Below are 72089 nucleotides of genomic sequence, written 5' to 3' on the forward strand. Positions count from 1 at the left end.
ATATATAGGTAAACCCCATGCAGATGGGTGTGACCTATGGATTTAGAATTACTTCATTTAATATATGTAAATTGCACTTAATTTTCAGTTACTGTAACTGTGCAAATCTCTCACTTGCACAGTTACTTAGTTTTCCTGGCTGAGAATGCAGTCATTTAAACTGCTGTGGAGATCATGTGCCCCTTAACTGTGCTTTTGAAACACTGATGCATCCAAGAGGTGGGTGGGTGTGTGTGTAAATAGGGAATTGGATCTCATTCCCAGGGCCTCTAGCTTAGAAATATCAATTTCGCTTGTTCCGCAGTGACACCTTCTGTGCATTCTTAGCGTTATCTGTATGTAGAATTTTAGCTGTTTAGCTGCCGTAGAGTGGTGTTTCCTTCTGCTGCTCCACACCAGTCATTATTGGGACCACATGTGCAAACAGACACATGCAACTGCGTCCACATTTACACATGCAATTACTGTCATTGCTTGTGCCTAGTGAGTTTGTGTATGCAAATAGTTACATACTATTGGACTCTAACGTTCATTGTATGTCTAATCACCCCATATGCAAAAGCTTGGTGGTAATGTTGCCTGCAAAGATACGTGCACAGTTATATACATGCTTTTTCCCCCCTGGGGACCTGTTAAATGTCTTTTGGTGTGTGTTGTCAATGAGAGTCACAGGCTTTCCCAGATAGGGTGGACCAGGAGAAGTATGCAGGCTGCTGCTACTGTCAATTCTTTTGATAAAGGCACTTCAGTCATAAGGGAAGTAGCTTTTATGAAAGAAAAATGAATAGCAAATATAAACTGTCATGGGGTGGCTGGCCCCTTTTAGGAGAAGTCAGAGCCCAGTCTATCTGTGATGAGCTTTGTTAAAGAGAATGAGCCCATCTCAGCCTCCTTGGAAATAATTAACTGCCTATGTGGCTGGTTGGTAGCTACTTGGCTAATGAGCACCTGACTTAGATAACAAGCCAGCCCTCACCAAAATCTATAACATCTTCTAAGTACCTCTAAGATACGGATGCTATACAGATAGTTTGATCCTAGCCCATAAGGGGAAAGGGTCACTGGTAAGTTCTAGCAACTTTTGTGCCACTCCATAAACCTGATCAGCCAGTTAATTAGACCAGGCTGATAATGGTCTTTCATTGTCAAAATGTTGCTTAGGAGGTAGAGTATAACTGTAAATCTAGCCCAGTTAGGAGAAACTCTTTCTAAGACTAAAAAAGAGATTAATTCTAATCAGGAGCCACTCCCTATGTGTCCCAGACAACTCTCCCTTGGTTGCTTCCTCCACCCCTGAGGCCAGGGACCAGTTCCCCATCTGCCCCCCACAATCCTCCCCTGGTATCTTCCATTTGGACTCCATGCTGCCCTTGGACTCACTCAGATCAATCACAACTGCACTCTGGCATCCTCCCATGCTCTACACCCTCCGGTCTTCCAGCTCATGCTACCCAGCCTGGCCCTGACACTCCATACCCTCAGCCTGCACACTCCACCTCGTCCACTACCCTGCTCCTGCAGCCCTCCACATCATTCTGGGTGCACAACTCCTTGTTGAAGCGACAGCCATCATGTGAGTCTGGGTGTGGCTAGGACCATGGCTAGGAGTTGCCTTGGCAGTAGGGACCAAGACTGAAATAGCAGGTGTGGGCTGGGCACTGCTAAGAGCAGCCCTTGCTGAGGACAGGGTGTGGCTAGGGAGGAGACGGGAGCGATTCCCTCAGCAACCCAGGTGGCAAGGAGCTGCGTCCTGCTCCAAAGAGCTTTGCCTGCCTATAGGTAGGCTGTGGTGTAACTACAATGGTATGTAAGGTAGAAGAGCTCTAGCTAGTTGGGCCCCATAACCTTGTAGCCCATTGTTGCTATGCTCCTGGAAGGAGTTTCTCTGTGAAAGGGTCCTGGAGGCAGATGAAGGTGAGAAGTGGCCCAGGGAAACAGCAGCAAGTCTGAGAAAGCAGATCTTATCTGCTTAAGACAGGGTCCATGGGCTGGAATCCAGAGTAGAGGGACTGTCTGGCTTCCCCTACTGAAACCTACCCTCAAGAAGGGGACATAAAAGCCCCTTGATGTGACGAGAGACAAGGACTATCAATCCCAGGCAGGGCAGAAGGCCAGGGATACAGTCATTAGACTTTGTTTTATTGGACACATTATTACCCCAGAAGCGATGGGACCAAGTGACCTGGCTGGAGGTCTCAGTCATGGGAAGGGGCTTGGATGGCTGTTAACAGGAAAGCCAGAGTTGAAGAGGCTGCTACACCAGCTCAGCCCGAAGGGGGCGCAGTGGAGAAGTGACACAATAATGTATTTATTTGTTCAGGGAAGTGTCCTCCAATTCTGAGGATGGAGGCTACTAAGATCCTAAAGCTCTTGCAAAGACATACTAAGGCCACATTTTCAGGCAAGCGTGTGGATAAGTTACTCCCTAGCAAGTGTGCCCGTCAGGGGGCATGAAAGCATACCTCAATGCATGTGTCCATTCCCAGCTGCAGGGGATTTGTGCACCTACCTAACAGGGGCACATACAAAAGCGTTTGCTCATTTAATGCACACCTGAAAGGGCTATTTCCCACTGAACCTAGTTTGTTACAGTTGCTAGCTGAGCCAGAATAAGACTTCTACTTTGGTCTTTATGGTATATGGACAGAATAAGCTAGGTTCAGGGCTTGGCAAATATGTCCTGTATACATGCCCAGCTATCAACAACTTGCAGGTGGACTGTCTGTGCTCTCAGAACTCCAGCCGGTAGAAAGATATGGTAGCTACTGTGTTTGTGGTGATGTGTGTGTGAGTGGTTCAAGGTGTGGAACAATGTCTCCCTTCCAGTTAAAACATGCTGATCATGATGTCACATTGAGGAATCACAGCTTGTAAAAGGACTGGCAGATGAGTACTAGAGCAAAAGACAACAGTGTAATATGTGCATGTAAAATTTTACATTGGCCTCACAGTTCAGTGGACAGAAGTCATAGCCTTGCCCACAGAAAAAGGGACTCCACACAATTCTGCCCATGAAAGCTTATGCTCAAATCAATTCGTGAGTCTCTAAGGTGTCATAAGTACTCCTCGTTCTTCTTGCTGATACAGACTAACACGGCTACCACTCTGAAGTCTGAACTCTGCTAATATTAGTCAACCTTGTTCTAGGGGGACCAACTTTAGAGGAAAGAGCCTTTTAGTCTCTATTCCCATTTAAATCCTGGGCCTTCTGCTGACACTATCAATGAGGATCCAAAATGCCAGTTGTTTGATGAGGCCATGTATCCACTCGAACACTGACTGACGCTACCAACTTACTTCTATACTGTCCAGTTGGCCACTGGAGAGATGTCAGACAGAAAAAACTGTAGGTCCCTATGGGACATAAACCAATTTCACAGTGGTAGTTCATTTATTGTTATTACTACTCAAAGACTAGACTTCAAAGTTCTGGCACAGAAAATATTGTCAACTTAAAAAAAGCCCAAACCCAACCTTGTGAACATATGGGTTTTTAGTAAGAATGCTGGCATAATCTTACTTTCACCGTGAATTGAAACATGTGCATAGTATACCTTGTACTGACAGTCTGCCCAGCCACTAATATCTGCACATAGGGTTAGATATTAACCCTTGCTCTTGCTTGTTTATGATGGATGAAGGGCCTGGAGCTGTGTAAAGGGGCATTAAGGACCAGGTCCACAAAGGGACTTAGGTGCCTAAATTCCAACACAATAGCCAGAGGAAACAGACTCCCTTATATCCTTTAGCCCGTGGAAAGGTCACTTACCTGGGATGTGGGAGACCCTGGTTCAGTTCATCCCTCTGACAGACAAGAAGGGATTTTTATTGAGGGTTTCCCCCCACACACCTCTAAGGTGAGTGCCCTAACCACTGGGCTATGGGATGTTCTGATGTAGTGCACTCTCTCTCTCTCTCTCTTTGTCTTGTGGAAACCATTCAATTAAATAGCTTAATAATTAAATATTGGGCCAAAAACAGTGAGACTCACTCTATAGTCCAGTGGCTAGGGCATGTACCTGAGGTGTGGCAGCTCCCTGTTCATATCCCTTCTAATCAATCAGTGGGGGGAATTGAAGTGATGTCTTCCACCTCCCAGGATTGCCCTACCAAGGGGGGTAATGGTCATGAGAGGCAGTTTCCGCTTCCTCCTTCACTCCCTTTCTCTGGCCATTTTGTGTGCTGTTGACTTATTCTCACAAGAAATGGCTTAGTCACCTGCCTCCAGCAGAGGGTTCTCAGCTGTGGAATGTAAGTAGAGACAGGCAGCTCCCTGCAGGCTGGAGTTACGTGCTGAACACCATGGACACAAGCCCCTGTCATCAGTATCTCCCATTGGCTAGCTTAGGTGACTTCCCACCTAGGATGCTGGTTTTTGTGGATCCTGTTCTAAGGTGCTTCCCCCCTTTCACTGTATAGGGAGCGTAGGGCCTTGGTTCAGGCTTTGTGAATTTCATTGTTGCACCAGTGGCTTTCTGGGTGCCTAAAAGTTAGGTATTGCAATGCTTGGTTGTTGCAACACCTAAGCCCCTTTGTGGATCCAGACCTAAAAACCCTATATCCAACTGTGGGAGGATTTCCTCAGTGCAGGACCTGAGGAAAGAAACCATGAGTCTTCCTCTGAAATATGTCATTGAAAGTCATGGTGTAGAGCAGGGATCAGCACCCTTTGGCAAGTGGCCTGTTAGGGAAAGCCGCTGGCAGGCCGGGCCAGTATTTTTACCTGCAGCGTCTGCAGGTTTTGCCAGTTGCAGCTCCCACTGGCCACGGTTTGCTGTTCCAGGCCAATGGGGCCTGTGGGAAGCAGTGCAGACCAAGGGAGAAACCTGGCCCCAAAACTTCTGGGGCACAGCAGGCCACATTGGGGAGGCTTGCATGCTGCAGATAGCCCATGGGCCAGGAGTTTGAGACCCCTGCTATAAGGCGTGTTTTCTAATCTTGTAATGATTCTCATTGTTCTTCTCTGAACCTCTCTAATTTATCAATATCCTCATTGAGTTGTTGACACCAGAACTGAACACAATATTCCAGCAGTGGTCACACCAGTGCCAAATAGAAAGGTAAAAACATCCTCTCTACTTCTACTCAAGGTTCTTCTATTTATACATCCCAGGATCACATCAGCCCTTTTGACAACAGGATCACACCCGGACCTTATGTTCAGTTGATTATCCACCACAATCCCCAAATCTTTTTCAGAGAATCACAGCTTTGCAGGATAGGCTGTGCTACAGGATGGGATGGGGACTCCATCTTCTTTGATCCCAGATGTACACATTTATATTTAGCTGTATTAAAATGCATGTTGCTTGCTTGCTCCCAGTTGATCACTCTGTATTAGTGACCTGTCTGTATTATTATTTACCACTCTGCCAATTTGCTCTGTGGTGATTTTTCTTCCAGGTCACTGATAAAAGTATTAAATAGCATAGGGCCATGAGCTGATCCCTGTGGGACCCCACTAGAAACACATCCATTCAATGATGATTCCCCATCTCACTGGTGAGGGTTTGTAGGAGAAGGAATGTGATCACCAGGAAGAGTTCTGACCCCTGGGCCTGCTCCTGCTCCAATTGAAGGGAAGGGATATGCAGGGTCAGATTGTGACAGCTCCCTATAGGGCAGGCTGCTTGAGGTGAGCATGCAGGTAGTCTGCCCCTCTTCCCTCCCCCAGCCTGTATGCTAACCACTCAAGGACCTCTACACAGAGGGATTGCTTCCCCAGTGCTTCCATACAGGGACACAAGCACCGCCAAGGGGACAGGGAAGGGGGTGTCTAAGTCCCTACCACTCACTTACACTGGCCTGTGAAGCAAGGAGAATAGGCTATGGGCAGCCAGCTGCACCATCCTAAAGGCAGAATGGGGGGAAGCTTGTGCCAACCTGATACACAACCCTTCTTTGAGCTCCTTATGGGGCTATGCAGGCCGAGCCACCCTTGACTCAGGCTGGTGAGTGAATTGCAGACTAAACCACTGCCTGCTATTGTGCAAAGCAAGTACAAGTCAATGTAAAAGTTTAAGCGGCTGCATGAGGGGTAAAGCAGAGTAGAATCAGATACTTGGGGCCTGATTCTCACATCTCCAACTAGATCTATACAGCTGAAATTGGCCACAGATTGTTCACTATACTGTAGTGCAGGAAAGAAAATAATCTTAAATTATTGACAGGATGAAAATCTGGTTCAGTATCTGGAAAGAGATCATTTTTGCAGAGAGTGGCCATTTAATAACCATTTATCTGAACAATTCCAGAATAAGGGTACTTAGGTTTGGCAGAGCCAATGCTGCCTTAAAAGCATAAGCAAATATTTCTGATCAATGCAGCATTTAAAAGGACACCTTTAGACTTGCTCTGTGTGGGAAGGGGCGAGACTCCCAGCCTACAATTCACAAGAAGTGAGAGTGACAAATTCGATGATTCTTTGTTGTATTATGGTAGCACCTACAGCCCTCAATGCACACGCACACTCTGAACAGCTTGGACAGGAATGTTGGCAAGCTCACTGCTGACCAAGAGCTACCAGCAGTGCCAGAAGCCTATGGTCTGATGATAGTGCACTTTAGAACTGGACTAGGCAACTCAAGTGATTACTCATTTCTTTTCAAACAGTTTGAAGTTTCCATTGCCAGGGATTTTCTGTCAGTTAGTTCAGGAAGGGAGGAGAAATGCTGGGTTGATATTGGCGTGGGGCCAGACTGTCCCTATGTCTCCTCCACATGTTTTGAAAAGTCGATCCTATTAACTTAGCTCTGTCTATGGGGTGGGGGAACATTGCTCTTGTGAGCATAGAGACCTCCTCAAAGAGCTGGCAAAGTCAGTATCTGTGTCTCATGGCTCCAGTCACCAAGCTGCTTCCTTTACTCACGTTTGCAGCTTTATCTCAGAGGCAGAGGAAAAAGGGGAGGAGGGCAAACCTACAAAGAGCTCCACCCTGCAGCCGGCTAAGCACTCATTGGTTTCCGTTCTCAGCACCTCACAGGACTGGGCCCTATCATCTTCCTCCTTTTGGCATTGAACTTCTCTTGGCAAAAGATGAGTGAATTGACTGGCTTTCAACAAGTTTTATGAAGCAAGATGAGAACATGCCAGCACAGACAGCATATTAAATGCATTCAGCAAGGAAGCCTGTTATACTGGTTGTGTGCACGCGCGCCCATGTGCGTGTGCACTGAGGGCTGTAAGGGAGCTGTTGGCTCAGAATGGTACGCAGGAGAGAAAAGCTGCAATAAAAGCAACATGTGGCTTTTAGCTTACTGCCTTACCTCAAATGAACCTTCATTAAAGTTGCTCTAACCCTGTTGATTCCCCTTTAAAGATGATTGTCATGCTTACCCACATGATAGCAATATCTGATTTAAAGATTAGGGAATTTAAGGAATCATTCATACGTTTGTGGTTATTTTGCTCAAGGGTGAGTGTCCTTCCTGACCATGCCTTCAGTGTTTGTGCATGCAGACTCACCTAGTCACCTGCTCTGTCGAGCAGCTGGCAGAGCCATATGGACAGATGGAATGCAATAAGAACAACAAACAGGGGTCTAGTGACTTACAAGGGAATAATTCCAAGAGACCTGGTAACATCACAAACCACAAGAGTAGAGCTGGAGACTTGCTGAAGCAGAACTCGTTCTCTGTAGCATGCTTTTGGTTGGGTTTTTTAAACTATATAAATCCAGTGTTGGTGTTTAACATGAATTAACTATTTACTAAAAGTTCTACAACAGCTATATTAGCAGAAAATGAAACTAGTACAGAGCCTTTGGCATGCAAGTATAATGGAATTTCAGTAGAGGATCAAACTGGAACACTGCATCTGAACTTTAGATCCAGGTCCTGTGCTGAACTTCACCACTCAAGTCCACATCCAGTGTTTAGTCACTCAGATCCAGAGTTTTAATCATCTTTAGTCATGTGACATGATATTTCCCAGAATTCCCCACAGATGTTGGAGTGTTCAAAAATGGACAGTCAGACCATTGCTGTAATGTCATATAGGGCCCTGAGCCTGCAGGATGACAAGCATCTCCCAACAGTTCCTGATCGGGGCGGCTCTAGCTTTTTCGCTGCCCCAAGCACGGGCAGGCAGGCTACCTTTGGCGGTGCGCCTGCGGGAGGTCTGCCAGTCCCGCGGCTTCGGCGTACTCACCGCCGAATCTGTGGGACCAGTGGACCTCCTGCAGGCAAGCCGCTGAAGGTGGCCTGACTGCCGCCCTCACAGGGACCGGCAGGGCATCCCCCGCGCCTTGCCACCCCAGGCACGTGCTTGATGCTCTGGTGCCTGGAGCCGCCACTGCTCCTGATTCCTATAGACACTACTGGGAGCTGAAGGTGTTCAATATCTCATAGAATTGAGCTGATTATCATGGTCTAAATCAAAATGATCATTTATTGCCTATATACATACACATTTTTTATATATAGCCATATCTATATAGATACACACGCTGATTAACTTCTGGCCCATAGAATCTCTAAAGATCCTCAGCTGGAGTCAATCACTGTAGCCCCACAGAATACAACGGGGGAGATTCTACACTGTCTCAGAGGTAGAGCACAGAACTCACAACCTAGGGGATCTGGGCTAAGGTACCTTTAAGCCACTTGTGCACTCACCCAATCTAAGGCTGCTCTGTCTCCCTATAGTAACATAGGCCTCCGGATCTGTCTGTCTAATTATAGCTGCCTATGGGCTGCTGAACTGCCCAGAATCTTCACAGTGCTGAAGAATATAGCCCTAGCCTGACATGCCCCTCCTGCACCAAGCCGCAACCCAGTACACCCTCTACACCAGGCATCGGCAACCTTTGGCAAACGGCCTCCGTGCGCTATCTCCCATCCCAAGCTCCCCTGTGGCCAATGGGACACTGCAGGGCAGTGCCTGGGGGTAGATGCGCACGGAGGCCCCCCAGCCAGTCCTGCCTTGGCGCCTCAGGTAAGCGCTGCAATCCCGACCCCCTCCCAGAGCCTGCACCCCCACTCTCTCCCCACATACCCTCTCCTGTCCCCAAACTCCATCCCAGAGCTTGTACCCCTTCCCCTTCCCAAACACCCCATCCCACCCCCAAACTCCCTACCAGAGCCTGCACCCAGTCCCCACACCCCCTCCTGCCCCCAAACTCCCTCTCAGAGCCTACACTCCAGTCCTCTCTCCCTGACCTCTCCCCCACCCAAACCCCATCCCAAAGCCTTAGGCAGGTGGGGGCAGAGTCTTTGGGAGGAGCAGGTTCTGGGCAGTGTGAGTGACATTGGCCCACTGGGAGGATTTGAGGACTGGCACTGGCCCTAAGGTAAAATGAATTTGAGACCCCTGCCTTGTAGTGATAGACTCAAGGAGCTCAAACTATGTAATTTAGCAAAGAGATGGTTAAGGGGGGATGATCAATCTGGGGAACAAATATTTAATAACAGACTTTTCAATCTAGCAGAGGAAGGTACAACGTTATCCAATGGCTGGATGTTGAAGCTAGACAAATTCAGACAGGAAATTAGTATGTTTTTAACAGTGAGGGTAATTAACCATTGGAACAATTTATCCAGGGTCATGGTGGATTCTCCAGTTCTGACAATCTTTAAATCAAGATTGGATGTTCTTTCTGAAAGATCTGCTCTAGGAATTATTTGGGGAAAGTTCTCTGGCCCGTCTTCTACAGGAAGTCAGACCACAATGGTCCCTTCTGGTTTTAGAATCTCTCTGACTCTAGCAAATCTGTTTGTTTTATAGCTAGATGGATCAGGAGACAGGGATTAGGGAATATCCCAAATCACCCATGGATGGATACTTGTTCAAATTGAGGAGACATCCCAACAGTATAGCTAGTCTTCCCTCAGAAGGATATCCAAACTCTTAGAGCTACAACAGTTGTGAGGACAAGCTCCCCTGCTTGATTTTTCAGAACTCCTTTGTCACTAGTCAGGCCAGAAGTATTGTATATATGAAAAGGTTTTGCTGTGCTAGTCAGGCACCTCTGTTGAAAACCAGAGCCAGGAAAGGAAGAAATACATTTGGGGTGTAAAGGAGCTAACCAGACTTCTTGATGTTCATTAGAGTTTGCAGGTGAACTGTGGGTAAATTTGGGACTATTTCCTGTTTCTCCCCAATCAGTCTGTCCAACCCTAATGTTAACCCGATTCTCTTGCACAAGTCAATGCTTCCCTGTATATTTATGAGAAGGTATTTTCCCCCAGCTAAATGTGGTAATCAGCACAGAAAACGAGGCAAACCTTTTATTCTGGGGGCACTATCCTCCCTGCATCTATATGGATATTAACATCCATGTCTCTGCATTGAATTATTTTGGAAAACTTCTTTGGGTGTCGAGTGTGGTGAATGGGAGAGATGTACTGTAGGGCTGCCATGCAGGCTGTAATACTGTGGAGAAATCTGAATTTCCTGGATACACTCTTGTCTTCGAGATATCTGTTGCTCACGACTAATTGTATCAGCCAATCCTGGAGTCTTCTGAGTACAAAGCATCAGCCAGGCCCCTTTCTGGCAGGCTTGTTTATCTGGGAGTTAGGTTGCTTTAGGCCAAGGCTTAGTTTCTGTTGTACTTGTGCCAGTGTACACAACTCTGACAGCCTTAGGCACATGGGAGGAGTGTCATTATACCCCAAGTCTCTGTTTGTCTCTCTCTGGAATTGATAACTGTTTGACTGCAGATCAAGGTGGGCACTGGGACAGGGAGAAGTTCCAGGAATGGGCTGGCGTATTCAGTTCAGCTAGACACTGAAGAAGAGCTGGACCTGGATATTAAAAAACACAGGATTGTTTTTATTTTGGTTGGCTTTAGACCAATTAATGAATCTCCTGCAAGTGTTCTACTTTGTCTAGATGTAGGGAAGACTGTATTACATAGGGGGTTGGGGGGGAAGCACTACTTATCTGTGTGCTTTTACAGGTCAGAGTTAAAAAGTGTAACCTGATGAGACAGCTTTCATTTCAGACAATGCCAGCACAGCTGAGTCCAACTTGCTCTCTTAAGCTGAGACCTAATAAGCAGGTTGGAGTCTCTCACGAAGGTGCTCCATTTTGGAAAGTGGTATGGGCTAGTTATGCAGCTGACAGAAGCAGCCAAAGTATCAGCATTGAAACTGAATGTTTTTGCACCAGAAGCAACACCGGGGAAGCTTGGTGTTTCATAGAGGTTTGCAAAAAGATGACACTGTTGCCCTTTTCACTCTATAGCATGCAGATATTTACACACAAACTGTCACTGCAGTTTTGTAAAAATGTAAATCACTGGGAATTTTCACCCACTTTCATGAAAACGGACACACTGCAATGTTGCAATGACATCTGTGTAATCTGCAGAGATGCCTGTGGAAAATTGCAACAGGATTGCCCTTTGCAAAACTTTACATTGGAGAAATGTGGCACTTTAATAAAGAATGATAGGGCCTGCTCCCTTTTGAAGTCAAGAGCAAAACTCCCACTGACTTAATTGATTGGTATCTAGGACTTTTCCACAACACCACTCCCCTCATCAATGCAATTTTGGATCCTGGCCATATCAGCAAAGTGCTACGTGCAGACGGGGAGACACAGCTGTTTAGCTTGCAACAGAGGTTTGTTTTTTGTTTTTTGTCTTGAAGGACTACTGTTGGGGGTGGGGGGAAGGGGAGTGGGGGAGATGCCCTCTATAGCTGGACAATTTCAGAGAAGTCTCCACCCTCTTCTGTGTGCAGGTTACAGCTGTTTGGGATTCATATCTGCCAGCTGAACAATTAAAACCAAAAACCTGTTTTACAAGCTGTCAGGTCACGTATAACTTTCTGAAGCCCTTCATAAGGCAGCAGAGCTGACATGCTATCGGCAATCGCTCTGGTTGGTTTTTTAAAAAAACAAACAAAACCCACACAATGACATTAGAGTTTCTGCCTCTCTCTGAGGTTTATCTCCCCCATTGCACTAGTATCCAAGTGCCAGGCTAATGCCACTCTAGTTAAGGTTGTGAAAGGGGTTTTTATACAGACCCTTAGTTTCAACCCATCATCCGTTTGAAAAACACAGCACTTACAGACTGAATTGTTCCATGCTTGGGCCCTGTTTCTCCCTCAAATTTCTGGGCATGTGGTAAGTATACAGGAACTACTCACCTAGCATAAAGTTCAGCACATGCAAAAAGCTTCTCACTGTTTTATATTCCTGAGAATTGGGGGGATGGGAGGAAAACCTGTTTCTGTACAGTTTTGTATTGAGGGAAAGGAGGAGAGGAAAGATATAATTTCACCTTTACACTTCAGCTACCTCAGTGGGTGTGGTCTTAGGCCTGGATTTGTAAAAGTATTTAGGCATTTCAAAATTACTTGAGCCAATCTCCTCAAAGGTATTTAAGCACCTAACTCCTATTGATGTGGAGTCTTAACAGCCTAAATCTTATCAACTTTCAGTGAGACTTAAGCTCCTAAGTCACTTTTGAAAATGAGATGTGAGGCTCCTAAGTCAGTTTGGCATTACACTGCTGAGCAAGCGATGGCTAAATACCTTTAAAAATCCAAGCCTAAGTGCTTAGATATAGAGCTAGAAGAGAGTACAGACCATACCCACACCATGCACTAGAAGCTGGATCCCTTTCCGCTCATTCTTGGAGCATTTTGTTATTTTCAGCCAGAACCAATTAAGTGTTTATGCTCTGATGAGAGCGAGGATCCAAGATAGAACCCCAGATGCTGCTATTGACCTCCTTGCTCTTTGTTCCTGGTCATGCCCACCTGAAAATAACACTAGAGTTCTGGGAAAGAGCTGGCAACACTGGCTGCTGATGAGAAGTCTGGGAATACAGCCTCCAGGAAGCTACCTCTCCTTAAAATTCTGGCAGCCCCCTTCCCCCCCTTCCCATGTTAGAAATGCCTTGATGATGATGTGAAAAGCTATGGCATCTCTTCACCCAGAGGCGCAGTAGGATAACCACCAGACAACACACCATGACTGCAACTCTACCCCAGTAGGGCTTCCAGCACCCTAAACAGCTGACTTCCTGTCCAATATCTGTGCTGCACACTTCTGGAAAATCACACTCACTCATGGCTGGGGAAGAGGGTGCTCCAAGACTGGTGTTAATTTATTTGAACTCAGAAACAAAATAACTGACTTTCTTGAAATGCCTCAGAAAATTCAAACTTTTTTCAGAGATTGTGGTGAAAGCTTTGGGCACATGCACTATTTTTCACATAAAGCAAGCATTCGTCCTTTGTGTTTTTAAGGCTAAAACTGAATGCAACCTTAAATAGGGCAGTGTAACAGTAGATAGTATAGTAGCACTTTAAGTCCCTAACCAAGATCGGGGCCTCACTGGGCTAAGGGCTGTATTCTTGCACATTCAGAGACAGTCCCTGCCAGTAGGACTAACAGTCTAAGGCTGTGTCTACATTGTACAGTTAACCCAGGTGATTGGCCCATCTATGTATTCTGTGACGCTGAAAGTAACAGCCATCCTCAAATGCTGGGGATGTAGACATGAGCAAATCATGGCTACGAAGAGGTTAATCCTTTGCCTGCAGGCCTTGCAAGGGACTGGACTGGTTTCATTCAGCAAGATTTGACAACAGAGCCCTCTGTCTGAAAAGAGCTCCAGATACAATATGTGCCTCTAAGCTCTTAACCTGCCAAAGCCGCAATGTGAGGCACAAATTCTATGCAGACCCAAAATAAAGGCATGGCACCCAAGTGCTGACGTGCAGGAGGGAACCTGGAATGGCATGTGGTCCCTTTCTATAATGTAAGGGAAGCGTTCTGCAAGTTCAAATTCATGACAAGAATCACTTACAAAAATAGTGATGCAACAATAGGGGTGAGGGAAAGGAAAAGACAGACATGGATGAGGGTTCCTTGTAACGGGTGGTTGGAGCTGATTTTTCAGAGAGCACCAGCTTCGATAGCAAAGAACTTTTGTCAAGAGCCTGGGAAATCCTGCACCAAAATACCACAGGTCAGATTCTTTAGTGTAACTTTATTGACTCCAGTGGAATCACATCCAGGATGAACTTGGCCCTATAGTATACCTGGGATTTTTAAAGAAGCCTAAAGGGAATTAGGCCCAAAGTTCAATGGTCTCTGAACGTTCTCCATTGAAAATCCCTACATTTTAAGTCACACCAGGTTCTGTCTCAAAGCTCCTATTAAAATCAGTGGTAATGGCATGGGTAAATCCTGCGCAACTCTTTGAACTTCATGTGTCTAGGTGATCTTAGTGGGCGAGCTGAGCTGAATCCAGCTATTTCAATAGGCCAGCAGCACTGTGCCTTTTACAGAAGGCACTGCACTGCTGGAGTGGAACTGGGGGGTGGCATTAGAACATGCTTTGCTATAATGATACTGAGTCCCTTCTCTAACATTGAGGAGTCCTATCTCCTAATATTATTCTTTTCACTTTTGGCTTGAATCAAAAAATGAAGAAACAGAAAATAACATTTTTTTTCTTTTCTCTCTCTCCCCTCCCCCTTCTCCCATTGCTGCAATGGTAGTGGGGGAGGGGGATATGGAATGGGCTAGAGCCACTTAGACCAGTTTCATGCACAGGAGAAATAAGACAGGAATTATTTTTCTTGTTAGCCTTTTTGTAAGAAGACAGACAACCCTTTCAGCCCAAATACAATATTGTAATTGCTCATATTCAACTGACAGAGGTTCCCAGATGAGCTCCACTGAAGCGTCATTTACTAATCTGTCATGTTCTATAGCACCCGGCACAGAGCGCTGTAAAAGTGTCTTCTTCTCTTTAAGTTATTTATATAGTTGGCTGAAAGCGCTTTGCTTGTACAAACTAGAAACTATTAGATTAGACCAGTGGAGACAGCCAGAGGCAATCTTTTTAACAAAGTGAGTGGGATTCAAAGTAGGGTTGGAAAGCAAATATTATTTCACTGGAAGTCTATTAGAGGTAGTTCCCTGGATAACAAATAAGTGCTTTGTTAGCTTAGCTTGGAGAAATGCACTGGTCAGGTTGGCACCAGCTGGGTCTAATGGTAAACTGCTTGATAGCAGATGATAATTCTATGATCAGTGGGATGTTTAAGCCTATTTTGCTTCTTCCCCTCCACATCCTCAGGTTTACTTATTTAAAGTACATGTCAGAACTTAGCAGCTGGGGATGACTCAGTTTGTTTTAAAACTTCTCATCATTACACATACGCATAAAAAATTATGTAAATTCAATGGATCAGAAAGCAAATATTCTCCTTGGGTAAGGCTAAAAGGTTGGCCATACCACAATGTTTTAATAAAAATGTGACCTGGATATGAATCAAGTTATAAATGTAGAGCCAGTAGGGACATGGGGGGTTCTTTTTGTCCTCAAGTGTTAAATAAGCGTAAATCTTCATAAAAATGCATAAAACAATTCTTAGTTCCTATTAGTTGCTGGCACTGGCTAAATGGAACTCTTATTCAACCCCCAAGATGGCTGCATTTCGGTGATGGATAAAGTACACTGTTGTGTACTAAACTGGGCCAAATGTATCCCTTGGGTAGCTTCTCTCACTACCAGAAAATGATGCCAAGGATGGAGTTGGAGCAATGTCCATGAAACAGTTTGGGGTCTATTTCCTCTCAATGGAAGTTTCTCTATACATGTAAGGGTTTATTTATTATTGTGAGTTGCCTGCTTGACGTAAATTCCCTGCATGGGGCTCCCCAACCTGGTAAGAGAGATCAGAAATCAGCACTTAATATTTTCTACTTACCTAGGTGGATAAAGAACCATCAGGCCACTGGATTAATCAAAGTGCTAATGAGGAAATTATGAATATTTGCCCAGTATGGGCCAGACTTTGTCTGACTACAGCTGGGTGTCTAAGACAGATGGGAGGGTGCAAATATCCTTTCTCAGATCCGCTTGTGTCCTTGCACAGTCCCTGACCTTGTGACCAGGAAGTGCAAGAATGGGTCCAAGCTGGTGCCAACAGTGATGCTAGCTGTCCAAAGAGGGCAGAGATGTCCAGACCCTCTGTCCTGCTCTACAGAAGCCAGCAGAGTGTGTCTTCCATGGGGCAAATACATGCTTCACCCTGTAAAGTGGTGGAGCAGTGGTCAGTCTGGCCACACTTGCGCAGCTTTTGAGCAAATTGTGCCTGCCACTAGGTACTGTCACTACCTCTGTGCCCTCCTGCACCTTTTCTAAGGAGGACTTGTGCATTAAACGCACAATCTAAGCCAAAATGTGGGATCCTTATTTGTTTAATTTATTGTATTTTGAAACCATACCCAAATAGCTTAACCGATCTTTTCTGGCTCTTCATCCACCCATTAAATTGGAGGCAGGCAATTGGGTGAGCAGACAGATAATGCCTTGCCACTTGTGTTTTATAAAATGCCACGTTTTAAACAAATATCAACATTTATCAGTAGGGCCATTTACCAAAACTCTGTAGCTGAGAAATGCTGACTATTAGCAGGATCCCTGTCATATTGCCAGCCAGCGATTTCCCAGGAGAGTAAATGCAGAACCATTGTGGTCTGCTCCCACTCCAGAAACTTTATGCAAGTTCTCCGGAGAGTCATTTTGCTTTGACAACCCTGCTGTAAACCTAAGAAGCAAGTGACTTTTCCTTCCCAAGAGCTTCCCAAGAAAAACATTGCCAGCCAAAACCTTAAAGGAGACAGCACAAACTTGCTGTTCCCTACCAGGCGGAGAGAGAGAGAGAGACTTTGAGACCCAACTGAGTGGGAAATCCAGTCCATGGTTTGCCTATGGTGAAATCCAGTATCTACTCCTAAATGCTTCCAAGAGTTAGGAAAGTGAGGGTGTCCCAGGGACAAGCTTGGTCTCTAACTTGCCTGAGGAGGGGGAAGAACGTAGCTTCCCTCCCAAGCCTAACTCTCTCCTACACAGTGGCATAGCCTCAATTCTTCTATCAGCCAGAGATCTTGCAGTTTGCCTCTAACAGCACTACTCCCTGGTAATGACGCATATAGCCTTTCTGCTACTGGAAGGAGGAGGCTACACCGGTGCTCCCTTTGATCTTCCCTTTCACTCTTCCCGCAGGGCCACGTTTTCGTAAGGGAGAAAGGGGCGAGGGAGCAGACATGCCAACGGCTTCCTTCAGAACAAACCAGACAAGTCTTTTATCTGCAGGGAGGTTTCACTCCATTTAGGAGGATTAAGGCTTCTCAAGTCTGACTAGAAGCCCTTGCTTGCTGATAACAAGGTACTTCAGTAGTTCAGCACTCCTGGCTCAATACATCATCAGTAGCTTCTTAAGCAGGCGGCATATTAAAAGCACCAGGCACAGCCCCTAGGGTGTTGGCAAGCCAAAAGGCAGATAAGGGCTGAGTTTTGGGGAGGGTTGACTCAAATGAAAGCTCTTATGGAGCTGGGCATATTATTCATAATGAATAGAGTAGCCAGCAGATTCAACCTGTTTCTTCCATCTCTGAATTAACCACAATTTCTGGCTAATTTCTTTGCCATTCGAACTTGTTTAAAGTGAAAAAAGATGCACCCTGTGATTACTCCATCATAATGGTCCCTGTGCATGATTGGCTATTAGCATTGTATAGTTGGTTGCCCATATCACATAAAGGAATAACAACGAATGCAGAGGAAAAAGCTTCTGATCATCTTGATACACAGTGGTGGTATGAGAGGTAGGCGGGGGCAGAAGATTGCACTGGGAAAAGCCTCTGTGAGTTGGACTTCAATACCTTTTGGGCCAGATTGTCAGTGGATATAAATTGGTGCAACTCCACTAACTTCAGTGCAGCAAATCTGGTTTATATCCAGCGGGGATCTGGTCCATTATTTGTTCCATTGGCCTGAGCACAGCAAGTGGCTCACTTTCTCCAGAAATTCACCTGAAGCTCCAGGCTCAATCCTGAAAGGGGCTGAGCACGCTGCTTCTGGTCCAGCGAAGCACTAAAGCACGTGTTTTACATCAGGTGCCTACGCGGTCTCATTGAATCCAATGAAACTACTCATGAGCTTAAAGTTAAACGTATGCTTAAGTGCATTGCTCATCAAATTACAGGACTGAGCCAAACGAGAGCATTTCATTGCCATTATTTACACCCAAGGTGACTGAGCACCTGCCCATCTTTAAATGCAAAGAATCCTGCTGAAGTCAGAAGCACTCCTCACGTGTTTAGTTAGGCACATGCTCAAGCACTTTGCTGAATCAGGTCCTTAGGCTGGAAAATGCTTCTCTCTTTTAGCCACTTTCCTTTATTATTTTTCCCTACCATCAATGGAACTGACTAACTGAGGATTGGGAGGCGGGGTGGGGGATAGTTTGATTTAATGAGTGTGTGCAGTTCAATTGGAGCGCCTTACAGCAGGATCGAAATTCAAAGGCATTTGTCTTGGCTAGTAGAGAAGATTTTCTTGATGGGTGGGGGGTTGTTTTTGTTTATCAGCTGCTCCCCCACTTCCTACTGCTGGATTACACAGTTCATATCAGTCTCAGACAGGCTATAATGATCTTAACACAGCTCTGATCTATACAGGCCAGCAGCTGAGTCTGATGATATATTGCAATCTTTATTGCCCTGTTACTCCCATTCTCTCAAATGCTTCTCCAGATCGATGGTGAAATTCCTCTAGTCCAGTGGCTGTAAGTCTGCATGCAGCTAATGAGCAGAACTGTTTCAGGCCGAGCGGCAAACCTGACATATGCTCAGCCTACAAGAAACAGGTCATGTGGAGCAGTCTGCAAACCCGCAAGCACAGGACCCTGAAAGGGACAAGAAAGGAGTGATTTCCTGCTGATGCCATGGGCCCTGCTAACTGATTTTGGTGAGAATTATTTCTCCTCAGGAGGCCTGGATCTTGCCCTCACCTTCAGGCTGCTGCTAGTGCTGCAACAAGGGCCTGCCAAAGGGAGGAACAGGAATAATGTGACTGTAGGGCCAGGGGTGGGTCCTGTTGGGTATGAGGGAAACCTGAGTTAGAGGCAGGAAACTTTGTTCCCCAAGAAATTAGGCTAGTTGTTAAACCTCAGGTACCGTATGTTAAAGCCTTCAGGCTCGGTTCTCAGAAAATCAGTGGTACGGGAGGGCATGTACACCACAGGAGGAAAGCAAATAGTCAGTGAATCCAGTATTGCCAAGTTCAAAAATCCTGAGTCAACCTCCATCCCCCACCCAATAGGGAGATTGCTTGCAGAATTGAGGTTTTTTTGTTTTTTTTTTGTGTTGTTTTTTTTAAAGGCTATTGCGATTTTTTGAATGCCCTTTGCCCATCACTTGTGTATGTGTTTGCATGTAACAATTAATGTAGCCAACTTCGCCACGCTTGCACAGTAAGGTGAAGCTGGGCCCTGCTGCATGAGCTCTTGCTCACTGTGTGGTAATGCAGAGCTTTCAGGTTCTCTTCAAATCCCGACATTCTAGTTAATTCATTCTGGGGTAGACAGGTCTTGCAGTGCATGAAGTCTGTGTCTCTGCCCCCAGGCTAGCACTAGGCACCTGGCCAGCTTTACCTCTACTGGTGCAGGGAGGTAAACATTGTGGTTCCCTGTGGCAAGAGAGATTGCTGTAACCACATGGTTTCCACACACACCCTCCCTAAGGGTTACTTTCAGGCACAGGGAGCTTTACCTCCTCACTACCCTCCTCAGCCAAACTAGCCTTCTTCTGGAGCTGCACTGGCTGTCCCTCCCCCAGAAGAGATGTTGTGGATGCCTGGTACTGCCAATCTGCACCCGATTGTAGATTTTATGGGGTCTCTGCTGAGCTCGGATAAGACTTCTTCTAGTTCAGACCTGAATGAACAGGGCCCAGAAAGATTAGATTGTGTTTTCCAACTGTAATGTTGGAGGAGCAAGTATGGAACATGGATGCAGAGATGCTATGAGACACATTTTCAAAGCCTATCTCTAATGTTGCACTCAGTCACTCACATGTGGGGAAAAAATCTATTTGCATGTGCAAACTTTAGTGAGGCAGCTTGCATTTGTGAACAATCGTGTGTGTGAAATTGCAGGTGTAAAGAGAGGCCAGGTAGAAATCCATTTGAAAGTAGGTTCATTGTGGAAATGAAATGAAAATCATGAATAAAAGTTGAGGCCACTGAAGTTGAGGCAAGTTTTGCCCCCGTTGACTTCAAGGAAAGCAGGCTCAAGCTCAGACTGGACTCCTTTCTCAAGCTAGTGAAATCATGGCTTTACCAGAGAGAGATGGTGATAAAATTGGGTGGCAGGGGTTCCACAGAGAATCTCAACTTTTCATTTAAAAAACTTCCTGACATTTAACTTTTTGGGCTTTCAATGTTTCATTGAAATTTTCCATAGAAAGCAGACACTTCTCCTGGAAAAAAAATCAGTAATCAAAAACCCAATTTTCCACTGAAACAGTTTCAAGAGAACTTTTGAGCAGTCCCATTACCAGAATCAACTGCAGCTACAACTAAATTGGTATACAAGAGATATGGTTTATTCCTGTTTGCAGTGCAGATTTGATGGCAAAGAGGACAAGAACTAATGTAGTTTGCAACAACTAACAAGCATTTGATCAACGGTACTCAACTATGGTCCAAAACCCACAGCTGGGCCAAGAGCTTTTCCAGATGGTCCATGGAACTGCTTCTGATGTCGCTTCTGACAGTTTTTTAGCATTGGTCCTTCTAATTATTTGTAGTGTAGTATGGAGACCCTCAAGAATTCAAGGAGCTTTTTTGACCAACTGTATTGAAGCAAAACCACCCAAACCAAGCAGCTCTGGAGACCCTGCATGGGGGCTTCTTATCTTTGTTTGTCTGAGGTTTACTATAAAATCAACTCTGATCTCATTTGCTGATGAAATCAACACTAACGCAGTAGCTTGCACACAGGACACAGATGAAAAATGTGACCTAGACAGATTACAGCAGAGGAGACTGGAGGTGAGATTTGTTACCACTAAATGTAAAGTTCTTTACTTAGCAAGAGAGAATAAAAGGCTTGGATACAAAATTGGCAGGATATAACTAGAGCAAGTTAAAATTTTTTAGACAGAACAGTTTTCCATTAGAAAATGATGATTTGACAAAATCAATGTTCCTCTGGGAACGTGTCAGTTTTGTCAAAACTTTCTATGGAAATCAGGTGCACAGGCATACTGGAAATGCAAAATTTCTCATGGGATGGAAATTCCAGTTCCTCCACAGCTCTAGCTGTAACCGATCAGCTGCAATTACATGGAAGGCACTTTGATATTACAATGACTGACAACAGTGCAAAATCCCAAGCTAGAGAGCTGCATTCATCTTATTAAAGTGAGTGTGTTTTCATCTTGTTTCTTTACCATTGCCTTATGTTACATCTTATTAAACACAGTACTACAGATGATGCTGTCATGGTATCTTTCCCCAATCTGAACCTTAGAGTCCAAAAGTTGGGGTACCAGCATGAATTCCCCTAAGCTTAATTACCATCTTAGATCTGATAGCTGCCACCAATCAGGACTTGGAGTGCCTGATATACTCTGGTCCCCCCAAAACCTTGCCCGGGGACCCCCCAAGACCCAGACCCCCTTTATCTTAACACAAGGAAAGTAAACTCTTTCCCTCACCAGTGCCTTTCCTAGGCTTTCCCTCCCGGGGTTACCCTGGAAGATCACTGTGATTCAAACTCCTTGAATCACAACACAGAGAAATCAGGTTTGTTCCCCTGCCCTTCTCTTCCCCTCCAGGTGTTCCCTCCCTGGCCTCCTGGAGAGAGAGACAGATTCAAGCTCCGAGAATCTAAAACACAGAGGAAATTCACCTTTCCTCCCCCACTCCTCCTTCTCCCTTCTCCCCACCAATTCCCTGGTGAGTACAGACTCAGTTCCTTTGAGTCTCAACAAGGGGAAAAAATCAGACAGGTCTTAAAAGCAAAACCTTTAATAAAAAGAAAGAAAAAAGATAAAAGTTGTCTCTGTAATTTAGATAGTAAAAGTTACAGGGTCTTTCAGCTTATAGACACTAGAAAGAAAAACCTCCTCCAGCAGAAATACAATTTAACATACTTCCAGCAAACTGCACATTAGAAGTCTACCAGCCAGATACACATTTGCAAATAAAGAAAACCAATTAAAAAGACTAAACCGCCTTTCTACTTGCACTTACTACTTGAATAGAAAATTAGAGCCTGTAGTACGTCCGGTCACTCTCAGATCCCAGAGAGAACACAGCAAAACCCCAAAACACAAACAAAGGCTTCCCTCCATGAGATTTGAAAGTATCTTGTTTCCTGATTGGTCCTCTGGTCAGGTGTCCGGTTTACTGTTTGTTAACTCTTTACAGGTAAAAGAGACATTAACCCTTAACTATCTGTTTATGACAGATGCAGGGAAGCTGTAGGTTTGGGCCTGGGAGGCTAAAAGGAGAGGTGTCTGCAAGAGTCCCACTGAATGAAGTTGTCCCCAGTATGAGCAAATTTGAGAGCTGGTGTGCAAGAGAGCCCCCAGCAGAGTTGATGATGCTATGTGTTGACAGAACTTCAATTACTTAATGAAGGAAATTATGATGCTGGGAGAGTAGCTTAGAAGAGGAAATCTCTCTCATTTGGATGCATTTTACTTATTTATTTATTTTTTGTTTAGTGAAAGATGGAAATAAAACTGGAAGACAACGTAACATTTAATAATGTTATTGTTAGGAACTAAAATGGGGGAAATACTTGGAATTAATTAAAACAAAAGCATACAAATGATTAAAAATAAGAGAAAGAAATAGCAATAGTCAGGCAGAAAACAAAGCAATCCATTTATTCCCAGCACCGGAAGAGCCAATCAGTGTTAAGAAGAGGGGTGGGGTGTAGTGATTACAGCAGTGGAGTAGGATTCAGGTTCTCCTCTCCTCCCATAATGCAATGCATTCTATCACCCTGAACAGGTCACTCCACCTCTTTGTGCTTGTTTATTCATTTATAAAACGTGGCTAGTAGACCCCTGCATCACTATTGTCTGTGTAATGCCTCGAGACAATTCTATGGAAAATGTTCTGTAAGTGAAAATTATTGCTATAATATTATATATATATATATATATATATAATATAAGAATTGCTATAATATTATATAATATAAGAAGTCACTCCCTGGTTAAAGTTTAAGTTATATTCCCATTATAAGCCCTCCCCCTCCAACTTCCCCAAAGAGAATCCCTTGAAATTTCACATGCCATATCTTATCCCCAGGTAGATGGTGTGATGTTTGTAACCTGACATCATTCTTTCGATCTCTGATGTGTGTGGGGATGCATCAGAGTAATCGGTCTGAAATGGCTCTCTTCTTTTCATGAAGTTGGATTAGTCCTCCTAATTAAATCAAATGTTGTTTTTTCTCATTTACCTTCAGACTCCTCTTAAGTAACATCAAATCCAGGGTTCCTAGGACTTCTCAGGTCAGGGCATCACACACTATTATTCCAAATATACTTTACAATCATTGCAGTAAATATATCTGTATACCATTTAAAACATCAAATTTGTGGTCAGTCTCTGAACTGTTTTCTTACTGTCATCTTTGGGAAGTGCTGGTGAGGTTTCCGGTTTGCTGACACTGCATTCCAAATTTTCAAAGGGCCTTGCCTTTGTGTGCGACTAAAATTTGCATGAGTATTGGTTTGTGTTCAAGGCGGGGAGTTGGGTACAGGATAGCAGATTTTGAAGTAAAAATGCCAAATTGCTTGTGTAAATGCAGGATCTGCTCATGCGGGAAAAAAAGAGAAGTCATTTGAAAATTTGATTGTGCTTGCTTATAAAGGACTAGTGACTCAAACTGAGAGGATCCTGCAGTCTGATAGGTAAAAAGTAGTCTGTGGCTCACATGTTTTTCCAGCTCAGCTGCTGCAGCTGGACTCAAGTTGCTAAAATGAGTTTAAAAAAAAAAAGAGTTGTTGTCAAAAGCCACAGAACATGGTTTATGTCGGTGGACAAACCTCAAAGTTTGGAGGTTTCCAGTTTTCCCCAAACATTTGACTTTATCCAAACTATCAAAATGCCGCAAAATTCAAATGGTAATCTCAAGAGAACAAGCGGTTTCACAAGATTTCTGATGTTTCCTGATTCAGTTTGGGCCAGAAATGCTGGAAGAACTGTCTTTCATGTGATATTTTTGCACTTTCAGATACTGGTGGTGGTGGTGGTGGTGGCAGGGTTTTTTATGACTGTGCCTACAGGCCTTATCTGAGACTGACTTTCCATTGTGCCAGGTGCTGTACAATCATATATTACGAGATTCTGCCCCAACCAGTTTATAATCTAAATAGACAAGACAAACAAAAGGTGGGAGAAGGGGCTTACTTTGATTTCTCAGCTGGTGGAAGCAGGAGCGACTTCAGGGTTTTTGGCGCCCTAGGCGGAGGTCCTTCCGCGCTCCCAGTCAGCGGCAGTTCGGCGGCGGGGGGGTCCTTCCGCACTCTCAGTCTTCAGGGCACTTCAGCAGCGAGTCCCGAAGTGAGTGAAGGACCCCCCCCCCACTGTCGAATTGCCGCCAAAGACATGGAGTGCAGAAGGACCCCCCGCCGCCGAATTGCCGCCGAGGGCTGCAAAATGCCACCCTCCCAAATTCTGGAGCCCTAAGCGACCGCCTAGGTCGCCTAAATGGAAGCGCTGGCCCTGGGGGGAAGTAAGAAACAGGCAGATGAAGATGCCATGGACATACAGGAAGTCTCTGAGAGAACCAGAAATTGAGCCCAGCTCTCCTGCATCCTAGCTGGTGTCTTATCCATAAAGCCATCCTTCTCCTCACTCTGTTAACCACCTCTGGCAACCCAGACATGCAGCAATGCATGCAAATAAATAATGATACATAATTAACTACATTTTTAAACATCAAAACAAGTATGTTTTAAATTTTTACCAAAAACTCAGGTAATTTCCAATTGTACATGAACTGCTTTGACTATCCTTAGTTTATAAGAGCAACCATCAACAGAGCATTGGCAATTAACCAATTTGTTAACAACTGCTTTGTTGAAGAGAGGCTGGGGCAGTTGTGTGTCTGAGAGGGGGATTTTCATTGCAAATTTCACTGAGCAGACTTAAGTCTTCTGATAGATGGTTTCTTGAGGATTTTTGCTGGAGTTCCTGGGACTCCAGGGAGAGATAACGTTTCTCAGACCAGATGCTGTGAGCCAAAGTATCCTACTGGTAACAGCAGATGTCTAAGTAGGATGATGAAGGGGAATTGTAATTCTTACAGAGGATGAAAATCTAGAGCTCTGTAAATGTACTGGGTTTTCTTTGCAAGCATTTGTATTTCAAACATGAACGTGGGACAAAATATCACCGCTTGTGTATTTGTGTGTATCTGTTTTCAGAGACCTGCCTTTTTAAAGACTGAACACCCAAATTACAAGGACAAATTATGTATCTGGGTTTTCAGATCAGTATTTAGACATCTAACCTAGATATTTGGCAAAAATGAGTAGATGTAAGTGCTGATTTGAACACCCAAATGACGAACTCAGGTGCACAGCTTAGGTGGCTATGTCTGAAAATTAAACCTGTGTGTAGAGAGAAGCAGAATTTCAGACACTAGGAAAAATTAGGAAAATTTGCAGCAAGGGAAAACTTTCATCACTTTTTTTTGTAACATCAACAAACTTTTTTGTCCAGGACTCTTCTTCCATTCTCCCAACACACACAGACACTTCTTGCTTATCTCACCCCCATGAGCTGGGCCGTTGTTTTCACTGGATTTACTGAGGGGTTTTCTACATGGGAAAGTTATAGGGTAAGGTAGAGTTTAAGCCACTATAGTAATACCAGTATAACTGTCCATGTTAAAGCGCTTAGTCCTGGTTTACCCTTTAAAGTCTGATTGGCATAGCTACATCACACCTCCTGAGTGACGAAGCTCTGCTGACCAAAGCCCTTAGAAGCAGCTAGGTTGACAGAAGGAGACCTCCTTCTATCATTTTAGGAAGTGTCAGCACTGTAGTTGTGCCACTGTAATGCCCATAGTGTTGAAACGGTCTCATTCTGGTTTGGCTTATGTCACTTTGTAAGCAGTTTAAACTAACCAACCCCTCCTCTCCACCACCATATAATAAGTGTTCACATGGGGAGTTATAACCAAAAACAGTAGTAGTTAAACTACAGTAGTTTAACTTTACTGGTATAACTGGAATATTTTCCTGTGTCAACAAATCCTCAGTAAGAATTTGACCCACGTGTCTGTCTGTCTGAATGAATAGTTCCTAGTTGTCTCTTTGAAAACCACTTTACATGTTCACAGAAGTGGGAAAATTTAGTTGACGCTATTAAGTATCTCCCTTCTTCATTAATGGTCAGTATTTTTTCAAAAGGCCCTGAAGAGTTTTTTTATAACTTGCCCTCTTCCCCGTTTCCCCCTCCCCTCCTGCCCCGCAAACAATTTGAACATTTGCAAGGTATATCAGTGAATTCTAAATACTTCAGATGGTGGTACTTCTGTCTGTTCAAATACAGCCTTGATGCCTTATTGCCTGATGGAATACATGCATATCACCTGATATTTATTTTTACTTGACAATTACAAATCAAATGGCCTAATTCAGCCTAGAGGAATATTTAGGACACAGTCCCACTTTGCCACCTTTGGTTCTAATTTAAGGTATTCTACTGCAATATTCCTAAACACTTCAGGAACACTCTTGTAAGTTTGTCTAACCCTTTACTTGCTCCCTCATTCACTCCCCTTGCATGGTCACCCCTCTAAATATATCATGGGCTAGATCCTCTGAGATACTGAACTTGGGCTTGATGCAGCTGATGAGGGAGTTGGCTCTGTTACCTCTTCATTCCTCTGATTCTGAAGCCCCTGAGGATCTTTCAATTAACCAGAGCACATACTGCCTCCTCCTGTCTGGCACATCCATTACACAAAAAGAGTGGGGGCAGAGTGGCATAAAGATGACCTGGGAGAATCCCCAGTTGCGTTTTTGTGAGAAGATTTTGTACTGTCGCAGCACTAACAGGACTTAAGATTTAGATCTATATCCAGATTCAAGCTTTTCCGAATAGGGACTGTCATTCTGTTTCTATTGTAAAACATTTACCCATCAACCTATCAGAAAAGAACATGGTACACATCATAGTGCATAGAAGATTGTAAACTCCTTGGGGGCAGGAATCATCTCTTGGTTGTGTGTTTGTACAGTGGGGTCCTGATACATGACTGGAGCTCCTAGAGGCTACTGTAATTTTCTATTTAATAATAAAAATAAATAATGGGAAAAAGGCAATAATGGAAAATTGCATTTAAGAAGATCTGTGCATGTTACTTTGTGCTTGCCATGTAGTTTTGCTTTAGGTGCATGCTCATCACCCAGAAAAAACAAGCAAAACCAAAGTTTTCCAGGCAGACGCACAGTGTGCTATCCTGTCAACCTGTGTGCTGTTGCCAATTACTAAATGAATAACAATATCCTGAATGCCAGATGCCTTCATTAAAAGGTGTGTTTGGGAATATTCTGGGATTCTGCTCCCTCTGCAGTTCCTGAATAGACTCCAGCCTCCTGTTAGTGAGCAGCGGGGAGCTACGGTTTTAATAACAAATTGTGACTAGTTGCTACTGGCTGCAAAGCAGCTCTCGCTGAAGTACACAGACCCTTGAGGTTGTGGGAGAGCATATGAGTGTTTAGTTTAATAGACAGCCTTTCGAATGAAAGGCATCACAGTATAATCAGAATCTTTGCCTTTGGTGATATTACCCTAGGCTGCAAACTAGGAATAGGATTTTTGACTTTGGGCAAACCCAACAGGTCTCAACAAAATACATCAGATTAAAAAGGCGGGGAGAGTAGAAAGCTATAATCAAATTTGATTTTAAAGTGGGGGTGATATGGAGCCACTCTTCAAAGATAAGCTTCTTATTAGCATAGAGGACTTGATGCTTGAGTTGAAGCAGTGGCAAAGCTCCTATTGATTTTAAGGATGCAGGATCAGAGCCATAACTGACAGCCATATATACTTAGATATTGTCAGTGCAGATTATCATTTATTATTTAGAAGGGAAGATTTTTTTAATGCACCAAGAACAGTTAGGTGCCCAACTCCCATTGAAAGTCAATGGGAGTGAAGTGCCTAAATCCATTTGTCTGTTGAAAATCTCCCACAATGTTCACAGCACAGCCAATGGATTTTGACTCATTTATTATAGTATCTATAAGATTTATTTCTGCAGAATTTGTTCTGATTGCCAAGGCTTAAGTGCCAGAAAAGCAAATTCTCTATTCAGTTCAACTGGGCACTCCAATGTATTTTGTTTGCATTAGCTTCACTCTGTTGCATTAGTAATGTCCCATCATGTCATATTAGTAGTCTGCTTCTCTAATACGGGAAAAGTTGTTCAGGCAGTACTGAAGTCTCCTTATATTAGCAGTTGTTTTCCATTGTATTTCATTACGGAGAGATGCATTGAACCTTGTGGGGGAATTTCTTTGATACCTGGGGCTGGATTAATCCAAGGGGATAATAGGGAGATGTTTTGGGTTCATTTGAATTGAACAGAAAAAATGAAGTTCCCTTTACTACTTTATCTCTTTCCAAATGTGAATGAATAGATCTAGTGGTGATTATACACCCTGATTTTCAGAGGAGCTCTGTTGGGCTGGTGGAGATTTTTCAGATTCAGAAACTTCAGCAGTTTGGGTTTTTTTGTTAAATTTCAAATCTTCAACAAAAAATATTCACCAAAAAGTTCACTTCTTTTCTGCTTACTGCTTTCTCAACCAGCTCTACTGCTGACAACTGTAGCTTCCATTAATTTCACTGGCAGGATTAATTTTGATATTATAGGAAAATGGCTTCTGGATAGACATGAGGACAAATCAGTATAGACACTGATTTAAACTACATCCCTGCATTGCCTGTGGTGTACCTCATCCAGTGCACTAAATGCCCCAATAACTGTGTGGGTGAAACCAGACAATTGCTACACTCTCGAATGAATCACAGAAGAATGATAAACAAGAAAAAGACCATATCCCCCGTGGGCAAACACTTTTCACAAAACCATCACTCCATACCTGACTTCTCAGGCCTTGTCCTCAAAGGAAACCTGCAAAATACCTTCAAAAGACAAGCCTGGGAGCTGAAATTTATAACTTTGCTAGACACTAAAAAATCATGGTCTTAATCAAGACGCTGGATTTATGGCTTATTACAACAATCTGTAACCCACTAACTTCCCCTTTTTTGTCTTCCTGCAGGGGTGTTAACAAGCCACTTCATCTTGAATGGTCCTTTTAGAATTGTTAACTTTTTATAGTGAACAATCTGTTCCACCTTGTGTTTAGCTGTGACACTGAGTACTTTCCAAGACCCGAAGAACTCTGTGTAGCTTGAATGCTTGACATTTTACAAACTGAAGTTGGTCCAATAAAATATATTCCCTCACCTATTTTGTCTTCATATAGGGTCTGTGCATTCCCTTCTCAGTGCATGCCTTCTGAAGGCTAATGCATTTGCCAGGTTGCCTTTATTTCCATACAGGCAAGAACAGACGAGAGCTGTTTTCACCGTCATCCTCCTCCCTCTTTCTTGGCCCCAAAATCACCTGAAAAATTTTACAACAGTGGTGCCCAAAGAGTAGCCCAAGCGTTCATCCAACCCATGCAGAGCCAAAATTCACCAACTGGCTATACTTGCCTTGGATCTGGATGAGTTCAAAGATGATCAGCTGCAGATAATATTTATTTTATTTCTGGTAAACACAAACAGGAAATGTCTAGTCATTCATCCACAACCTAGTATAGCTGGTTGGATTAGGACAGATGCTCCACTGGTGTAAATCATCATAGCGTAATTGAAACCTTTGGAGCTACATCAATTTACACCAAGGGAGGATCAGGTCCATTGTTTTTTGATAAACTATGTGCATTTCTATACAAACTGAAACAACAAAGTGTTTTCTAATATGAATTTAACCCAGAGCACCATTACTGAGCATGGATTGTCGTTTTATTCCATTCACTAGTGCGGGGCCCTGCTCAGATGATTGTACATTGATAATATGCTCTGTGAAACACGGTGCATCCTTAGGTTAATGTTTTATGGTTTGGACACTCGTTCCATCTTCTAGTGTAAAATGCACTGCTGAACAATGAACTTCTTGTGAGCAAGGGAGAGTCTCTCTTTTTAAAAAAAAATGTTTTAATAAACTAATGGGAGAGAAGAACTCCAGGCACATTCCTGTGTCAGATTTGATGTGTACTGCGAGATTACGTATGCAGACAGAGAAATCTCTCTGACGAGAGAGTGAAACTGTCCCAAATAGGTGCCTATAAAGCTTCAGTGTCACCATGCGAGGCATTCTGCATTTGTCATAAATCTGAGAGAAAAGCTATTTGAGAGATGTTTTAGATGCCTACATTTGTAACTCTCCTGACTTGTGCTAACACCATAGGCCAAATTTATTATTTTATTTGTATTGCAGTAGCATGTAGGGATCCTGGTCCGTGACTGGAACTCCATTGTGCCAGGTGCTGTACAAACACAAAATAAAAAGATGGTCCATGTCCAAGGAGTGGTCTGCGTCCACAATCAAAGTGCACAAAAGACTGGGTACACTAGATGCTGAGCTCTTTTGAAAATCCCACCCCCTCCCATAGATGCCTAAATAGGAGCTGATCACCTATGGCAATCTGGCCTCATAAACAAAAGTGTGCAAAGAGGAATATAAAAATGAGAACAAATACATTTTATAAACAGTAACTGATTTATCTGAGAGAGCTCTTTCTAGATTTTGAGATCTGATGTCTCATGGCCTGCCAAGCTAAAACCATGTGCTGGACTGCCTGGAAGGGTAGATTTCCCAGCTTTTCAGTGGAGAATAGAGTTTGGTTCATGAGATATTGGACCTTAAACCTATCTCTAATCCTGGAAAGAATATTGTTCATCCCATAGTGAAGAACAGGATCATATTTGATCAAGGATCCACATCTGGGTGAAAGACACACTTTCTTTTTAAAATGTCGCCTGCACTTTCTGATGTTAAAAGTAGTCCTGGCTGTGCCCATGTCTACACTAAGGGCACTATAGTGGTCCGGGTGACCAGACATCTTGATATTATTGTGATGGTCCCAATATTAGGGGCTTTGTCTTATATATGCAATTATACCTGCCCTGCCCCGCCCCGGACCAAAAATTCACACTTGCTATCTGGTCACCCTAGGTACAGTTTGTAGCTACGCCGCTTTAACCCCATTAGTGTGGATGCATACTACAGCAGTGGAAGAGGTTTTTCCATTGCTGTAGGAACTCCACTTCCCCAAGCAACAGCAGGTAGGTGGATGGAAGCATTCTGTGCCTAGCTGTGTCTACAGCACGGGTTAGGTCATCATAGCTCTGGTGCTCAGTGGTGTGGCTTTTTCATACCTTGGAGTGCCGCAGCTGTGCTGACTCATGTGTTAAGTGTAAGCTAGCTGGATTGTTATGATGGCAAGTAGTATAATATTGCATAGCATAGATATAAAGGCTTGAGCTTTATTTTTATTTTAAGTCTGGTATAAGAAAACAAACATGGACTTTAAAAGCTAGAAAACAAGACATATAATTTAAAGTAGAGATGGTTGAGAATTTTTTTAGAGCGCTTTCATTGAAAATGTCAGTTTGTCAAAATTGAAACTTCTGGAGTGGAAGCGTATCGGTTTTGACCAAAACTTTGTTGGGACGGTGCAGGAAGTCTCTGATGCAGAGTTAAGCCACATTTGAAATCCTTGAAACTTTTGGCAAAACGAAATTCTTGTCTGCTGGCCAGCCCTAATTTAAAGGAAACCTTAAGAACAATTTCACAGAATCTATTTCCTAATCAATAAAGTCCTAAATTGTCAATAGCTGAATTTCAAAAGAGTATTAACTAAGAGAACCAGAGGAGACACTCAATCTCAGTACTGCATATAGAAACACCATGCTGCCGACGTTTGGTTGTACATCCCTATAACAGGCCCTGATCCTGCATTGCCTGGACTCCTATATCCATCAGGACTCTTGAGGCCCTGCAAGGTCCCAATAACTGTCACAGACGTCCACACAAACATATTACACTGAGAGACTGGGGCCAAAGGGCGGAAGCTTCTCTTCACAGTTTGGTCAGCACACCTCAGTATTCACATTCAATATCATACTTTAGTAGTGGCCCAGTACCAGGGCTGCCCGGGGGCGGGGGAAGTGGGGCAATTTGCCTCAGGCTCCACAGGGGCCCCCACAAGAATGGCTGAGGCTCCCTCCTCGGCCCCAGCCCTGGCCTGACCCCACCTCTGCCTCTCTCCCAGAACCTCAGCACATCCAAGAGCATCCCTGGACAACTGCAGTGTGGCTCCAGCTGGGCCTGAGCTCCTCCCTGCTCAGAGCTGTGTGGTAAGGGGGTGGGGCTGCAAGCTCCAGCGAGGCCTGAGCGCCTTCCACTTGGCCTCAGATTGTACACAGGCTGGCTAGCCCCGCTTGCTGCTCATGGCTACACTTCTGTTATTAGCATACTAACTTGATCAAAGCTAGCATGGGTATGTCTCCTGGAATTGAAATTTACACCTTACAGCTCTCGTGTACACATACCCTAAATGTTTAAAGTGGTGACCAATAAATTTTGCTAAGTGCAGAAAAGTTGGCCTTGAAACAAACTCTTCAGGGTCTTAACTCTTTGTGGGCCTCCAAGATAATAGGCAACTCCTGTAAAGTAATATTAATTAACACAAGTGAGGTGCCAGCTTAATATGTTTGTCCTTGTGGAGGAGAAGTAAGGCGAAAACTGGGCTGGGTGGCTTTGCTAGACTGTGTTCTGGATTTGACGGTGTCTCTGTTTGCTAATGTCGAAGACTTCAGTGTGATATAGAATTAATATCGTCTCCCATTTCATGTAATGCATATAAAGTAAATTGCTAACAGTGTGAACATGGACTGAAGATGGACTCTGTGACATCCATTATCATAGAAGTAAAATCACCTTACTTCATGAAGGAAGGCAGTTTGAAGGCTAAATTTAATGAGCCTGATTCTGATCTTGGGGCAAATCAAGATTAACTCAATTGAAGGCAATAGAAATATTATTGTAAAGCAAGAGATGAGTCCGATGTATTAATATATCCATCTATGCTTCATGTAAAACCTTAGTACTTACTGATGTATGTTTGCTGTTCATTACTCTGATTTTGACAGTAGGTGCTGTTAGAGAACCACCAGGAGTTTCTAATTTGAGATACAAATTAAAAATAATCCTCTGGTACCTTTACAAGTACCATAAATTGCGTTTTTTGGCACTGGTGTCTTTTGAGCTAAGGAAGGGGGACTCACAGTTCAATTCAGATAGTTAGCAGGGTGCTGACAGTGACATGTTGGTACAAGACTCTACTCCTTTGTTTGGTTTTGTTTTAATTAAAGTAGCATTTATTTTTTTAAAGCAGGTCATAAAGCTTTACTCAGACAACACAGAGTTGCATTATAAAAATCATTCCTTATAATAATTATAAACCTCTGCTAAAGCAAAGTGAAATAGAATGAAAGTACTGGCATAAGTTACCTCTCTTTGTGATAGGATCATAATCACTATTGAATGTTCCAAAACACTGTGTTTTTTGGAATATATTCCTACAGTAAGTCTGGGAATCTTCAGATTCTTGGCTCTCCAAATATGACGAGATACCCTTTAAAAACAGTCTTCTATTTAAGTGAGGATGGCATGGTATGGTATTGCCACCCTTACTTCTATCCTGCTGCCTTCACTCTTATTTCTCCACTGCCCTTGGTCAGCAGCTGCCACACTCTGGCCGCCCAGCTCTGAAGGCAGCAACACAGAAGTAAGTGTGGCATGGTATGCTATTGCCACCCTTACTTCTGCGCTGCTGGCTAGGCACCTGGCCAACAGTCATCACTCTCCAGCTGCCCAGCTCTGAAGGCAGCGCAGAAGTAAGATTGGCAATAGTGACCCCTTTAAAATAACTTTCTGACCCTCCTGCAATTCCCTTTTGGGTCAGGGCCCCCAGTTTGAGAAACATTGGTCTCCCCTATGAAATCTGTATAGTATAGGGTAAAAGTACACAAAAGACCAGATTTCATGGTCCATGACACATTTTTCATGGCTGTGAATTTGGTGTGGCCCTAGATATATAAACTCTAGAAGTGTGTGTATGGATGCAGGCACTTCCCAGTCAGGGACCCCCAGCACCGCAATTCACTTTTCCCATTGGTTTGGCAAAGCCAGATTGTATTGGCCTTCAAAACACAGTGAAAGCTCTATCTATTTACTCAGGCTTTTCCTGAGAACGCTGCCTAGGGAAGTTGAAACAAGGATTGGGGATGGAAGAAAGTTTATTTCTTTATTTATATCTGAAATTGTGATGGGTTTTCACTGTTTTGTGAATGCCCCAGCTATCATGATGGCATTGTTTGAAATTGAAAAACCAAGGAAATCCTTTTCAGGCCACAGCAATGCAGTGACAACTGTTGCTCATATTATCCTCTTTCAAGCGTGTGATTTCTTCACATGGCAAAGGGGGAGAATGCAAATATTAAAAAAACAAAAACAGTCTTTTTAATTCTAAGGAACTGTGAGTAATATATATGAGTTTCTCTGCTTCCATCAAATGGAGGTGCTTATTCTATTCTAGTGTGTGAATTCTTTGTTGGGAGTGGCAGTAGTATCTAGTAGCTAAGGCATGGGACTGGGAGTCAGACCTGGATTGGACTTAGGGTGACCAGACAGCAAATGTGAAAAATAGGGACTGGGGTAGGGGGTAATAGGAGCCTATATAAGAAAAAGATTCAAAATTGGGACTGTCCCTATAAAATCGGGACATCTGGTCACCCTAGTTCTACTCCTGACTGTGCTACTGAGTTTGAACAAGTCACTTCACTTCCCTATGTCCCCTCCCACTCCTTGTCTAAATAGACATGACAGACTATAAGCTCTGTGGTGCAGGAACTCTCTCTAACAATGTGTATGTACAGATGCTAGCATAATGGAGCCCTGATCTTGGTTGGATCCTGTAGCTGCTGTCCTAGCACAAATAATAATGGGAGAGGAGATTAAAGCATCCCAGGCTCTAGGCCCATTTACTCACCACTCCCTGAAAGTTAATATATTAATTACCATTTGCAGCTGCTTTTTAAAGGGAGCTGCATGATGGCTCTGGTGTATATGAGTGCCCAAAAGCCAATGCTTGTCACAGATGTTAGATAATATTTTAATTATCTGTGTTGTTATTACAACTAGCCATTCCAGCAGCTGAAAGAAGGGGCTAGCTATGGCAAAGCACAATAGAGGGCTCCATAAACCATCAGTAAAGGAAATTCCTTTATGAACAAGAAGCTCTCCTCAGAGGCACATTTCCAGTGTAATAAGATGGGATGGAGTTTGGCTGTGTTTCCCGCTAGCCAGAGTTTGTGTAAAATTCCTGTGCATTGCACTGAAATTATACCTGAATAAGAATCATGGCATTTATTATTCATGCAATCTGGACATCTAAAATGAGATTTTCAAGACAATAGTCATGCAAGAATTCATGAGCCATCAGATGCCTAATCAGTGCAGAAACGGCCAATTCTATATCTGACTACTTGTATGTGCAGTTATGACAATTGTATATGAAGTCTCAGTATATGAGCATGATAATTGGGTACACAATTCAATTCACATTTTTGTGCATGTGCATTTGCAGAGAATCTGATTATTCTTTTCCTTAGTATGAACCCAGTTCAATCAATACTTGATCTGGACTCTCCAAATCACAAAAGATCAAAATATTTAATTTTTTAGAGATGGTGTAGAAACCTGATGGATTTTTTTTTGTAAATTGAAGCTCACCCTATGTTTGTACACAACAAAGACACACTAGTAACTCACAAGTAGAAACTGATCTATAGCTTGGTGCAGAATTCTGATTGCATCATGTAAGATGCATCTTACAAAGCATTTTTTCCAATATCTTTAATGTCTGTAAGATAGCGTGATGAACACTTTGATAACTCATTTGCTTTATACCAGCATGGAAATACTTTTAGTAAGTGCTGGAAATGAGACACCTTTAGTATTGAAATTAGTAACCAGACCACATTTCCTATTTGATTTGTGGTTGGAAAGCCCAACGGTAAGCCAAAAAAAAATCGGTGAAGAGTAGAAGATAAGGGAGACTATTCTAATTCAAACCTTCAGCAAACTACAGTGCTTTATTTTTACATTGAAATGTATATTAATAGTACACAGTCAGAGCCACCTGCTTATCTGCTTGCACACATTGAGTAGTAACTTACTCCATGAGTAGTCCCATTGATTTCTATGGGCCTGCTTGTAGAGGAAGGTCCCACACAATGCAAACAAAGAGATTAGAATCTGGCCCCCGATAATATTTATTTGCTAAACATGGAGAAAGATCCATTTACAGCTCAGGCCTTGAGCTTCCAAATTACACATAGGCTTCACTTTACGCACATGAGTAACCCCATTGATTTGAATGGAACTACTCACATTTGCAAAGATAAGCTTGTGCATAAGAGTTTGCAGGAGCAGGGACTCAGTGAAAACAAATTGCTTTATTAATTATACCTAACTGTGCTACTGTATTTTTCATACACTCAGTCACAGACTGCACTTTCCAGGTCTTAGAACAAAGCTTAGGGAGCATTTCTCACTTTTAAAAAAAATTTTTTTAAGGAAGTTCTGGTGAAATACTTCTGTTGAAAATCCAGCTCCATTGCTTTTAGCATTTTAACTGCAAGGCAATTACTCAGCCTGTCAGGCTAATCATCGTAAATATTGCTGTCCGCAGTATTTCTGCAGGTTAATAGTATTTAGGCTGGTCGGTTCAGCTGCAACCAGCGACCTTACAGGAAAGAGTTGCACCCACTAGTGTTTGTTTCCGAAACTATGGCTTAGAGTGACTATAAAAATGGTCCATTGTTAGTGCATTGATCTCTTCCCCATGACTCCCGAGACACATTTACTGACACAAGTGCATTTCCCCAACTCTGTCCAGTATACCTGCTGAAGATCAAGCAGTATTCTATGGTGCCTCATGCATCTGCAGTAAAATTGTCTGCTAAGCTCCAATTGCAAATATCTCATCTGTTGAGGACGATGGATAAAGGGGGGGGGGGACTTGATTTCCACATACCAGTTTGAAAAATATTATTGTCTTCATTGTTAAGCCAAGCAAACTGGAACTGGAAGCCATTGACAGGGAACAAAGAATGCCAGAAAAGAAACACTTTAGCAAATGTCAAAGGTGATCCTCGTGTGGTAAAGGGACACATCCCCAGATCCAATGGATATCGGCCTAGCTTCATGGAAGTCAATGGCGCTATGCTGATTTACAACAGTGGAGTATCCTGGTGCACAGAGGTAAGGATCCTAAATGTGCTGGTTGGCAGGTAGGTTTCTGTCTACCTAGTTATACAGCCCTATCCTCATAGCATCTGACAAGCACCCACATATTTAAAAATATAAATAACAAGAGAAATCACTCCCTTTGTCTTCCTTGTGTGTGTTGTGTAGGTGGCAGCTTGTTCTAAGTGAGAGAGAGAGAAAGCAAGCTCAGAATATTATAAACCTAACAATACTTTGTTATGTAGCCCCTTATCCTAATCTCAAAGCATTTTATGCATGGTAATTACTTTATAGCACTGTGCAATGTGGGAAGTATCCATATTTTATAGATAGGTAAACTGAGGCACAGCGTGCCCATAACTAGCTCAACTTCAAACAGGGAGTTAATTGTGTAATCAAGAATAGTCTCCAGGAGTCAGCTGCTCTAATCACATATGCCATCCCTCCAATTGGACTATAAAGTGTAATAAAAAAAATTGTTTGGAGTCCTCCATTCCTCATTATTAGCTTTTCAGATGTGTTTTGCCTCAAGGGAGTGAGTCAATCAGCTCTGCTGTTGCATCAGTAGGTTTCACTGTTGCTGAAGTAGGTGTCACTTCATGGTGTAGTTGTCTTCATTTTTGTCTGGCTGTGCTTGGGAAGGTCTTGGCTAACATCTTGTTTGACAAATTCTGCACCACCCTCCATAATGACACTCAGGCAAACTTAGGAAAGTATGAACTCTGACCAAAACCACTTTTGTCTCTTGTGGCTCTTTTCTGTGCTATCTTTCCTGTCACTAAGTGGAAGATGCATGATCTAGTGGTTAAAGAACAACAGCGGTGATAACTAGGTCTAGGTTTTTACTCCTAAGTCGGCTATTGGTTTGTTGTGCTGGTTGAGAAATGGTTTTTGTTGGGTGGTTTCTCATGAAAAACATCAACAAATTCAGGAAAAAAAAATTGTTTCCATCAACATTTTTCTTCAATCATTTTTGGGTTTTCATCAAAAAACCCCAAACCTGAAAATCTGTTTTTTAGCTTCTAGCATCGAAACCGCAAACTAAATTAGCCCAAATCAAAATATTTTCAGGTTTTTGATAAAAAGTGGAAGAAAAAAACACCTAAAAGAGGCATTACCCACAGAAATTTCTATTTCAATGAAAAATATTTTTTTTGGGGGGGGAGAAATGGAAATTTTTCAACCTTCTCTGAACTTCACTCTTCTGTGCCTCAGTTTCTCCATCTGTTGAATAGAGGTAATACCGACTTCACTAGGTATGGGGAAAGTGTGGGAAATTTAACATTTTAAATCACTTTGATCTTCTTTGATAGAAGAGCTATAATCATGTATAGTATTTACATTATTACTACAGCAATACCTCAGCATGAGATACGTCTGGTCCTGATACAGTAGGTTCAATCTGTGATGCCACAAACACTCCAGATGGTCGGGCCTAGTTACCTCACAATCACTGGATTGTGATATTGTATGACTTACAGCTACACGATGCTTCTGATGATATGTGGAATTCATTGTGTTATTTAGCAGAGTTAAAACAGATAACAGTGAATTAACTCTCTGTTTTCCTTGTGCATTTTCATGCATACATAAGTTAGGCCGCAAAAGCATTGGCTTAAACCTGGCGTAATGTGGTGGCCAGGGGCGATGTGAACTTCCCTTCCCACACTTCTGCAAGTGCACCTTAATCCTGACCTGCAGGCAATGCTAATGCTACTCCTTTATTGCTCTGCAGCTACTACACACCATTTCTACTCCACTTCCTCCTAGGAGAGCTTTACCGGTATAACTTTCTCCAGAAATCAGTTGCACATCATCTAGTGACCTGGCAAGGAAATAGACCCAAGGTGCGTCAGCCTTAGTTTCTAGATGGTGTAAAATAGTCGCTATTGACGTCAATGAAGCTGTGTTGATTCACATCAGCTGAGAATCTGGCCTTTGTGAATTTTGGACAAATATTAAATATTTGTCTGTGAATGTGGCACGGGCTGTTTATGGGAAGTGCTGCCAGTTTAGTGTCTACTCATATTTTTCCTTTGTGCGGACAGAAGCAAAATGTGCAGTTCCCTTAGGTACTTCTTGTATGCATGCCATGTACTTGTGATATGGGTCAGTGCTCAGCCAGAGTGACATTTCAAATTATTTCCAGTGAGAAAGGGCTATGGGGTAAATTATAGATATGGACACATTTTGCTGCATTAAAGTGCTTGCATTTGATCACATTATCAACTAATTCATGTCACCATTACCATTCTGTGGTCAGAAAGCGTGTTTGTGAAGCCAAGGCCCAAGCATTCAGTTTACGAACAGCAGCTCTGCAGGTGAGCTAGCTCTTTCACTGACTGAGCCAGCAAAAGTATGTGCAAAGCTTTTCTCAATTATAATTTGCTTGCTTACTTAACTTGCTTCTGCAATGTGGATTCCCATCGAACTCTGTGACGTGACCCTGAGTAACTTGACGACAATACCCATGTAGTCTGGTGACCCTTCTTTGTAAAGCTCTTTTCATCCTCCTTGCAATTTAACTTAACGTAAAATGTTTTGAGGCATTTTATCCCTGGCATGTAAAGAAACTACCGCCGACTATTTCACCTGCTTCTTTCGATCAGTAAGTGAGCACTTGGTGCTATAGAACCTACCATTAGGGTAATCAAAGTTAAGAAGCAATCCGGGATAAAGAGAATAGTTTGGCAGGACAAAATGATTGCAAAAGACGCTTGTAATTCAATCTGTTGCAGCAGCCTGGGTGGATGCTGAATTTCATTAGCCTTTCAAATTGCCATAGATTTGTTCAAAGGAGACTTCTCTTATTGGTAGGGCAGAGCAACAAGAACCAGCACGCCTGTGCCTGACAGTGACGTTAACCACCTGTGGAGGAGTAGAAGCAATGAAAGCAGCCAAGTGCTGCCTGCCAGCAACATAGACACAGGAGTTTGTGTGTTTCTGCAGGCACCTGCCAAGCATGATCCATCCTCTTCCACCTCCCTCCAGGTGAAACTCTGATTCAGCATCTTTAACAAAGCCACAAACCCTGCTTGTCAGTCTGGAAGCCCTGTTGTCTCTCTTTTCCCTCTGCCACAAGACTCCACACGTAACAATCCGACTGCCCCAGAGGGGGCTGGAGTGAAAGAACACAGTACATTCAGTAACCCATCTTGTCTGACACTTGCTGGTGTTTGAGAAACTGCCAGGCTTTGGATCACTTGAGGAAAGCAGTCTGTACTCCTGGGACCAACAGATCTGTTCAGACTTGCAGTCCCAATGAGTTTTTCAGCACAGTCTGAGCTTTGTCACCTGGAAGGGACTTATCTGTCAAGTTTGCTGGTTATCAGAAACAAAAAAATTCATGAGGATTTCCTTCCTTTTGTTAATTAAATGGCTTGAAAATACATAGCTGAAATCTACCAAGATGTGTAAGCAGAGAACAAACATCATGCTAAGTCTATCAATCAATTCAAACTAGAAATCTTGGAGACATTCTAACCCTAACTTCCTATTGTTCCCACCATGTTCTTTCATTCAGGTAATGACTAGAGTAGGACTAAATAATGATTTTCAGAAGACTGCTCGCAGAGGGCCAGAATTCCTCCTTGCGTTGACTCTGCCTCTGCTGAAATCTTTGTTTATTCCTTGATCATTTTCTGCCTTAATGCAACTCCTGCTTTTATGGTCTTACTGAGTCTCTGTTCTTTAAACTTGATGGGGTTCACATGCCATGGCCTGATTATCAACTCCTCTCAGATGTAGGACCAATATTACCTCTCTTCTTTATCATCATCACTGGTTTCCTACAACTGCATTCCGTTTGTAAGTATCCTATAAGATACCAATATTGTAAACCCAATAAATGCTTGATCCATATTACTTATCTACTCTGTCCTCTTACTCCACCAGCAGCTCATGCTACTGCCTTATGGTCCCCCATCCATCTATCCCATCTTTCATAATTCTCTGCCATTCCCACCAACTGTAGATTGGTCCAAGCTGTTCAAAGAGTAGATCAGAATAAAACTATTTTAGGGGACATGATCGCTTCGTGAAGCTGAATTGGCTTAGAAATCTAAGGTGTTTTGTGTATACTTGCATATGCGCTTTTGTATGAGTTAGCAGGGCAAATGCATATAATTTGCATCTCAGAAGAAGGACTTGTAGTTCTAGCTAATAGGATTGGTAATCTTGAAAAGGATCTGAAGAAGTGGGTTCAGACCATATCCCAGCTCCAAACGCCACTAATATTTGAGCCAAAGCAGAAGCTTGATACCAAATTTCTTCCAATTTTAGGGTTGGCTGTACAATGAGTAAACCCCAAGCCTCCCAAAATATGGACTTAGATCTGAACATTGTAGTTCTCACCTATCCCTAAATCTAGTATAAAATTAGCTTTTATATTGATGCATCTTAAATGCCAATACACTTTGCTGATTTTTGACCCAAGCTGAACATATTCTGATAAGAGTTAAGCAATGCTACTGTGAATGGGGAGAAAAGTAGGAATGCCTCTTTTTTTTTTTTTTAAACTGGCTGTGAAAAGAGTTTGACAGAATTGAGAAGTAACATTATCTCCTAAATATATTTTAAAAGTTTGGCATCAGGTTGACTGACGTAAGGGATGAAGATCCTTTATCATTCATTTTTGGCTCAACTAATCCCAAAGGGTATTATCACTTCAGAGGAGCTAGAGTGTTGTTTTCTGCTGCATCAGGGGCTGCAGAGGGGATATTTGCAGTTTGGGCACAGTTGCTAAAAGAATGACAGGAAATGAGGGGAAGAGCACTGATTGCCTTGAGAAAGCAGTGCCTGTTACTGAACTTCCCTGATAAGGGATCTCTTTCAGCAGGAGAACTTTGCAGCATGAGTCCAACTCTTATTTATATTAGAGATGGGCCAGCACTGGAACCTTGAGCACATTGTTTGTATTTTGGGCTAGGTGGTATATGGATATGAATGTCCAAATCCAAAATCATTCCATGGTTTTAGCTCTGAGGTTGTCATGAACATACAGCTAAGGGTAGCATAAAATCCCTGCTTTAGCTGTAAAGGGTTAAGAAGCTCAAATAACCTGGTTGGCAACTGACCAAAAGGACCAATAAGGGGAGAAGATTCTTTCAAATCTGTGACGGAAGGTTTTTGTTTTGTGTCTCTTCGTGTGTTCTCTCCAGGTCAGTGAGGAATCAGGGCAGCGAAAATACATCTCCCAAAGCCATACCTGAACTAAGCATCTAATCAGATTACAAATTGTAAGTAATAGGAAGGAAATGCTTTAGATTATTTTTTGTTTTAGCTTGTGAATTGTCCCTATGCTAAGAGGGAGATTTATTCCTGTTTTTTTTCAAAATTTTAAAGTTTTGCCTAGAGGGGAATCCTCTGTGTTTTGAATCTTATTACCCTGTAAAATTACTTTCCATCTTGATTTTACAGAGGTGCTTCTTTTCCTTTTTTCTTTATAATAAAGTTCTGGGTTTTTTTTAAGAATCTGATTAGTTTTTAGTGCCCTAAAAACCCAAGGGTCTGATCTGTGCTCACCTTGTTAACCTATTTGGTTGGTATATTATTCTCAAGCCTCCCCAGGAAGGGAGGTGAAGGGCTTGGGGGAATATTTTAGGGAAACAGGAACCCCAAGTGGTCCTTTTCATGAATCTTTGTCTAACTCATTTGGTGGTGGCAGCAGTACCCATCCAAGGATAAGGAAGGATTTGTGACTTAGGGAAGTTTTTAACCTACGCTGGTAGAAATAAGCTTAGGGAGTGTCATAAACAGATAGTTAAGGGTTAATGTCTCTTTTACCTGTAAAGGGTTAACAAACAGTGAACCGGACACCTGACCAGAGGACCAATCAGGAAACAAGATACTTTCAAATCTCGGTGGAGGGAAGCCTTTGTTTGTGTTTTTTGGGTTTTGCTTTGTTCTCTCTGGGTCCTGGAAGGGACTAGACGGGCAACCAGTTTTCTTGCCAATCTCCCTGCTACAGTCTCTTATAGTGAGTATTAAGTAGGAAAGGCAGTTATAATCTTTTGATTGTTTCTGTATTTGCAAATGTGTAGTTTGCTGGAAGTATTTTAAATTGTATTTTGCTGGGGGGAGGCTTCTTTCTAGTGTCTATAAGCTGACAGACCCTGTAACTTTTACCATCTAAAGTACAGAGACAACTTTTACTTTTTTTCTTTCTTTTTATTAAAAGTTTTGCTTTTTAAGACCTGTTGGATTTTTTCTCCTAGTTAAGGCTCAAAGGAACTGAGTCTGTACTCACCAGTGAAGTGGTGAGGAGAAGGGAGAGAGAGCAGTGGGAGAAGGGAAAGGTGAATTTCCTCTTTGTTTTAGATTCACGGAGTTTGAATCTGTATTGCCTCTGGGTGAACGGAAAAGAGGAGTAGGGGGGAAAGTTACATTCCTCTCTGTGTGGTGATTCAAGGAGTTTGAATCACGGTGATCTCCTAATGTACCCAGGACGGGAAAGAGCTGGGAGGAAGGAAGGAGGGGGAAGGGAAATGGTTTATTCCCCTTTGTTGTGAGACTCAAGGAATTTGGGTCTTGGGGTCCCCAGGGAAGGTTTTGGGGGGGACCAGAGTGTATCAGGCACTGGAATTCCTGATTGGTGGCAGCTTATCAGATCTAAGCAGGTAATTAAGCTTAGAGGAATTCATGCTGGTACCCCAATTTTTGGACTCTAAGGTTCAGATTGGGGAAAGATACTATGACAGGGGGTCTTTCATGTAGGTCCCTAAATCTAGACTAGACTGAGATTTAGGGAGAATCGGTGTGGTGATATTAGCTAACCTAGGCTCTGTTTGTCAGTCTGGAAGCTACACAGCCAGAGTGAACCAGAAGGGCTGTCTGTGTCCAGCAGGCAGATCCAGCATTCTGAGACCCTAGGTACACCATGGCTCTTCCTCCAAAGCCCTGTACGTGAAGGGTTGTCCCACTCCCCATTTTGATTGATGGTGGCAAGAGGGCTCCCCCTCCCCTCCTAGAGAGGCAGAGGCATAATGTCCCATTTATGCCCCAGAAGTGGTTGCAGGAACCACCCTCCCTTTGTGAGCATCAGAGGTTCTTTTTCCTCTTCAAAGAGGCAGAGACCTCAACCCCAGCTGTCAGAGTGTATGTGCTTGAATGGGTGGGTAGAGCCTGCAACACTCTTCTTCTCCTGCTGCACAAAGACTCCTCTGCTGGAGTGCTGTTGACAGGCCTCCTATCTCCCCCTCCACCCCCTACAAGCAAGTAGTGAGTTAAACACTACTGAGCTATATGGAGCAACTCTCACCTCTCAGACCTACTGTTTCAGGCACTCTGCAGCCTCAGGCAGATGTCACTGTGTAAGCTACACTCTGGTCACATTTTCAAGCTTTTTTTCTGCAGCCACCAAGGAAAGAATTTTTTCCCCTTGAATAAATAAAAGCTGGCATACTGATTTAATCAGCACTTTGGACACCTACATATGGACCTGTAGTATCTCTGCCTTGATCTATCCATGCAAGCTATCTCAATAAAGAATCCTCTTGATTTCAATTACACCCAAGTCTGTCTCTTGTCTACCAAGAAGGACATTATATGGTCCCCCCTTTTTTTTTCTCCAGTCTCAGGCCTGGAATGACCATATCTTTTGGAAACAATCATTCTTGTAAATGTTTAGTCCAAGATGGCAGAAGCCATGTGAAAACAGCTGATCCCATAAAGTTTCCTATCTATCTAATAAATCTCCTGACGTGGACCCTGCCTTTGGGGCTGAAAACTTTGGAGGACAACTTTTAAGATTCTTGGTGCCTCTAGAGTCTGAATCTGAAGCCAAGAGCCTTGATTTGGCCTGGAAAATAAACCTTGAATACTTGCCTAAAAGTAATATTGTTCAGGTGCTGGCTCTAAATGTCACCTCACTTCTTGTTCTGTAATGCATGTGGCTGCTAAACCCCAAGCTATTCGTGATCTCTTTTGAGATCTCTTGGGATTGTTTTTGTCGCTTCACTTTTAAGACACATTCTTTTAAAATTTAATTCATTTATCTCTGTACATATTGGTGTCTGTGTGCAGTTTGCCAATTCAAAACCATTGAGTAAAAATCAAAGTGAAACAGGAAAAGCGAGTGTGTTGTGGGAGAGGTAAGGAGCATATTCTGAGCTGGTTAGGCTGTGGGTACAACACAGTACGGACAATGCCAAGCAGCGCCTGTAGGTGGATGTGTTGGGGCACTACTGCAGAGTCTTTTGTATATCCCGTTGCTGCCTCTCGGGTCTCCTTTGTTGTGAAGCCTGGTGTCTGTCTGGTTGGAAAGAAATGACATGACGAGGAGTGTGCACTGTAGCATTGTTTGCTTCTTTTTCTTGGCTAATGACTAATTGTAATCCTTTCAGCTTCGGTTGGCCTCGGCACTGGTCTGTTCGGATAGATGACCTGCACTTTCCTAAGGGCTCTGCAGAGCCTTCTACAGGTCTCAATCAGAAATGCCTCCTGGATGGAATTACTTAAATCTGTTTTATATATACACATATGTATCCACTCTCCCAGATTCCCCACTCTCTACTTTTTCATGCCTGTTTTCTCCCTCCCCTCTGATCCCTGGATGTCTGGTTGCACCTTGTTTCTACATGCCCCAATCATGCTTTAACAAACAGCTGTCTGATTCCCTGCTTCTTCTCATACCCAGCTAATTATCTGCAATTTATTAGTTAATTTTCCACAAGGAGATTAATGGGTTATTCAACTCTGGCAGCCTATATGTTCACAGCTGTGAAGTTATAACAGAGGTGTGTGTGTATGTGTGTGTGCTGATCACATTTCTGATGTGTACTAAACTAAGTTTTCTAGTGGTTTTTTTTCTTGCTCTCTATAAAAAGAAAAGGGTTTCAAACTCTTGCCAATGAGTAATCACATTTCATGGTTTTAAAAAAAGCTGATAAGTTTACAACAGGATAATTGGTAGCATGTGTCTTTTCTGTTTCTGTTTTGCCAATATGTCTAATTACACTGGCTAATATGTTTTGGGTGTGAATGAGGTAGGCATAACACAGAAGAAAGCTGTCACTGGACAGATGCTGGACACTGAGACTCTGCAATTGGCTCTGTCCCAAAAGACTAGTCTGACCTCAGTTCCCAGGGCACTGTACTGAATTCAGAGTACTCCCTTCATTTACTAGAAGGCTGTTAAAATGGTGACCCAGATTCTCTGGCCATCTATGGTCCTTTTGGCAAATGTGGATGCCTAATAGTAGGCATCTAAATCCATATTTAAGGATAAAAAGTAGCCTGATTTTATTGTAGGCTGAGTATCTGAAGCTCCCACTGATTCCAGTGGGAGTTCTGGGTGCTCAGTATGTCTGAAAATCAAGCTGCTTTCTCAGTTGTCTAATTATGGATTTAGGGGGGTCAGTTTGACTTTGAAAGATTTGGTTTTAATGCACTGAAATTCTACTCCTCATTGTTACCCTAGAAGTTAAATCTGGTCTCCTCTACACTGAGGACCCCACCGAATGAAAAACCTACCCGCTGGAGCTTACCTTTTTTATCTTCTCTCCAACACAAGGTGGAGTTAGTTGCCTTCTGGGCATTTCCAGATCAACCACAACTTCCTTGGCGCACATAGTTTCATGAAGCATCTGCCTCTACAGATAGGGCTACCTAGAATTACCATAACCCTGAGAAGTGTAACTAGGAGTAGGGTTTGACTGGGGAAGAAGTTTAGACAGGCTTTAATGGAGCTGGTGACTATGGTGAAGCTTTATAACAAAGAGCGCTAGAAAAAGGATGTCTTGTAACACAGGGGAATCAATGGTGCAATTTGGGATTCCTCTAACAAGAGCACTATTGTTTAGCAGGAAGATGGTAGGACACCTTTTTTTTTTTTTTTTTTTTTAACCAGCAGGAGAAGTGAAAGGTATGAAATTGGTCCAGATATTACTGATTTCCTCCCCCCCCCCCGAATCTGCTCTCTAAAATAAACAAACCAATCCTCTTTCTCCTCTCAGACCCATGCTATTTGTCAAGTAGGGTGACCAGATGTCCCAATTTTATAGGGACAGTCCTGATTTTTTGATCTTTCTCTTATATAGGCTCCTATTATCCCTCACCCCAGTCCTGATTTTTCACACTTGCTGTCTGGTCACCCTAATGTCAAGCCTGTTTTCTTCATACTCGCTAGCCACCTGGAAGAAATTCATCCCTCCTGGGAAAAGGAGAGCAACATGGCAGCCATCAGATGAAGTCTCCAGCATGTCTGCTGCTGCCTGCAGCTTGCTGCAGGTCATCTCTCAGAATGTACGTCCCTCTCCTGTTACTGCTTTTGTTGAAAATGGCTGAAAGTACTAAAAGCTGAAACATCCTGTTAGCCCACACTTATCCGTTCCTATCCTAAGGTAGCGTGGGCAGGAAGGCATGCAAGCATCTGGTTTGAATCGCAAAGCTGCATGCAATATCAGCCAATTTTTGTAGGTTTCAGGGTTGTTGTTTTTATCCAAGAGTTCTGGAATCATGGTGGACCCCACCCCAGATGCACCGCCCAAGAGGATGGGAACACAGTCTATTGAGAGGGGTCGACCTCCTCCAGTTACAGGAGCTGTAGTTTTGAACTAGGGTTATAAATTACTTTGAAAAGTCAATACACACTCCTAATGGTCAAGTGTCTCCTGTGACATTTGGGAATCAGGGGGACCTGCTGCTCTGCTGTGAAAGCAACACAAGAGAAGAGAATTGTGCAAATAGCCTGAAGGATGCACATTCCTGAACATCATTTAGCCATACAACCTGCGAGGGCGTACAAGTGGGCAGATGGAAAAATAATATTTTTATTGAAAATTCCCTACCCTTAAACTATTTCCTGTCATGTTCCTACTGGGGAGGGCCAAAGTGGGAGGGTGCAGTAGGGGGTGGAGTTGGTGATAGTGGACTGAAGTTTGTGTTTTCCCAGAGCACTCCATTTTGAGAGCATTTAATCCAAGGTTGTTTTTTTTTTTCTTCCTCCCCTCCCTGAGAGGAGGATCTTGCTAAGCATTCCTGGAGCAGGGGGCAGATTGGGGAGTGAAATAAACACCTGACTGTTAAATGTTAAAGGTTTACTCAACCGTAAATAAAAATAATTCTGGTTTCCTCCATGACATTCTAGAATTACATGAGACAGTGCACTGGAGGTGGAGGCTTGCACAGGGGAGCCTTGAAAGATTGAAATTCTTAAGTGGGAAAATCCTGAGGCAGTCAGACAGGCCTCCCTCTGTTCTGCGAGAGCCATTCTACTCTGAGAGAGTGCCACAGCTGTTTTCCTTGTGGAGTCTAAAAATAAATGCTCCCCCTTTGGTTTAATGGCTGCTAGTATCAGTTTCATGGATGCCATCGCAAATCTGTGATGTGGCTGTTTATGGGCCACAGTCTCAAGGGTAGTTTCAGTTCCTTTTTGCCACCTGAGGGGCATAATGCAACCAGCAATTCCCAGCGAAGAACAGTAAGGTCCCTATGCCAATGGCATAACTTAGATGCCTGTGAGGAACTCGAAGTGGAATCCAGACTGAGGCTTGCCTCAGTGTCAGGGAGGTGTAATCTGGGGGTGATGGGTGTGAGTCGGTGGGAAATCCAAGAATCTGCAGCTTTATGTACCAGGTTGTGAGGGAAGGAGTCTAAGTTCAGTGGCATTGAAGATCCTCCTCACTTTCTTCCCCCAAACCAAAGTTCAATTCTTCATGGTAGTTCCATCCATTAAAAGGATGATGATTTATATTACAGTAGCTCTGTGAGGTCCCCATCAGGAATCAAGTCCCGTGGTGCCAGGCACTGCACATGCACAGAACACAAAGATGAGCCCTGCCACAAAGAGTTCCCAGTTGAGATGGGGAGAAGGGGAAGACATGCCAAAAATATTTGATGTGTGCAAAATTCTCCTGCTCCCCCATTGCCCCAAAATACATGGCATGAAACTAAATGTATTGAAATAGATATAGATCTGAGCCAATTTTGTATGTCTCATTTATGGGCAATCTATCTTATCTGCTATATGAATCTATAGATGGAATAGGAATTATTATGTAAAGGTATATACAGTGGAATAGGTACTTTCCCTTTATGGAGACTGGCTAAGGACTCCAAGGCCTTGTCAGGCCAAGGAAATTGACTGAAGTAGCTATTGTGGAACTTTGTGGCTTGGACCCGCTTCTAATATTTGCACACACCCCAGGAGTGTTATGTGATCTGCAGATCCATGCTCCCTTAGTTGTGTTCATTAAAATGACTGAAATCTTCTTCTTCACTTGTCACCTTTCAGTGCACTAGTTGGTGGTGCTGTTAAACCACTGGGCTCTCCAGGAGACCAAGAACATCATCTTGGTCATAGCTCAAATTCATGGGCCAGGAGAGTGAGGGTCTAAAGACTGATCTGTAACATCCTGGTGCCTGCAATTTCAATGCATCCCATGAGATGCATCAGGTCAAGAGGAGAATTGAAATCTTAGCATCAGGCTCCTAGTGGCTATATGTTAGAGAGAGAATGCCAGCCACTAGGTGGTCTGTTCATTTACTCACATCAAAGGACTTTATAGATTGAAAAAGACATGACTAATGGCCATTTGTGACTGTCATCTCTATTCAGATCAGCTAGCTGTGCCAGTCACTTGGTGTTGGATGACAAAGGCCAAACGATATCTTTTCCTGAACCAAGATCAAGCAAACTCATGGACTTCAAAATCACTCTCTGTTCCCATGCTGGACATTCTTAAATCTGGATTGCTACCTGAGGTAAAAGCCTCCAAAATACATTCTCCCCAGGTGGGGCTGAAATCCCAGATGACAGAGCCCTGCTGAGAACCAGAATCAGCTGACTTGATAAATGAAGGCAAATTATCATAAAGTTGCTCTCAGAAGAAGTGAAACTGTTAACCAGAAAGTTTTGGGAATTAGAAAGTACAGAACTACTGGACAGAGAGAAATGAAAGCCACCTGCTTAAAGTTAACCTTTAACCTCTACCTCTGCCTTCCTTCTTCCTTTTTGTCCCTTTGAAATGCTCCCAGTATCTCTTCCATCCATAGAAGCAAATTTTTACCAGGGAAAGTCAATTTTGAAAACAGTTTTCCAAGACCATGTGGCAGAATTGGCCAGAACTTCGACTACAAACATGAAAAGGCACTTATTGTGCTAACTTGAATGCAGGCTGGAAGAGACATTACCGAACTTGTTCTAGAAATATATTTTGACTGTATCAGTTTTATTGCTTCTTGTGTAAATGTCAAAGTCAATTTGCCTCAAAGGGGAAAAATCATCACATAATTTTTTATATTACATTCAAAAAGTAAGTTAAAAGAACATTATTTAGGTTGCAAAGTCAAGCTCATATAACCTTAACAGTGCCCCTTTGTGCATCCATCCTGTGCACTGAACAAGGCAGGGGTCTGGTGGAAAAAAACAGTACATGATAGAGGAATGAATTTCTGAAACAGCCTTCCAAGGGGAGTGGTGGGGGCAAAAAACCTAACTGGCTTCAAGACTGAGCTTGGTACTGTCTGTCACATTCCCCTCTGGTGTTGTCTGGACAGGTGGTCTGCTAGGTCACTCTGACTCTTGACTCTGGGAGCCAGCCTTACCCTGCTCTGCTGTAAGAACCCCCACTCCTGGGCTGTTCACGCACAGACTCTGGCATGTAAGCTGCTCCCAGCTACTTGCAACTGAATGACACTAGCTAGTATCTCCAGTCCCAGACACAACCCTAGGAATCTCCGTCTTGCAGTGTCCAGTTATACCCGCTGGACGCTGCAAGCTTATATGAGTTCATCAATTTAACAAAGAAATTGATATGTACCAGGCTAGTTCTCCCAAGGGGAGCCTTTGACACGCTTCAAACTAAATGCACTGTTAAAGAAGAGAAATGGTATTTCAAAAAGGCTTTAGCATAGCAAAATTTGCATGGGGCAAATTAAAAGCGCATCAGTAATCCCAGGGCTTTCCCCCAGCTGAATTTCAAAGACTAGCAGCAAACAATGGAGGTGTTAGAGCTTCCCCTCTCCTCCCACCACCCCTAAAAGGGTTGCAAGAATGGAAAGTGTTAGGCAAGTTAAATATAAGTATTGCTGCCACTTCCCCTTATAATACAATTAGCTGCAAATTTAAGTGTCAGCGCAGATTGACTGTATATTTAGAGCCATCATCTACTTTGTAAGAGATCTGTGTGTATGTACGGGAAGAACTTTTAAAACTCTTTGACTTGCACTTTAAGGACCTGATCCTGCAAAGACTTGCATATGACCAGGGCTGGCCTTACCATGAGGCAAACTTAGGCAGCGCCTCTGGTGCCAGACGGGTGTAGGGGCACCACTAGGGCCCAGAGTGTAGAAAATTGTGTCTGCTGCTTGGGCGTATGTATTCTCTCTGCTCTAGATGCACAGAGATGGTGGAGTGCTGTGCTGGAAGAAGGAGGGCACAAGAGACATAACAGGCAGGCAGGAGAAAAGGTGAGAGGGAATAACCGAAAGCAGCAGGAGCTGCAGAGAGAGAAGAGGAGGAGCCTCTTATGTTCCTCTCTAGCACCCCTAGGAGCCTGGACTGATTAACACCAGCTTCTCAGGGAGCTTCCTGTTTCCTGCTGCTTCCCTGAAACCACTCGAAGAGAACAGGCAGTCAACTGAAGTAGCAGGAGCCAGTTAGGCCCTTAAGATGTCGATATCTTCCCTCACTCAGGCCCTGCTACCAGCCTGCTTATTTGTCCCCTTCAACTGAGTGTTGAGAGCCACTATAGCTGGCACAGAACAGCAGTCATGAGTGAAAGAAGAAAACGCCCTTCTGGGGCAGCATTCAGAAAAAGAAAGAAAGCAAAAGAAGCTTTTCTATCTAAGCAGGAGGGAGCTCTCCTGAGATACATAGACACAAATGTTCACAGTGAGCCTTCTGGCCCCAGTGAGGATGTGAGTGGTGAGGAGATGCCTGATCTTCCAGTTAGTCAGAATGCAGGTGACCTGATAGTTACTGCAGCATCCATATCTCCATCTCAAATGGATGTAACCAGGCATATTCCTGAAGAAAAGTGTAGATCAGAGAAGAGTGTGGTGGAGGTGCAAGAAACAGCTGCTGCTGAGTTTAGTTCCTTAAGTCTCGATGATCCAGGACTGTGGACCCACTTGAGCAGTAGCCCGAGGGACTTCCTTGTACTGCATGGGCCACAGCAAATGAAAAATTTCATGTTCCCCAAGACAATGAAAATAGAATGTTCCATCCAACCATTACTGGCGTGAAATCCTCAATGGTGACAAAGTGGAGAGGCCATGGCTTATGCACTCAAAAACCCAGAATATTGCATACTGTTTTTTGTTGCAGACTCTTCCAGTCTAATGCTCCAGCCACATTGGGTTCTACAAGAACAAAGGACTGGAAAAATCTGGCTAGAAATCTGGCATGCCGTGAGAAGGCATCAAATCACCAGAGAGCATTCCACAGGTGGAAAGAGCTTGAGATGAGACTACGGTTAAAGGCCACTGTAGATGATCAGCATCAAGAGAAGATTGTATAAGAGTCTCTTTACTGCCAAAATGTTCTGAAAAGGCTCATTGCCATTGTGAGAATGCTTGCTATCCAAAACCTAGCAATGCATGGCACTTCAGATCAGCTGTATGTGCCAAACAATGGAAACGTCCTTAAAATTGTGGAGCTGATGGCTGAGTTTGATGCTGTACTCCAGGAGCAGATAAGAAGAGATACCACCCAAGAAATGTGCACACACCACTACCTTGGAAAAACAATTCAAAATGAGATCGTACAGTTACTAGCAACAAAAGTCAAACAGATTATTGTGGCAGATCTGAAGTCAGCAAGATATTACTCTGTTATTCTAGACTGCACACCTGACATCAGCCATACAGAACAAATGACTTTAATGGTGTGTTTTGTAACAAGAGAACCTAGTGAAAATGTCCCTGCAATGATGACTGTCAGAGAGCATTTTCTAGAATTTATTGACATTGATGATACTACAGGAGCTGGTATGATAAATGTGCTTCTTAAAAAGCTAGAAGATACCGGAATTTCGATAGCGACATGAGAGGTCGGCTACGATAATGGTGCCAACATGAGAGGAAAGAACAGAGGAGTGCAGACACGTATCCTAGAATTAACCCCCTGAGCTTTTTTTGTCCCAGGCAGTTCTCATTCATTGAACTTGGTGGTCAGTGATGCAGCATCAGCTTCTAGTGAGGCTGTTGAATTTTTTAATGTAATTCAAAGCATCTATGTATTTTTCTCTGCATCAATGGCAAACTTTGAAGCAACATCTGGGAACATCCTTTCTGACACTGAAACCACTGAGTGCGACATGATGGGAAAGTCAAGTGGAGGCAATAAAGCCTATCAAACACCAAATTGGGAAGATAGTTGATGCCATAGTTGCCATTATGGAGGATAATGATATGACAGAAACTATTCGTGGGAGAACAGTGGCAGAGGATAATGGAATCACTGGAAACATACATAACTTCAAATTTCTGTGTGACTTAGTGTTGTGGCATGACATACTGTTTGAAATAAATGTTGTAAGCAAGAGACTCCAAGGTGTTGACCTTGATATATCTGGAACAATGGAACAACTAGACAAAGCAAAGTTATACCTACAGTCTTACTGGTCAGATGAAGGATTTCAAAACGTTCTGAAGAGTGCACAGAATTTGGCAGAGGAATTTCACACTGAAGCTATTTTCCCACCCATTCAAGAATACAAGAGTCACCGATTACGAGGCACAGAATAATCCCATAAGAGACCCCAAACAACAACTGGGGTTGAATAAAAGTTGAATTCTTTAACCAGGTACTAGATTGTTCAATACAGTCAGTTGAAGAACGTTTCATGCAGCTCAAGGAACACAGCAGTATATTTGGTATGTTGTATGATATTCCAAAACACCTCACTATACCTGAAGAAGACCTACACCAGCAATGCAGAATGATGACATGCGCAATATTGATGTGAGTGATTTAGATGATGAACTGAAAGCCCTTTCAAGATACATTTCAGCAAGATCAACTCCAAAGGCTGTTCTGGAATAGATGTGCACAAATAAGATGACCACCCTCTTTCCAAATGCTTTTGTTGTTCTGCACATACTTCTAACACTTCCTGTAACAGTTGTCAGTGGAGAACGCAGCTTCTCCAAGCTAAAGTTAATGAAAACACTTCTACGCTCCACAATGACACAGGAGAGGCTGGTCGGCCTTGCAACCATCTCAGTAGAACATGAGCTGGCCCAGACTGTGGACCTTCAGCAGGCAGCAGTTCAAATCTTGCAACCAAGAAGGCATGGAAAGCACCACTTTGATTATTCAAACAGATAAAAATGCCAGTGTTTACTATGCAGACAAGAAAAGTTACATTTTCTGTTCAGGCATTTGAAAGTTAGTTATTTACAATTTTTGAACAAGGCATTTTAAGTTGTTTTCCTTTATTGGGGTAGGTAGCAGAGCAGTACCATGAGAGGAGTAGAACAGGAAGAAAGCAGAATTGAGACCTTTCAAAGTTTTGGCCCAAACGAACGGGCATGGGCGTGTCAATTGAGCTCCCCGCCTCAGGTGCCAAAATGTTGTAGGCTGGCCCTGCGTATGAGCTGAATATTGCTTGCATGATTAGCCACACTGGCATCAATGGAATTAACTCAGATGTATCAACTTGCCATCTTGTCTAAGTGTTTGCAGGATCAGGGTATAAGATTAAGAATGCAATTAAATTTTGAGTGTAAAAAATAAAGCACATTTTTGAACTCTTGGGCAAGAGCCTCATCTGGAGTAAATCAGGTGCTGCTCACTCGTTTCAATGGAGCTTTTCTGATTCACTCCAGCTGATGATCTGGCCATTAATTTTAGTGTCTGAAAAGGAATTTCTACTCTAAAAATACCAATCAATAATAAGCTTTGAGAAAGAAGGAAAAAAGACTTCCAACAATTTAAATTCACTTTGTTTAATGCACCTTTTCAGTTGCTATTTTAGTTTTTAAAAATTCTAGGCATAACTCTTGATGAATAGAAGGTCTCCCTTAGCAGTTGGCAACTATGTTATGCAGTATAAAATTAGTTATGGGAAAATGTTAAAAATATTCAAAAGTTCTATGCAATTACTATGATTTGTATTATGGTGGCCTGAGCCAGGATCAGAGCCCCATCTTGGGACTCAGGAGACCTGGGTTCTAAGACCCAGGTTCTGCCACTTGCCTGATGCGTGACCTTACACAAGTCTCTGCACTGCTCTGTGAATCAGTTTCCCTATCTGTAAAATGGGAATTATGATACTGATTTCTTTAGTAAAGTGGTTTGAGATATACTGAGGAAGACAGTAATATGAAAGCTAGGCAATGGACAGTCAGAGTGAGAGACAATCACCACACCCAAACAATTGATTATCTAAACAGAAAAGCAAGATACAAAGAGGGGAAACCGAGGAACAGAGAGGCAAAGTGACCAAGATCACACAATGGGTCAGTGGCTGCACCTGGAATGGAACTCATCAGGTCTCTTGACTCCCAGACCAATGCTCTATAGACTACATCCCCTAAGCATCAATGAGCTCACATTTTCAAAACTGTGTGTGCAAAACTGAATGTGTACTTTAGCTTGCAGCCAGTTTCAGTGTTCAAATAGCCTGCTATAGGGATGCAGGCTGGGCTCTGTCTGCACACAAATCTCTGCAAATGTGGAAACCACGGCATGTTCACTGGGTTATTTGCATACCTCCTTTAGGTCTATGCAGAAGTGTACCCATCCGCCATGTGCTTTAGGGTAAATGAGACCCAGACCAAGGTCTGAAAATCAAGCTGGGAATGGTCATTAAGAATTGCTGTTCCTGGAAGATAACGATGCTTTTGGGGATGTGGAACTCAATTAAACCTCAGGGGATATATCTACACTGCAAAAAAACAAAACAACCCTGTGACCGCAAGTCTTAGAACCCAGGTCTACAGCCTCGGCCGTGTGCTACATTCCCGCTTGGGTTCTGAGACCTAGCCCCCTTGCTGGGTCTCAGACCCAAAGTGGAAACATCTACACTAATTTTAGTGCCACAGCACAAGCCCTACGCGCTCAAGTCTGTAGCCCTGGGATCTGAGATTCACTGCCATGGGTGTGTTTTTGCAACATAGACATACCCAGGTTCATTTTCCATAGGCAAACAGTCATTAGATGCAGGGCTGGCTCCAGGCACCAACAAAGGAAGCAGGTGCCTGTAGAAAGGGACAGCACTCTGTCCAGCAGTGGGGCAGCACATCCTGGTCTTCGGCAGCACTTCGGCGGCTGATCAAGCACTCCGCGTTAGTCTTCGGCAGCGAGGCCTTCACTCTGTCTCTTCTTCTTTGGCGACACTTCGGCGAGAACTCAATTGATTTTTGCTTTTTGCTTTTTTTTTCCCGCTGCTTGCGGTGGCAAAAAAACTGGAGCCGGCCCTGATTAGATGGTAATGAGAGTCAGTCACTGCTGAACTGGGCTGAATGTAAGCTTGTAACCTGAAGGCCAAAACTTTGTGTCCCAGTGTCGATATGTTGAGCTACCAGTCCCAAAGCCCAGCAGCAATGATTTTGTAAATTGAAACCTGGCAATGCAACACTATTGAGAAAAGATTACCTGAACCTGTAAACACTCCGAGCATGAAACTCTTATTAAAGGCTTTCTGAGCCTGATTCTGAAATGTGTTTAATGCCTCCTGCCAGCTGGTGAGGCTGATTTCACTGAGAATTAAGGATGTTTAGCACAACCCAGGAAAAGGCTCAAGTCATAAGAACCCGAGGTCCAATTCTGACAGCTGATCTGGCTAGCTTGACCCTGTAGCTGCACATAGCCCCATTGCAAGGCCTTGATGATTTATCATTTGCACCAGCCTTTGTCAGATGACAGACAAAACAGTAGCAATCTGCAGCAAGAGAACCTTCCTTCGCCGCCTCCACCCTACCTGTTAGCATCCCACAGACCTGGTTGAAGTTTCACCTTGAATTGCAGTTACAAAGTTGTTCATCTCTCAGTGGCAGTGAGAAAAAATGTTTTTCTCTACCAAACCTAGTTTCTATTGACAGGCAGATCCTGTGGATTTCTCCCAGAACAGCTAGCTTTGAACTGAGGGCTTCTTAGTGAAGTGGGGGGGTTTCCTGGGGTTTCATTTATTTATTTATTTATATTGATTTGGGAATTTTTAAACAAGGTTGGTGCCTCTGATCTTTTTCTCAGAAGCTGTGAGATCTGTTCCCCTCACTGCTCTCCCCCACAAGGTTCTGCCTAAATAGCTTATTGCAGAAATTCAAGGGAAAAAGGACAGCAGCACACTTTGCAAAGCCAAAATGAAACTTGGAAAGAGAGCTAAAAAAATTCTGATCTATATTCGGAACACCTGAATATCTAGGGGCGGGAGGGGTGGGGTTGGATCCAGTGTTCGGTTTACTCTATTGTAATGAGAAGAGTTAACTACAAACTGTTGCTCTGGGTCTCATTTGGATTTTGAACATCCTTATGGTATGTCTACACTTGCAACAAAACGCCTGCGGTTGGCCCATGTCAGCTGACTCAGTCTTGGGCTGTGGGGCTATAAAAGTACACTGTAGATGTTCGGGCTTGGGCTGGAGCCTGGTCTTTGGGACCCCACTAGCAGGGACGGTCCCAATGCCTGGGCTCCAGCCCAAGCCCAAATGTCTACACTGCAGTTTATATCCACACAGGCTGAGCCCTGGAAATCCGCATCAGCTGACACAGGCCAACCTCTGGTATTTTATTGCAGTGTAGAAATACCCTTAAAGTTCAGTAGGTATCTGAATGCAGCCTCCATCGTTTTGGTTCAGGTCTTAAATACATGTTGGTTAAGAACATAAGAATGGCCATACTGGATCAGACCAAAGGTCCATCCAGCCCAGTATCCTGTCTACCCTACCGGCAGTGACCAATGCCAGGTGTCCCAGAGGGAGTGAACCTAACAGGTAATGATCAAGTGACCTCTCTCCTGCCATCTCTTAGGCAGCCTGTGTCTTTTTCAAGAATTGAAGAAAGAAGGGACCTATGTAAAAAGTTACATTCTGATACATCTTCCAGACTTATTATACGTGAAGCATGAGGCAAACTTCCTATCTGATACAGGGAGGCCTAACCTCAGCTGTGGTACATCAGTGTAGCTAAATTGACTTCAGTGGAACTAAAAGGATTTCTGTCATTTGAGGATCTGGTGCAGCATTTTTAATGTCACCATCCATAGTCCCATGCAGAAATGTTAAGTTATTGTACGTGGTATAATCTCCTCCACCTGGCAAACCACAGAAGAACACTGGTGTCGGGTTCAGCGGTCCAGTCCAGAGGAAACAGGGATCAACTTGAATCTTCACCCAAAAGTTAGTTGGAAATTTTCTTGCAGTTTGAAAAAGTTTAGTTAAAGTTTTTAAGCTGGCCGTAATTTTTCATTGTTGGGGGGCATCCCACATTCTGTTTCCAGCTGGAACAAGCAGCAAAAATATTTGATTGTAAGAGAGGCTATTCTTAGGAAACTGCTGTCCTGCCTACACAGAGGGAAATGCTGGAAATCTGCATGAAAATGTATTCTAGTGAGATTTCCAGACCCAATTTGGCAGAGTCAGGAGATCCTGATACGGTTCGGCTTCGCATCCAAGCATTTGGGTAGCTTTTCACTCGACCGATCTTTCTGAGGCTCTCCAGCCAGTTTACTTCACACGCAACCTTTCCAAATCATGTTGGGACCAAAGAGTTATTTATGCGACCTGCTTAATTGAAAGAGCATTCACTGTCAGTAATCAAATAAACTGTTATTGATCTTTGGCATCATAGGCAACTTGCATGGAGTATTCTGCTATGTATTTTTCATTAAGACACTTCAGAAAAATCAGAATGCAAATGCAGCAAAACAAATTGTACAAGGTTTTCACAAGCAAAAACCAAAATGTTTTGAGCTGTTCACTCCAGGGAAAAAAGAAACTGTAAAGAAAAAACAAAACACACTATTCTGCCCAAAACTGGGAAGAGCCCTGAACTACACAATATCGATGTCTGAGCTCTCCCAATATTCAGGTGGGTGAGAGTGTTTGAATCCAGAAGGGTGGAGTGGCCTGCTGTATAAATGGGTCAGCTGTGACATTCCACATCAGCTATAACAGAGGAAGGATGGTTCAGTGGTTAAGGTACTAGGCAGGTATTTGGAAGACTTGGGTTCAGTGCCCTACTCTGGCACAGACTGTTGATGTGATCTTGGGTAAGTCATTTAGCCTCTCTGTACCTCAGCTCCCCATCTATAAAATGGAGATAATAGCACTGCCCTGCCTTACAAGCATGTTGTGAGCGATAGTCCATGGTGAAGTGCTCAGACAGTAAGTAACAGGGACGATATAAGTAGACGAGATCGAGCCAGTGTGTTCCAAAATCTGGGGGCTGTCCTTTAGATTGAGGTTTGTGGTTTCGTACCTATTTGTCACAGGGTGCGGAAACACAACAAATACATTTCAGTGAAGCTAAGACCCGAGGCAGAGTACCAGTAGCAATGTAAGGAGACAGAAAGAAGTGCTAATGAGTCCAAAGCCTCTGTGCATCTCTTTATGCCCCTTCCATCTCAGGACTGCGCCTATAGGCCCTATCCCAGGTTTGATAGCTTTTATGTTACAATAGATAAGTACATGCTTCTTTTGAGCCATTATAACTAAGGCTACGTTTATATCACAGAGGTCATGAAAGTCACAGAATCTGTGACATCCAGAGATCTCTGTGACATTCTCTGCTTCAGCCCCAGGGGCTGCAGGATTCCAGAGCTGACAGCCAGTGGGGCCCTGGCAGGGTTCCAGTGACAGGCAACAGCAACAACAGGGGGCCTCCTGCAAAGTTCCAGCAACTGGCGACAGCCTCGCACGGAGGAGGGGGATACCTCAGGCAAGCAGTTGTGGGTGTCCCGTTTTTTCTATGGTCAGCAGCTCCCAGCCATCATGGGCAGAGGGGGAACCCCACAGCTCCCAGCCACCATGGTGGTGGGAGAAACCATAGAGCCACAGCAGCAAAAGTCACAGACACATCACGGCTTTCGTGAATTTTTGTTTATTGCCTGTGACCTGTCCATGACTTTTACTTAAAATAACCATGACAAAATCTTAGTCTTAATTATAACCTATTAATTAACCTGATTCTTGTAGCTTTATGTTGACTAGTACCTTACCCCGGTGATTTCAGTGGGACTACTTGAGGAGTAAGGGACTTAATGCGAGTAATGGCCCTTAACCAGTATGTCTAGCTTATGGACAATCTATTCCAGCTCACTGCATTATACAATGGAGCAAACTCTGTCCTGAATTACATCCATAGAACTACATGGGAGCTGTGGGAATAACTGAGGGCAGGATTTGGCCCAGAGTATGTAAACAGACATGACTGCTGTAAATCTATTTTCAAATTCAAAAAATCTCACACAGCAGCAAGGACATTCTGTGTCAGTTTCTATCCTGTTAGTGATGCCTACAAGCTTGGCTGGGTATAGCAGAGGGCACAGTCTTGCGTTTGAGTTATCATTTTTCTTTGTTACATTGAAGCCCTACTTGAATTTCATTGCATACTTGGACCCAAATTCTTAGACTGTGACACTTCTATCCTTCCCCTCTTCACCCTCGTTGCTGTTGTAAATAAGAGCAAAATCATCAGGTGCTTAACTTCAGCCTACATCCATTTTACTGGTAGCATTACAAACCTGTGAAAAGTATGATGGAAACACTAGCCCAACCTTGCCTACAACAGCCCTGTGCTAATATCACTGAACTTCCTTTGGGGTGAAGCTTTGCCTCAGGAACCTTAATTACCTGATGTGGTCAATTAATCCAAGATAATGATGATTTTTATCAGGTATTTTACGATAGGCTATTTAACTGCTTTTCTGACCTACCAAAATGTTTACAGGTGACTGAATTAAACACAACGTGTGTATGTGATGGGGATACAGGGGGACAAAATTTTAAATCCTCTCATATTCTCTTTCAGGACTTGTTTCTCTTGCACATCCTGCTACCTGCACATGGCAGTAGGGATGCATGCATGTAACTAAGAGCTAAATTGGGTCCCTGTTTTCGTCTTGGAAGAATGGTTGAATGTCCTTATTAAACTATTCTACAGTGTTGGTCTCAAACATTATCAGCCACTTTCTTCCTTCAGATACACAGGTGCAATTCATACTGAAATGATTGGGCCAGGCAGTTGTGCCTGCTCTATTCTGGGATTGCTTGAGGCTGGCTTATCTCCCACATACAGGTTAGGGTAGCCCCGAGAACTGCTCTTATTTGCACCACTGCTTCAATAGCCATTATAGGCCACTTTCAGGGCAGAAAACTGCTAAGGCATAAGAATACTTTGGTTACAACTCAAGCAAGCCCCTCCCCTGGGACAATCTCTGTAGATTAGTTGGCGAAAAGAGGGCAGCGGGACAGTTATGAATCTGGTTTAATAGGAGTTGTATTCATGAATCTAAGAGTAAATTTGACCGCTGATCTTTACAGTAATGTTTGTGTAGCATTTTCAACAACTAACTTATGGACTGAGCCAAAGCCCTCTGAAGACAATGGAAAGACTCTTATTGACTTCAGTGGGCCCTTAAATTTCTCTAGCATTTTTTCACATGGGTCTGTTTTTCTTTCCTCTCTACCAATGAATGACTAGGGACCTGGACATTATGGTAATACAAATACACATAAAAATACAGCATTGTTTCAAAACTGCCACCAAATTCTCCTGGGTAGAATAGCAGTTAACCACTACTGCACCAGAGTAACAGAAAGGAGAATATGGCACATTGTAACTGGCATGTGGTGGCATTTTCAGTTTTTGCTGGGAGAAAGTTTCATGGGAAAACTATTTTCATTTGTGAAGTTTCACAACATAATTTTTCTGGGTGGCGTTTTGATTGAAGAGAGGCAGAAAATCTTGCCAACATTTTTGCAAGTTTCAAAATGTGGCATCCAAAGATATTACCAAATATGGTTATAAATATAAAGAGACAGAAGAGAACAAATGTTTAATTTATTCTTTGCTTTTTGCTTTAAGAAATTAAATAAACTTCCCCGAACCACATCCTAGGAATGCAAATTTTGTTTTCCTCTTATGTTATACTTGGTGAACAGCTAAAAATGTAATGGTTTGGTATTCCTGGGACGCTTAATACCATTCATCTGTAACTTCTTATGAGACTTATGAGGCATTCATCAGTAGATATTTTAAAGACATAGCTCAGCTGCAAAAATTAAAATAATAATTAGTATTACTTCCACAGTTGTCTTAATTTTTCTGAATTTTGGGTTTGACAAATTTTTAATCAAAAATTCAATTTTTGATGGAAAAACAATTCACATTTCCACCTATTTCATGAAAAACACCAAGAAATGCTTCACAGATAACAGAAATGTATTAAAAATGTGAAACTGTGACTTTTTTTCAACATTCTGAAATCTAAGGGGGAAAAAAAAAACAAAAAACCCAGGAATAATTTTGATAAATTTCCAGGAATTTTTTTAAACTAGTGTTTCTACGCAATCTAGTTATTTCTCTTTTCCTCCATGATATTTTCCTGAAGATCTTATTTGGACCAGTATGTCAAGGCAACACATTTGATTTTACAAAGCTCCACTAACAGCTACTGTAAAGTCCTTTGGCCTGATTCAGATCTCCCGTGTAACTTGTATGCCAAATTCATTAGAGCTACAGCTGCTTTGCATGGGTTAAACACAGGTCCCTGCCCTCTTTTTAAACAAACAAACAAACAAACAAACAAACAAACAAACAAACAAACAAACAAACTGTTAAGCATTTAATTAAATGATAAATCTTAAATATCTTGTAATGCACCACAAACATAGTAAAAGACAGTCCTTGCCAAGAGTTTGCAATCTAAAAGAGTACATCTTTAACCTATCTCCTCCCAATGTATTTTTACAGTACTTGGTTGGGATCTAGAGGTGCTACTATAACATAAATATATATTATACTAATTTAATGGTAATATAAAGACATAGGAACTGCTGTCTTTTAAAATCAACAACCGGTTAAATGGCATTGAGTTTTGGACCTACTCTGTGTGATGCTTTAGCACGTACCACATTTTTCTGCCTTGCAGAGACTTCAGGTTAACATTGGTGGATAAACTTTATCTTTTCCTTACATTACCTTAAGCAACTGAGAGGATGCAGGTGAGCAATGTGGTTAACTAAAACACCCTTTCAATTCATTCCTGTGAAACCAAAAAGAGTATAGCTTCTTCCCAGGTCTTTAACTCCAGCTTTTCTCTCTACAAAGCCTCAATTCCTGCACAGAGCACATACATATTTCGAAGTTACCACTTAATACAACTATAGTTCATTTAGCCAGCAATTACATACAGTAATATAAAGAGTGCCAACCATGGCCATTCAGATTGAAAAAGATCAGTGACACACACAGTGTTTTTTAATCCATCCCATGAAATGGCACCTCAGTGTAGTACACAGACTGAACAAAAATATGAGAAGTTTAAGAATGCTGATGCTTTTCAAATGTATATTTGGGTTAGAATGAAATGCATTCAGTTACTGCAGCTATTCTTCTATTAGGTCCATTTTCTACTGCATTTCACTAAACAAGAATGAACATTGATAGTCCTGTTCCAAGAAGTATCTCAAAACTTGGATGGTCATATGAAGCTTAGTGGACACTCATGAGTTTGCAAACATTGCTAAAAAGGCACACAGGCCTTCAGTGATCTTTCCAAGATTTCACAAGCTTAAGTTCAGCAAACCATCAAATAAGGTTCTTAAGTTCATCTCAATTCAGCAAAATGCGTAATCATATGCTTAATAGCAGACAGGAACTTAAGTCCCATTATATCCAACAGGACTTAAGCATGTGCTTAACTTTAGCCACATGTTTAAATGCATGGCTGAATAGGGGTGAACTGCTGAATTAGAGGGTACTGTGTGTCAATAGGAAAGCCATGAATATAACACACATCTGTTGGTTTTAAGGCTTGTTGCCCATGGCCATGTTGTGACAAACATACAGTGTGTCTATGGCTTAAATAACTGCTATATTTGCATTTAATTATGTGAACATACTTTAAAAAATTAACACTTTTATTTGAGGAAAAATACTATCTGGACCTATGGGTTTTATTCCACACTTTCCTAGGAAATGGGTAGCTAGTAATGAGAGATTTCTTTTGAACGACAAAGAAAATCTTTAAAACACTCTCATTACTGCAAAGAGTCACTTCAGCACGAAGACTAATTATATTTTTCAGGTTGCCAAAATTTTGCCGCAGAGGAGCCTCTTGGCCCCAAATATGCTGGGTTCGATGTGCATTACTGAATTTCCTTGTTGATCTGTTCATCTCTATATGGTGCCATCTTTTAACTGTGTTACGTTACAGTGCTTGTACTCATGAGGAATTCTTTTAATCCATCAGCTGAGCATGCTCTCACAATAATGATGTATTAGTCACATGCAACATCAAGATGAGAAGCATTGATCATGAACCATTGAAACCCCTGCTGTTAATGGAAAAACCTGTTAAAATAATTGATTTGCTCTGCACCAAACTCAAAAATAATATAAGGTACAGTTACAATATTCTTTATGAGGAAAGCCCTACTGAGCTCAAACATCTCTTGGCAATCTGGCGAAGAAGGAAAAGCAAGTGGCATACAGTCACATGGCCAAATAGTCATGGCTAACAAGGCTGTGTGCTAGGGAGTTTTGCTTTGGTCCAGTGATGGGGAAGGAATTCTCATACTCAGTTCATAAAGAAGCAGTTGAATTGTACAGCCTCCACACTACAGGAGCTTCCTTCCTTGTTGTGCTAGCATCTCTGTGGGAGTGTGTGATGAGTGGATCTAGATTCAACACCCTTACCCTTCACACAGTTTGTTCAAACTCTCCTCCACATAGGGACACCTTGCAAAGCTGCACTCCGTTGCAAGCAGGGCTGAAGAGCCTCTGAGCAGGCTTCCCATATTCCATTTTCCTATCATGCAGTTCTGCTACATTCAGGGTCTCCCACAGCCCTGGCCAGATAGGTGGAGGGCTACCTACTGGAATCGGTGGTTACTGACCCATATGATGTGACAAGGATATAACCTTTTGCAACTCTTACCCATGTCATGTGAGTGGGGCTAGGCAATAAAGACCAATTTCTTAATCCCTTCAGGAGACCCTTAAGCATGTGACTTTAGTCAACTTCACACAAGTGCAAACCCCATACAACTCCACATAAATCCTGCCAAACTAATGGCACTTCTTACCCATACAGGGAGACAGTTCCAACAAAATGCAGCTCCAGAGCTAAATGACAAAGTGCCAAATGTGCATTTAAGCTTGGGAATCTTAAAACCCTTATTAGGATTTGATCAAAGAAATGTGGCTATATTCCATTGACTCTAACTGTGGAAATAAATAAAGTGGTGATTTATTATGTATACTGCTGCAAAGAAATTTAGCCCTATGCATTTTTTCTTTTAACTCAACAAGAAAGCTTACTCTGCTGCATTGTCCACATTACAGTGATGGGGACCAAATGGACACTGAACAATAGAGAAAATACAGACATAATTAAAAATGGTATCCCTCTCTCTGAGGAAAATCTGCAATGCAGAACATTCAGCAATACTGGCATCACCCAAGCCTGTGCACAATACAGCTTCTACATTTGTGATAAGTCAGCCAAAACAACAGGCATCTTAGCTCCTAATAGGACAGCTGAGTACTAGACATGCCAACCTGGCGTGTTGGCCTCTTCTATTTCAATTTGCATCAGTTGGAGACAGAAATGGTTCCAAACTCAAGTCATGGATTTGAATTTTACAAATGTTCGCTCTTTGTAATGAGGGCATGACTCCAGTTCCAGACACCTGCACCTCTATAGCTGTTGCCATTCTGGATCTGAATAGTGTTCCATCTAGTCCAGTACGCTGTCTGCGGGTATGTCTACCCTGCAGTCATGAGGTGTGACTGAAGCTTGTCTAGATATAACCAAGCTAGCTATAATCTAGCTCAGGTACTGGATTAGCGAAGCCAGAACCTTGGGTAATTATTCACACAACAAACCCACTCTAAAGCATGCACTGGCTTAGCTTCACAGCTACCCCTGCCCAAACAAGATAGATTAAAGCTGGCTCCAATAGGTCCACACAAACTGCAGTCACATCCCGTGATTGCAGTGTAGAGAAACCCTGGGACAGTGGTTAGGAGCAGATATTTCCAAGGAAGGTACAAAAAACCCTATACTACCTAGCAGGCAGTTAGGAAGGAAGCTGCCCCTGGGGGAACTTTCATCCTAAACCCTATCAATTAGCGATTGGCTTGAAACATGGACATTTCTATCTTTTCTACAAAGATTTTTTCCTTTCAGTGTGACTGTGGGTGTTCTTATTATCTGCATAAATGTTTAATCTCTGTCTGAAGATTAACTATACTGTACTGCGTGGCATTTATTGGTGATTCTGGAAGCCCTTGACTTTGCCTCCAAAGTAACAGGTTGCGTTGGACAATTCTTACCTGTGATGTCTTTGTGATTTGTGTGCTTCAAATGCTAGCCGCACAGTTAAAAATCAACAGTGGTCCATTGCTTTTACCTAAAGATGATTCTTCCCGGGGTAGTTAGTTAGCCTGTTGGTGGTATTCTCTTCTACCATATAGGAGAGTCAGGTTTGATTCTTGGTCCCCATCTCTTGATCCATCAGGAGCTGGTAATGCTCTGGAAGACTTAGAGAGAAAAATTCTTTTACGTCACTCAACACCATCACCACTGGCTAATTAAGGAGCAGCACTAATGTTCACAGAAGGGAGCCCCATTTACTCCTTAGCTGGAAGATGACATGGGACAGTGGTGGAGGCCAAAAGCAAGATACGCCTCAGAACTCCATCAAGATTCCAGAGACTGTCCTAGGAACTAAAAATCAGGTAATACTACCTGAATTATAGAGGATCCTCTTTCATTTGGGATCTCTTGCATGTCTGAGATAAAAGTATTTTGTAAGAGGTCACTGGTATTTTAATCTCCTCCAAAAGAGCTAACATTAATAACAGAAAAGTCCCTACAGCACTTTCCTCATGTGCAGCTAGTGGTAACGTGGCTTTTCCAGGGCTCCCCATGCTCCAGTGATAAGTGTCATCAGTCTCCCACCTCAAGGAGACCAGGCTATCCTGAGAGTAGACCCTTTTAGACAGGTCACGCCCTGGCACAACCTGTTCCCTTTGATGCACATGGATAAAGGGTTTATCTGAGAGGGTGGACTGAAGATGCTAGTCAGTACTGGGAAGTGCAGGGCCATGGATCTGGGAAGGAAAAACAGAAAACAGAGGAGCTATTTATAGACTAAATTACACCTCAATGGAGGAAGAATAAGAACAAAAGAGCAAGAGTATTAACATCTGCTTTAGAAGAGTGTGGAAAACAGCAGCAAGGAAGATAGACCTGGGGATTGGGTTGCATTAACACGGGAAGACCTCAGGTTTGCAATACAGGAGCCATGATAATTTACACAGAAGTTCTTTCCCATAGGGTCTGATTCTAATCTCATCTATTCCAGTTTACACCAGTGAAAGGGATACCCCTAGGGAGATTTTCCTTTCATTTCCTCCAGTGTGACTCCAGAGTAACTCCACCAATTTCAGCAAATGACTCTAGATTTACAATGGCACGAGCAGAAGTTGACCCACAAATATGTATACGAATGCAAGGTATTTTGTTGATATTTAGCATCACTACATCAAGAAAGGTAATGCTTTCTTTATGCAAGGCCCAGATTCAAGTACATTAGAAAGAGTATGTGCAGTGTGGGTCATCTTTTTTAAAATAATGCAGTCAGGGTGGGCTTTTCCCAAGGGTACAGTGGTGGCCTAACTCTGCTCCCAGTGACAAATGATAAAACTCCCACCCTCAAGTACTAGGCAAAGGATTAGTTGGTTATGGACAGATTGTTTTATGAGGACAGATTTTGGTACACAAACTTGTACATGCTTTAAAAATGGTGATTGAATGGGGATTTGATCCTGGTTTGTGTGGGTTCAGAGGAGGATATGGGGCAGGATGTGTGCAAGCTACAAGACGAAGTAACAAGCAGTCACGAATTAAAGAAAAAAGATTTGCTTGAGTTTAGGTGGACCAAAGGCTTTCTTATTGGTATCAGCTGCATCATCAATATGTAGACTAGGCTGCTCATGGCGATAAACTGGAAAGGGGAAGAGACAAAGCAATTCGTGATCCCCTATCAGTACAAAACACATGTCCACAGGCTGCCTGGCCCAGGCAGACATTTATGGCCTGATCTAAAGCCACTGATGGCAATTGAAGTCTTTTTGAAGGCTTTGGGTTGGGCCCTTGGGTAGGCAGTGTATTGCTTGTCATGTTACCTTTGGCTTGGGCAGGATATGATCACAGGCTCCGATCAGCACTTGTAGCTATGTGTATAATATATCCATGGTAGGCTGGTTTGGGGCAAAAACTCCTTGAACAGAAAAATTCTCTGTGCAGCTTCTGAAGAGCAGCTCTGAAAGAGCTTTGTCCACGGCATTGAATCTTTAGTCAAATTCCAGTAGAATGGCTCCTAGTGCCACACACATTCCAACAGTTGGAGAGGATCCAGACTGAGATGCAAATGTGCATGGGAGCATGATATGGCACCTCAGCTTCGGTCCTGACTTCTGACTGAAACCTCTTTGCCAGCCATCCCGGGAATCTACTGTAAAGGCTGTGATTGATTGCTGTGTTATCATGCCTGTCTGCCTCATTGCAGCCCCTGAATTTTATCAGGCAGCTTGTCCTGTAGGGTCTGGTAAGCAATTACTACGGTCTGCAAAGAAGCCTAAAATGCATTGCCACACATTGTTGATAAACTCGGAAAGAGTCTGAGCACCTCCTTCAGAGTACTTTAAAAGAGATCCCAATAGTTCTTTTTGCTTTATTTGCTAGTTCTCGATATGAACTGGGCCCTATGAAGAGTCTCTCATTACCACAGGGCTAGACTCTTTCCATATTAGATTACTATACATGAGCTCCCCTGAGCTCTCCACTGTAGCTAGTTGGAGTCTGTCAACTGTCTACAATGGACTTTAGATCAGGCCCTCACTGTTTTCAGAACCATGTGATCACTAACATGGTAGGAAAATAAATGTTCTCAAACTAGAAGAGACAATGCCCTCTCTTGTCTTGCATCCTATCTCCCATAGCAATCACTCTCAAATGTTTCGGAAGTCACAAAATGCTGATAATGTACCTACTGGCACTGTGTTTTAGGTTCTGGCTGGAAAATTTTGGTAGAAAAATGGCACTCTGGCAGGGTGAAATTCACACCCCCATGCAGAGTGCTTATGCACTCTAGTTTAAAAAGCGGATAGTGCCTTGTTTGGTGTTATGTTTCATGGCATACATGTGGAAGTTAGATAACTTCAAATACGCTGCCTGGAAGGTCACGACATAACATTACCATTATTCTTAGAATCCAGAAAATAATATGTAGTAACCCCAAAAGAGAGAGAGACAAAGCTAGCTGATTCCTAAAACAGAGAGATCACAACTCATCCCACCTTACTTTAGGCAATTTGGCTGCAGACCGACTGCTCCTAGGTCCAGCTCACACCCTTCCCCACAGAGCTCTCTAACCAAGCAGGACCCAGCAAAAATCCCTGAAATGTAAAGTGACGGTTTACAGTTTTAACTCAGCTCTCAATATATACATATCTCATCATATATGGGCCCTTGGCACAGGGGTGCATTTCACACAAATGCATGTTGTGTGAGGCACTATATATAATTTTTCTTTTGGAGCTGACATGCCCTAAATGCACAGAAAAGGGACATGGGGTGTGCTTTAGAAGACAAAAGTCATCAGCAAAATGCCCTCACTAATCGCTTTATAAATGTTCAGTGTCTCTCTTTCCAGAAGTCCAGCTCTTTGTGCTTCTACTCTGTGCTCCAGCACCTTGGAGGACTAGCCTCTGGCTTTACTGCTGTGGGAGCCTAGCTGGTATAAGATTCTTCTGCTTGAAACTGAAACAGATTGGGAGCCCTGTTCTCAGAGACAGCTGCTCCAAGGCTGCAGAGCAGATTTCCTTGTTTTCCCCTCCCCTCCCTTTTAAAAAATATTTTCCCTGTGCGGCAAGCCTCTTGAAAGTTGTTTTTTTCCCCCAGATTATAAAGGACCTATTCCATAAAGGAATGGCTTAGTGCTACAGTGACATGATTTGTGGCTTCTAGGCTCCAAGGCTGTAATTTATTCAGACAATTAGCAGCAGCCCTGTATTCTTGACAAATTCTCCACTTGTGGCGTAGTAGTTGCACACAAGGTGCAAAAGAATTGTGCCTTTTGGTTTAAAAGACTTTTTTTCTTCTCCCCACTTACTTGACAAGTTCTGCTCACAGTCAATGGAGATTAATACAAAGGGCTAGAGAGGTGATACACAATAATTCAGCTAGCCAGGAAAATATGGTCTGAAGAAAGCAGGTGTAGTCCCTACAGAGATGTTCAATAGCAGAAAATGAATGCTTCACTCTTTGCCTTTTGGTAGAGTTATTTCACCCTTCACTTCACATAAACCTCCAGAGTTACTGAAGGTGAATATTACTCATCACACTATTAATAAGTGGAAATGGTATTCATATGAAGGTGTCTTGTCTGATCTCTGCTATATGTATTCCCTTTGTAAGTGGGTTGGAACAGCAACCATCTTTCCATGGTATGTGTGCAGAGGGCCTAGCACAATGAGATCTTGATACCAAATGGGGCTTCTAAGAACCACTTCAATATAAGTTGTTATTCTTTTCCTCCCAAAATACAGAGCTAGGCCTGAGTTGCTAAATTCATGTGCAGGTCTGGTTTCTGAACACCCCAAGGCTTCCAGAGGTCGAAGTAGGTAGGAATGGGGTTGAATCCAGTTTTTGGCATCAGCTCATTATAGAATTAGGTGTCAACAGGAAAATTCCAATCTGGTTTCAGATTCCAAGCTCATACAAAGTTCAGATCTAGAGGTTTATTTTGGGCCTGCGTTTGTCAAAAACAATAAGATATGCTTGAAATTAATTCCTCAGATAAAAAGACTTGGTTCATAGCCACCTCTGAGACATCAGAGACTGTGAAATCTTGGAGGATCCAGAGCCCCTAAAACTGGACAGCTGGCAATGTGCATGGAGTACCTTTACAGATTTCCATAGACAGCTATCTCAAAAAAAAGACAATCCTGGGAAAACCTGGATAGGTGGCAACCCTACCCGCTAAGGATGGAGATCTGAGGAATCTGCACAGCTCTACTCCTGCCCTGTCCATGACCTGCCCCATTCTTGGCATTCTCAAATCCTTACCCCTAACATCTCAACAGTTCTGCTGCCAGGGGATTCTCTGCAGCCATGGAGGCAGGGCCAGGAAACAGCATTATTGATTTACATGACCAGTCACACATCACACAAACAGCAAATATTCCAAGTGAACAATTTGCAAGGCTGAAATTTGTTGACGCAAGCTCTTGGGTGAATAGCAAGCAAATAATATGGTAATAGAATTCAGGATCAGTTCACTAACAGTTTGTGAGCAGATAAAAGGGTGACATTCATCATACAACATATTCATAATAAATTATTCAGGCAGATGTTGAAGTTCGGATGCTACAGTAATGTGCACCTAAGAAGCACCTGAAAGTGAGGGACACACTGAAGTTGCCACAAAACTGCAAATCTTGGTCTGAGGTTGCTCTCGCTTTATCAGGCCTTTTCCATTGACTTCAATAAGAGCAGGAAAAGCCCCCATGTGGACTGAAATTTTAAAAGTAATCCACTTAATTAGGCAAAGGAGATGTCTGTGCAGTTGAACTAACTTACACAAATCCGTGCACCAAACCTAGATGGCTATGGAAATACAGTGATGCCCTGTTTATTCTCTCTCTTTCTCTAAGCCTTTTTTTAAAGCTTTCTGGTTAATGAACAAACCTACTATCTGAACAAATCC

Source organism: Gopherus evgoodei, chromosome 14 (assembly GCF_007399415.2).
Source record: "Gopherus evgoodei ecotype Sinaloan lineage chromosome 14, rGopEvg1_v1.p, whole genome shotgun sequence".
Lineage (NCBI taxonomy): Eukaryota > Metazoa > Chordata > Testudines > Testudinidae > Gopherus > Gopherus evgoodei.